Genomic DNA, 72,089 nt, shown 5'->3' on the forward strand with positions numbered 1-72,089 from the left:
CAGAAAAATGATTATAAACATACTATCTGGGCTTGAAAAGAACATAGAAGACACTAGAGAATCCCTTTCTTGAGAAATACAAGAATATAAGAACTAAAATCTAATCAAGTCAAAATCAGAAAAGCTATTAATGAGATGCAATAAAAAATAGAGTCTCAAACTGCTAGGAGAAATGAGGCAGAAGAGTATCTGTGATATAGAAGACAAAATGCTGGAAAATAAAGAAGCTGAGAAAAATAGAAATAAACAACTACTGAATCACAAGGGGAGAATTAGAGAGATAACTAATACCATAAACCAAAACAATATTAGAATAACTGGGATCCCAAAAGAAGAGGAAAGAGACAGAACAAGGGTGGGAGGCAAAAAGGCATATTGGAGCATATTATATCTGAGAACTTCCAAATTCTGGGGAAGGAAACAGCCATTCAAGTCCAGGAGGCACAGAGAACACCCCTCAAAATCAATAAAAATTGGTCAACCCCTTGATATATAATAGTGAAGCCTACAAATCTCAGAGATCCAGAGAAAATTCTGAAAGCAGTTCAGGACAAGAGTTGTGTAACAAACAAGGGTAGAAACATTGGACTGGCAGAAGACCTATCCACAGAGACCTGGTTAGCCAGAAAGGACTAGCATGATATATTCAGGGTGCTACATGAGAAAAATATGCAGCAAAGAATACTTTATCCAGCAAGGCTGTCATTCAAAATAGGAAAGAGAAAAAGCTGCCAGGACAAACAGAAACTATAAGAATATGTGATCACTAAACCAGCCCTGCAAGAAATACTAAAGGGGATCCTTTAAGTGAAGAGAGAGCCCAGAAATACATAGACCTGAAAGGAACAGAGAGAGTATACAGAAACAGTCACAGCAAAGGAAACAGTCAACAAAACCAAAAGACAACTGACAGTATAGGAGAAGATATTCGCAAATGACATATCAGATAAAGGGCTAGTATCCAAAATCTATAAAGTAATTATTAAACTCAACACCCAAAGAACAACTAATCCAATCAAGACCTTGACAGAAGACATGAATAGACATTTCTCCAAAGAAGACATCTAAATGGCCAGCACAAAAAAATTGCTCAACATCACTTGGCGTCACGAAATACAAATCAAAACCACAATGAGATATCACCTCACACCAGTCAAACAGCTAAAATGAACAAATCAGGAAATGACAGATGTTGGCGAGAATACAGAAAAGGGGAACACTCTTACACTGTTGGTGGGAATACAAGCTGATGCAGCCATTCTGGAAAACAGTGTGGAGGTTCCTCAGATAGTTGAAAATAGAGCTACCCTATGGCCCAGCACTACTGGGTATTTACCCCAAAGATACAAATGGATCTGAAGGGGTACTAATACCCCAATGTTTATAGCAACAATGTCCACAGTAGCAAACTATGGAAGGAGTGACGATGTCCATTGATAGATGAATGGATAAGAAGATGTGGTACCTAGATCTAGATCTGGATCTAGATACATACAATGGAATACTACTCAGCCATCAAAAAAAAAAAAAAAAAACCTGAAATCTTGCTATTTGCAACAATGTGGATGGAATAGAGGATATTCGGCTAAGTGAAATAAGTCAATCAGAGAAAGACAATTATCATATGATCTCACTCATATGTGGAATTTAAGAAACAAAACAGAGGATCATAGAGGAAGTAATGGAAAAATACAAGATAAAGGAGGAAGATGAGGAAGATATATAGTGGGTCAAAATTAGGAATAGGTAAATACCTTAACATTTGTACTATTGCCTTCGTTTAAATAAGTATGTTAGTTTTAACTATGAAGTATTTCAAATATACAGAAAAGTACAGATAATAATACAGTTGAACCTTGAAATTTGGTTAAGAGTACCAACCCCTGCACAAAAATCCATGTAAACTTTTGACTCCTGCAAAACTTAACTACTTTAACCTACTCTTGACCAGAAGCCTTACTGATAACATAAATAGTTGATTTTTACATATTTTACATGTTATATATTTTATATACTATATTCTTACAATAAAGTAAGCTAGAGAAAAGAAAATGTTACTAAGAAAATCATAAGGAAGAGAAAATACACACAGTGCTATATTTATTGGAAAAAAAAAAAAAACGGGATGCCTGGGTGGTTCAGTTCGTTAAGTGATTGCCTTCAGCTCAGGTAGTGATCCCAGGGTCCTGGGATGAAGATCCCTATGGGGCTCCCAGCTCAATGACTAGTCTGCTCTCCCTCTCCTTCCTGCTCCAGCCCTTCCTCATTATCTCTGTCTCTGTCTCTCCAATAAATAAAATCTTAAAAAGAAAAAAATCTTCATAAAGGTGGACCCACACAGTTTAAAACTGTGCTGTTCAAAGGTATAACAAAACATCAAGTACCCTTCTCCTCAATTTAATAAATGTTGATATTTGGCAATATTTGAACTTTTATATCTTTTTTTTATTTATTTGACAGAGAGAGAGAGCACAAGTATAAGCAGGGGGAGTAACAGAAGGAAAGGAATAAGCAGGCTCCCCACCAAGGAGAGACCCTGATGCAGGGTCAATCCTAGGACCCTAGGATCATGACCTGAGCCAAGGCAGACCCTTAACCAACTGAGCTACACAGGCACCCCAATATTTAGCAATATTTGCCTCAGACATGTATAAAATAATGTAGTAGATACAAATAAATAAAGATACAAATAAGGTGTTAGAGATACCATTCCTCACCTCACTAGGAGAATCACAGATGCTGACATGTACCCTCCCAGTCCATTTTCTTTAATTTTCAGTGTTCTATTAAATTGTTTTATTCATTTCTTTATTCTTGAACAATTATGTTGTTTCCAATTTCTGCTAATACAAGGCTGCACGGACAGTTTTGAGTACGCCTTTTCATTTGAGAGTTCAACCACAATATGTAACCTAAAAGTAGAATCACTATCTTGTAGGCATACACACTTTTTTAAAACTATGTTAGTCACGTGTATACACACTTTCAAGTCCATAGACCTTATTAAAGTACTCTTCAAAGTAGATACACCAGACATGGTCGCTGCAATGCTTTGAACTCCATAGAGACAGCATCGGGGCAAGCGAGACTCAGACAGGCATGGGGCAACTCTGTGCTTCACGGAGGAAAATAATTAAACATGGGCAGAGAAAATCTGAAGAAGCCAAGAGGTAAAATGTCCTCATGTGCATCCTTTGTGCAAACTTGCTGAGAACACAAAGAAGCACCCAGAGGCTTCAGTCAACTTCTCAGAATTTTCTAAGAAGTGCTCAGAAAGGTGGAAGACCATGTCTGCTAAGAAAAATGAAAATTGGAAGACATGGCAAGGTGGACAAGAAAAGAAAGAGGAAAAGAAAACTTATATCCCCGCTAAGGGGGAAACAAAACAGATGTTCAGGGATCCCAGTGCACTGGAGGCCTCCTCTGGCCTCTTCCTTGTTTTGTGCTGAGCTTCACCCAAAAATCAGAGAACATCCTGGCCTATCCGTTGGTGACATTGCAAAGAAATTGGGAGAGTGAAGTAACACTGCTGTATATGGCAAACAGCCTTATGAAAAGAAGGCTGCCAAGCTAAAGAAAAAAATATGTATAGGATATTGCTGCATATCCAGCTAAAGGAAAGTCTGATGTGGCAAAAAAGGGAGTTGTCAAGGCTGAAAAAAGCAAGAAAAAGAAGAGGAGGAAGACAAGGAAGATGAAGATGAAGAAGATGATGATGAATTAGTTGGTTCTAGCAGTTTTCTTCTACTCTACAAAGCTTTTAAATTTGTTACACAACTCACTCCTTTTAAAGAAAAAAAATCGAAATGTAAAAACAACATAAAACAAAAACAAAGCAGCTGTACCAATGTATCCTAAGACCAGCAGTTTTTGAAAGTTCTTATGTTCTGATATTATTAGTAAAATATCATATGATCAGTTTTTAAGTTTTAGTAATCTACTTTCATAAAATGTTGTCCCATTTCCTTTTAAGTTTAATATATGTTTTGCTTCCCAATTCTTTATTGGTGGCTTGGATTGAAAATATTTTCACTGAGTAAGGGGCTTATCTATTTTATTTTATGGCTTTTTTTGTACAGATATTCTTTATTTTAAATAGCTAAAGTTATCAACATTTTTAAGCTTTGTGCTTCTTGAGTCTTGTGGAAGAGCTCTTTTCCGAACTTCCAACATCATAGTTATTCTTGTTACTTTTTTTTTACACGTTTCAATTTGCCCTTGTTTTTAATATATTTAGGATTTATTTTGTGTATGGTGGGAGGTAAGCTTACAAATTTATTTTTCCCATGTGCTTCATCAATTGTCCCATATGCTTCATCAGTTGTCTCACCATATCTATTATTTTATCTTTCACCATTGACTTGAAAGCCACTTCTTCCATGTGTTAATTTTTCATATACATACATGGCTATTTCTAGGCTCCCTATTCTGTTTACACTGATATATTTGTATATCCTTCTGCCAGTACAACATGTTTTAATTACTGTATCATTTATAACAACTCTTAATAAATGATAGAGTTAGTTCATTCTCTTTAATCTTCTTCCAATGTTTTCTTTCAGGTTTTTTTTTTTTTGTCCCTTTAATTCATCCATAGAAATGTTTGAAACAGCTTTGCAAGTTCTGAGAAAATTTAAGATTTAGGTTGAACTAGGTTTTGTTTTGCTAGACTATTTTGGGGAGAAGCAAAATTTTAAAATATTGAGACTTCCTGACCAAAAAAATGGTATTATTCTCCATTTATTTAGATCTTCATATATATTCTTCAAGTATGTTTTTTAAATTTTTCTACAAAGTCATTTTATGTTAAATCTAATTTCACATATTTTATAGTTTTGTGGCTAAAAGAATACAGTGTTTTATTATTTATTTATTTATTTATTTATTTGACTTTCGGTAGGCTCCATGCCCAGCATAGAGTCCAGTGCAGAACTTGAACTTCAGTCCTCTGATCAACACCTGAGTTGAAATCAAGAGTCGGATGCTTAACTGACTAAAACACCCAGGAACCCCATAGGATGTTTTAAAATTACATTTCTAAACCAGTTTTCTCTGATGTATTCAAATGCTATTAATTCTTATATACAGATTTGTAGACAATATCCTTGATGGACTCTCTGATTACTTCTAATTTGTAAGTAGACTCTCTTAAATTTCATATGTATATAATCATACCATCTGTGACAATGGCACTTTGGTTTCTTATTTTTCCTTTCCCCATATCTCTTATTTATCTTCCATGTCATATTAAGCTTGTGAGGACCTCCTCAGCTGGTCTCTATTCAAATATTGTCTCTTCTCTTCTCCCATTCTTTCTATTTTCTTTCTGGAAATATATAAAATCTCTATATTTATAGATGACATACTTCTAGATCTATAGAAATATATGTAGATGACAGAGAAAAAAAAGAAAAAGAATTCCTATTAGATGTATGTTGGATCATATAATTCAGTTGCAGCTATTCTATTGTACTTTCTTTTTAATATTTCATTTCCTATCTCTATGTTAACCTAGACAATGCCACAGGGCTACCTTTAAAGTCTTTGATTATCTCTTAATAAGAACCAAACCAGATATTTGATCCAACCATTCAAGTCTTAATTAATTATTACATTTTTATAATTTTGAAACATATTTTTTAATCTGCATGTCATATTCTTTTTTCATAGAGCCCTACTATTTCTTTATGGTTTTTATTACTTCTTTTAATACTTTGTTCATTTAAATCACTTTCAGATTATTTATTTATCTCATATTCTTGGGATGCTTATTTTATCCTTATTTTTCTCTGTTAATTTATCATTCAGGGTCTACTCTGGAAACAGAAACCATATCAGTAATTTGAATGGAGACAATTTTATATAAATAATTATTAATTAGTAAAGGCAGCTAACAACAAAACAGGATAAAAGAAGATTGTAAAGAATACACAAATAGCAAAAATAGAGAAGAGCTATTACCTCTAGAGTTGAGGGAGGTACTTAAGGTAGAAGCAAGTTTGGGAAAGGACCTCAACTATTCTTACCTCACCCCATCAAAGCTGAGATTTATACCTCGGCCTTGGAGAGGGTGTAATTAGAGCCTGCTGGGTAGTAGGGATTTCTGGGATAACATTGGTCAGAGCTCTTTCCCAGGAAGCTGCCACTGAGATGCCAGGAACATTTGCTGAGATACCATAGGCCAGAGCTGTTCCAATGAAAACTGCCTGCTAGGGTATGGGCAAATCTAAGATGGTATGTAGAAAACTGTACTTCAAGGTGCCAGAGAAACTCGGTGGAGGGTAAACTTTATTGGGTCTTCCACATAACATTGATAGCTGGGCCTTAGGAGATGAAAAAAAAAAAAAAAAAGAGTTCAAAACTGGGAAGAAAAGCCTCATCCCCTCCACTATGCCTTGCAGGACCCCTCCAGCACCCTCTATTAACAAAACATACCATTGAATCACCTGGCAAAGGGTCCAGTTCCATTATTAAAAAATCAAGACAGGAGGTAGACTTGGATCTGAGAACCACTAAGTTCACAACTAGTTATCTTGGTCAAGTTCATTAACTCTCAGTTTAATATAAACCCCAAAATAGTTCCATGAAATCAGTAGTATCCCCATTGTATATGAAAGAAAACTGAGGTTTACAGAAGTGATGTACTTGTCTACAGTCATCTATCTAGTAAGGTAGTCAAAATAAGACTTCACTCTGATAACGTGATTCCAGAACCCTCTCTTAACCCACTGCACTCTGCCTTCAGATTCACCTGAGTCATGCCAATTAGGAAACTGTTAACAGGTGTCCTGGCCTGGGCTGAAAAGGCAGCCATAAGAATGAGTAGGAGACCTTTCAGAATAAGATCTGACATTTCATAGACCAACTAAATATAATAGTTACTCCAGGATTCCAGCGTAACCTCAACTTCCAATGTTCTACCCTGTGATCTATAAGGGCATTTGCGTTTTACAAACATAAGTTCAGAAAACAAGGGCTTTGTAAATCTAAGGTATACATAAAAGTCAAAAAATAAATCCTAAGAGTAGCATAAAACAAACTCTAGTATTCATCTAATATGATTTTATATAAGATTTATAGCTAATAGTTAGGTTTATATGTAACAATTACACAAATACACACACACACACACACACACACACACACGTATATACCCTCCAGCACAATATTCTTAGGTCTCAGTTTGTTTTTACATATGCTATAAATATTCTTAAATTGACTGAAAAGAGAACATGTGCACAATTTTATATAAATGTGAACTCCTGTTCAAGTTGTTGTTTGCTTAGCTTTTCTCAGCCTTCTTTGGCTTTTAGTGTCAAAAGATCAATATACAATAATAAAAGCATTTGAGAGGATGTCTAATTGGAGTTTATTTATCCTCTAGATATCCTCTCAATCACTTTTAATATTGTATATTGATCTTTTGATAGTAAAAGAAAAAACAAACTCAAGACCATCCCCTTTTCCAAAGTATCCACATACTAATCCCTAGAATTTGTGAATAAATCATGTTACATGGCAAGGGGGAAATAAGGTTCCAGATAGAATTAAGATTAGTAATCATCTATCTTGAGATGGGGAGATTATTCTGGATTATTCAAGTGAGCTCATTGTATTACCTCTAAAAAGGAACACAGCCTTGCATACAGCTTGATTTTAGCCTGAGACTCATTTTAAATTTCTGACCTCCATATTTGTAAATAATAAATTTGTGTTATTATAACTACTAACTTTGTTGTCATCTGTTTCAGCACCTATAGAAAACTAATACATCCTGTCCCATCATCTGAATCACTGAAATTTTAGATTTAAAATCCTGAAATCCCTTTTCAAATAATAATCACAGGGATGAATTAATTGATCTTATTTATTGGGTCACACATCCAGAGTCTGTTCACATTGTAAGGTCTCCTCTTTGAATTTTCTCTTGTTTGTATGCAAATTAGTCCCCATGTCTAAGCCCTGCAGGTTCACATTCAGAATTGCTATTTTAAGATAATAATGTCATATTCACTCATTCAATTATTCAGTCAATAAGCATTTATACCTCTAGCTGGATCTCAGACACTAATACATTACTCATGCCCAATAGATGTTTCAACTTAGTATGTCCAAAATCAAATTCCTGATTTTCCTACCCAATCTATAATTTCCACCATCTTCTTCACTTCAGTAAATGCAAAATCCATTCTTCTACTTGCTCAAGCCAAAATGCTTGGAGTCATCCTTGACTCCTCTCTTTCCCTCACACTTCCCAACCAATCTATCAGCATATCCTGCCGGCCGTACATTCAGAATGTGCTCACTACTCACCACCTTATGATCACCATCCATTCAAGCTACTATTCTCTCTTGCCTTAGAGCTTCTAACCATCCCTTCAGTCTATTCTCCAATAGCAGCCAGACCCATCACACTGAAAACATAAGTCTGACCCCTTCACTCCTCTACTCAACAATTCCCATCTCTCCTATCTCACTTGGAGTAACAGAAGCCCTGCTACCTCCTCTGCTGTCCACTATCATGTCTATGATGCTTTACAGTACTCACTCAGCTCTAGGAATACAAGTCTTCCTGGAACAAGTCACACTGCTGCTTCAGGGACACTGTTTGCTGCTCCCTCCCCATGCCTCATTCCCCCAGTGAGGCCTTTCTTGCCCACTTTTTTAAAAAAGCATCCCATTCTCCTCTCAACCCTTGTCCTACTTGATACGTAACTTAACCTGTTTCATTTTTCTCCATAGTACCCATCACTATCTGACAAATTATATATTTACTTGATTTGTTGATTGTCCAATTCCCCTCAACACCACTAAAATATAAGCTCCATGAAATCAGAAAATATTTTTTCACTGCTTTACCCTCAGCACCTAGAATTGTACCTAGCACATAATAGGCACATACACAAATATTTTTGAATAAATAAATGAATCAATCAACCAATATTGAGCTTCTGCTATATAAATAACTGTTTCATGCCCTAAGGATATGAAGATGACTGAAACACAATATTTGAAATTGAGGAATTCAGTCTAGAGCAGCACTGTTCAACAGAACTTTCTGTGGTGATACAATGTTCAATATGGCAGCCACTAGCAAATGTGTCTACTGAGCACTCGAAATGTGGTTACTGTGACTGAGGAAATGAATTTTTATTGTATTTTATTTTAATTACTTTAAATTTAAACTGTCACATGTGGCTAGTGGCTACCATATTTGACAATACAGATGTAGAAGAGATAGAGAATTTACTTATAATACTGGTAAGAACGCAGTGGAACTAGTGTCACAGTAGAGACATGTAATAAAATGCTGTCTGAACCCAGAGAAGAGAGCCACTAATTCTGCCTGAGTTTAATTTCCTCCAATAGACACTCTAAGAGCACTTGCTGTTTTTCTCTCACACCATTTTGCATTGTTGTAATTACTATTTATTTACAGTGATTTACTTGATTTCAATCTTCCTTATTAAGGTATAAGAGCTAGGGCTGTGACTCTCTTTAGCTACTGACAGAATTCTTTGCACACAGTAGGTAAACAATAAACATTGGTTTGACTGACAAGTGAGATAGTTATGGGAGCCTCCTTGAGGAGGTGACATTTGAGTTGGATCCTAAAGGATGAGTAGGGGTTTGCTAGGCTAGTACCAAGATAAGGTAGAAGGGTTGGTAGACAGAGAAAACAACAGGTACAAAGGCCAATAAGCATGGGAATTTCAGCACTTTCATTAGTGCCATAGGGAGTTCAGTGTGGTTGTAATACATATTTAGATAGATGTACTCACTTCTTACTGCTTGACAGTTCAAGTTAACAATTTTGTGAGTAAGAAAATCCTAAATCCAGTATGAAATTAAGAGTTGGACAATTGTTTAGAGAACTGTTATAAAGTAGACTTAGAGGGGCGCCTGGGTGGCTCGGTTGATTGGGCAACTGCTTTTGGCTCAGGTCATGATCCCGGAGTCCCTAAATAGAGTCCCACATTGGGCTCCCTGCTTGGTGGGGAGTCTGCTTCTCCCTCTGACCCTTCACACTCTCGTGCTCACTCGCTCTCTCATTCTCTCACTCTCTCTGATACATAAAATCTTTAAAAAAAAAATAATAACAAAGTAGACTTAGACTTTTTCAAATCTTTAGCCCATAATAGTCCTATAAGAAGTATAGACTAAAATTTTTCTTTTTCATGGTTTAGAATATTATGATATTTCAGTTTATAGGGGCCTTAGAGATTATTTAACAGAAGACTTCTTTGGTCAGATGAAGAAATTAAGACTCAGAACACAGTAAATTAATACAGAGGTGGGACCATAATCCAGATGTTTTAGCTTCCATTCTGGAGTCATTACCAACACATGGCAAATACACAACCACTTTTCATCCCCTCACTCTGACACAAAGCAAGATACTGGTCCCACAATATGTCCATTAATAACATCTGATCAACTTTTAAAACATACAAGGAAAAGACTCCGTCATAAGTTCTCTATGAGAACTATCAAGGCTGCCCAATAGAAACAACCATTTTAAGTCTCAATAAATAGTAACAAACTTCAAAAGAGTTATTTTACTAGTGAAGTATGAAATGAGTTACTATTTTTGCAAGCACAACAGGGTGAAAGTTCTGTGTAATATGTTAAAATGAAAATTGTACTACAAGTCTGGTATCCCATCCTGATTTAACCATTCTCTAACTGGGTTACCTACAGCAAATGGTTTAACTTCTCTGAGCCCCCATTTCTTAATTTCTCAAATGTGGGTGTTTGATTTCCAAGGTCCTGTCCAACTTTATGGTTTTCATGTGATTTTGCTGAGTTGGAAGAAAGAAAAAAGCAGCAGAACAAATTCTCACTTGGACGAGGTTTACTATGCTATTTCTCTGCAGTCAAACCAACAATCTTAACAAAATATGACATCGTTGATATCTTTGTCGATCTCTATATCTATCAGACTATGTATAAGTCACATGCCCCAAAACAAGCACCAGTATTACATCCTTTTCAGTATTCTGCACTTGATGTGTGATCCAGAAATTTTGTTGACTTTGATGTCTCAGCATCTTACCCATTTGGTACCAGTATTCCAAGGTTCAAGATTCATTCTGAGCATTTCCCAGGGGTCTTACTTTGCAAGCTATAGTGTCTTCATTACCAAGCTACTACCAATTTTTTACATTAAAAATATATTGACTTCCCCACATACAGGTTGAATAGAGGATATGTTTATCTGTCTTTGTGTTATCTTCCTTTACAATCTCTGAAGGTCCTGGAAAACAACAAGGCCTAATTCATAACAAACAAGAAAAAAATAGAAATAGTTTATTGCTATGGAGGCAGTTTTGCCTTATTACATGATATGCATATATGTGGGTCCCCAAACAGAATCAAGATAGTTCACCTTCGTTTCCACCACTGAAATATAAAACTTATGTATTTTTCACTAAGTTCCACCTTTCATGAACAAATGCAGGAAAAAATTCTCCTTTGACTATTTCTTTTAACACATATGATGTTGATCCCTACTTTCTTGAGCTCTCTTAGATACATACCTAAGAATTCACAATTTGTCTCTTAGAATATGAGAATAATCTGCAAGCACAATTAAGAACAGATGGTTAAAAACTTTAAGGTAGTATTTGCATAAAAAGATCATCTTACTCTGACACTGTAGAGTTTTATATTACTTTTAAGTGTTTTCCCTGAAAAGAGTACCTCCTTCCTTAACCAAAAGATAACAAAAAATTTGGCATATTTTTTTACTGAAAAGGAAACCATTCCTAGCAAAGGCACTATGGGAAAGAAAATAACACATAAAGGAATATGATACACTGTAAATAAAGATGTCATTTCTGCTCAAATGTACAAGAAACTTACACTAAATCTAATAGACTTTAGCCACTTCATTTTGTCAGTACCCAGAACAAACGTGAAGTAATTCAAAAGCCTCTGTACCAATATCATGTGCTTATTTAAATAAATAAATAAATAGATAGATAGATAGATAGATACAAACACTCCTTATTTAAATAAATAAATAAATAGATAGATAGATAGATAGATAGATAGATACAAACACTCCAAAGCAAGTTCATTGACTTACTCTCTTCTATAAATCATGGTAAATCAAGTTTGCTAGCTTAGTTGTCTTATGTTCCACTGCACTTCTGTCCTGTTCTGATTTACAGATAGAATGTTGGCATTAGCAAGTTTGTGAACAAGGTGATGGAAACAGTTAGGGAGAAAACTAATTAAAGCAGACATAAACTCTAAAGGAGGAGTCAAAGTTCAACCAGAAAAATCTAAAAATCTGGTCATTACAGAACTGACTGATAAAAAACAAATTCAAAAAATACAAATGGCCCATTCAGTAGAGCAGCCTGGATGATCCTGTTTTGTTTCACATAGAAATGGACCAACCAGACCACAGTTGATTGGACTATTGCGGATCATGTGAGATAAATGCAACCAAAAGTCAGCTAGCAGGGAGCTTCAAGATGACCTGGTATGAAAAGATTTGCCAGAAACAAAGAAAGGTCCAATAAGATTCTTAACATAAACAAAGTTCTAAGCAGATTTAGATTCCAATAATTTGATTTGAATAAATGAAGAAAATTGGGCTATTAGCTATAAGAAATAAAGCTTTAAAGTGTTCTAAGATCAATGAGCAGCTAAAAGCAAACTAGGGTCATAAAGAAATCAAAGATATTAGGAAGCACAAACCAAGAGTGAGCAAAAGCTGGACGTTGATAAAATGGGTGAAACAGTGAAGCAGTCATTTATTAGATGAGACAAAATGAGACATAAATTAAATAAGAGAAGATAAATGGAGAATCTAGAATCCCTAGAACTACGTTGGATCTTCCACTGATCTTGTGCTATTTTCATATTCTTGCATTTCTGTGACACTCTTTCTCTTATTTATTCTTCATAAAGTCCCTAATCACTTAAAATAGCCTGGAAATCAGAAATGCCTAATATGACCTTTGCCCATAAACTCTAGGGGTTTTATTTTCTCACTGATCTGTTAAAAAAATTCTTTACATATCAAATCTATAAATCTAAAATATGTGTTTATCATTTGGCTTTTAACAAAATAGTAGGCAGCAGCCAGTTTTTGAGCAGCTACCATGCTCCATGCACTGTAAAAATCACTTTACAGGAATTATCTCGAGTCCTCAAAATAACCATATGATGAAAAAAGCTTAACACTAGGAGTTTGACAAACTTGTTTAAAGTCATTGAGCTAATAGAAGGAAAGAAGAGTTGGAATAAAATTAGGTAAACATCACCATTCTTTATAATAATAATTATTGTTATTATTATTAATTTTTATAAAATACACATAACATAAAATTTACCATCTTAACCATTTTTAAGGGTACAATTTGGTGACATTAAGTATAGTCATACTGTTGTGCAACCATCAGCACCATCTACCTCCAGAACTCTTTCATCTTACAAAACTGAAACTTTGTCTTTTAAACAGTAATTCCCCCATTTCCCACATTCCCACACACACCCTGGCAACCATTCTATTTTCTGTCCCTATGAATTTGACTACTCTGGCTATCTCATATTATATACAGAATTGTGCTTTCAGAACTGGTTTATTTCACCTACATACATAGTGTCCTCAGTGTTCATCCATATTATAGCATGTGTCAGAATTTCCTTCAATTTTAAGGATAAATTATATTCCAAAATATATACCATACTTTATCCATTCATCTGTCAATGGATACTTGGGTTGCTTCTTAACCCTTGGATATTGTGAGTAATGCTACTATGTATACATATATCTCTATAAATCCTTGCTTTCGATTCTTTTGGATATATGCCAGAACAATTGCAGGATCATATGGTAATTCTATTTTTAACTTGGGGCGGGGGGCGGGGGGGGGGGGGGCGATTGCCATACTGTTTTGCATAGCAGCTGCAACATCCACAAAGGCTCTAATTTCTTTCTTCATACATTCACCAACGTTTGTTATATTCTGTTCTATTATTTTTATAGTAACCATCTATTCTTCTTTTAATTTCTGTGTTTGGAGTATGTTTAAAATTCAGAAGTTTTAAAATTTTTATGTAGATAAATTATCAATCTTAAGGTTTAAATATCTTGCTTCAAAACTTTTCCCCATTTCAAGATTATATAAATACTAATTTCTACTACATTTTCTGTGACTTCCTTAATCCATCTGGGATTAATCATGTGAAGTAGAAACTAAACAATTATTCTTTGGTCTTAATGATTAGATAATTGTCCCAACGTCATTTTTAATAATCTATTTTCTCAACTGGTTTGAAATTCTATATTTATTATGCATTAATTAATTATATGTAAAAATAAATTTCTAAACTACTTATTTGTTTCAATACCATAAAAACATTGTTGACTATTATAGCTTTATGATGCATTAAAGTACCTGGTAGCACCAGTCTCATTTCATTACTCTTGTTTATCTAAAATATTCTAGGCTATGCTCACATGAGAGGTTTATACAGGTGTAAAACAGTACCACCTAACTTAATTTCATATCAAAGATATCACCACATTAGAGAATAATACAATATAATTAATGTGCACAATGATGACTCCAAAAATTATCACAAAAACAAAGTGTGCTTAACAGCATTGCCAGAAATAAAGCTAAAAAGAATATGATGAATTTTAGTGAGGTTTATGTAAAATAATAGCATTATAAAATAAAATTTCAGATCTTCCATATCTAAGAAACAGAGAGAATACTAATATTATACATGTGCAATTAAAAAAATAATCCTGCAGCACAGGGATGCATAGGTGGATATTAAGCCAAACTGCAGTTAGCACTTAGGGGTCATTAGTGCATCTTTTCCCAAGACATGAGATCTTTGAATCCTCCAAGGACTGTTGTACTTCCTTTCTCATCAAATCATGTAGAGTCATTATTTTCGTCCAGCTATGGCTTCTCTCCACTCTCATTCATATGATCGCTAAATAGTTCTTCCAGGTTGATAGCTATGATGCCCTTCCTGATCTCAAAGAACATGCCCCTCACCCATTTATAGCCTCTCTTTCCTGAATCACTTCCTTAAGATGACTAACCTCTCACAGACTTTGCATTATAATATCCAACAGGACATTCTTCCCTTGACCCTTTGCCACAGGTCTAGCATTATCATTTATACATCATTTGTCAACCATACTGAGTCAAAAAATGTTTTCCAAAATACAGATGGCATTAATAGAGGCCACAGAGGAAACTACACAAATTGTAGACACATTTATCTCAAGAAAGCATGGTAGAAGGCTCATTAACCAAGAAGATTTGCAGTATAAGGCACTAACATCTATTTGCGATGTATTCAGCAAAGAATCCAACACAGCAGGTTTCATTGACACAGAAGCTAAAGAAGCACCTTGAGCACAGAAATATATATTTTAACAGCATGTTGTGGCCCGGAAAGGGCAAGACTGAAAGCAGGGTGATGGCAACACTTCAAAAAGTAATGGAAACCTGAATCAAGTCAATGGCAGCAGGAATGTAGAGAAAGGCATGATGACTGGCTGAATATGAAGAGTAAGGCAGCAGTTTTCATCAATAACTCCCAAGATTATCCTTCAGTTTCTTCCACATATTAGTTTAGTAAATCTTTATTAAATGAATGAGTGAGTGGTTTGTTTAGAATCATATTCAGTGCTATTCAAAGGGGGTGTGTCTACAGATAAGATGTCAAATTATAGTTTGTTGCTGGTCCATAACAAGATAGGGAGTTCATGCCAGAAGGTAAGATAATTAGGTCATAAATTATAGTCTTTAATTCAGCAGATATTTTTATTGTTTCTATGAAGGATACAGTACATTGATTCACATTCTGTCATAACCTCTTAATTTCATTAGGAACTAGCACTTTAAAAAGTATTATGATTCTAGATCCTAAATAACAGGCAACTAAATGTGAATCATCTGGGAATCCAGAGGTGGTAATACCTTCTGATGATGTCTGTGGGATCAGTGCTAAACAAAGAAGCTCTTAATGCCACGGAGGGGTCTAGAACAGACCTGGAGATTACTGTGATTTTTCTGAGGAATGATTATTTGACTGATATATGGGCATACTTGCAAAAGAGTTCTTGCCTTGAGCTCAGGGAAATGGCTATGCCAATATGTCTGTGACCTATGACTGGATTAATAACTATATTAATTGCCAAAAAAAAGGTAAATTGAACCACATAATCTAATGATTATTTAAAATATCTCACTTCCTGAGCTGCAAGTATCAAAAAATTATATATAAAAAATTGGTTTGGTCATCTGCAGAACTTTTCTTGGTGGTTTGTGAATAGGAAATGGACTTCAGAAATTCATCATTCAATGAGTATGCTTCCAGCGGCATGTATAAAAAGTCCTAAACCAAACTGGCTCCCCCAAAGAGGGAACTTTCTTGCTCACATAAACGAAAGTCTGGAGGTGGGCTAGCCTTGGGCCTTGACTTAATACAATGACTCTAGCCACATACCCCTGCATTGCTCTAGGTTCTTCTCTCCTCCATGGGGACTTTACCCTAATATTGGCAGAAAAGTAATTACAACCATTCTGACCTTACACCCTTACTCTTTCCATGGTTCCCTCTGAAATGAGGGCAAGTCTTTTCCAGAAGTGTCCCTCCCTCAAATCTCCTTTCACGTCCCATTTGCCCAAATTGGAGTATGCACAAATTCTTGGACCAATCCCTCTAGCTGAGGAAATGACACGCATATTTAAGTCTGGCATCTAAAACAGACACTAGCTTGGGAGTAAGGCTTTACTGTGATTTTCTTAGACTAATTAGGGCTCATCCTTCTAGTTGAGGTCAGTGCCCCAAACCTCCTGCTTGCTGTGAAATGGATGACTCAACCCCTACATCCAATACAAGGTCCAACACAAACCTCATTAAAGAATAGAAAAACTACAGTGTAAACTAATAAAGACAAACAGTAATTTAGAATGTTATAACATGAAGAATGTCACAAGGGATGTTTTTGATAATAGATATTTCCAAAAGAAAAATAGTGCCTAAAAAGAACTGGGAGACTGTCAGTGTGTCTGAGTCTAAGTGACCAAAGAAAATTATGTTGTGATTCTAGAAGATGGATTCCAGTAATTTAGGCAGAAATAACCATAGGGCAAAGAAGGATTAACTCCAAGTTATATTAGCCTGAGGAGACTTCCCTTGGGCAAAACCTAATCTCTTTGCTGTAAATTCTATGCTCACCAAGCAACCTTCTGAATTATTATTTGTCCTTCTGAGTGGTTGACCCCCACAGAAACGGAGTACCTGCTGAAGAAATGCTCCTGATTTTAAAAATGTTTTATTTCCCATGGTAAGTGGGCACTGTGGCTTATAAATCATTCTCTTTTGTATTTTGTTAGAGAGTTCTATCCTGCAAAGCTTGATCATACCATCAAAATAATAAAAGTGAGATCTCAGAAAGGAAAAGCTGAGGCTTAGACCCAGGACTACAATGTCTCCATCAAGGTATAATTCTGACAAGGCCTGGCCTGAATCTGCCACTAACATCTCCCTTACGTGGGAACTATAAAATATCTGAGCAGCGCAACAGAAAATCCACCAAGCAGTCCACTGTTCTTTAATTGAACAGAGGGCTCTGAGAGAAGGACTTAAGTGTAGGGGTTATGAGTCAAGTCTTTAGAATAAATGAGATTTGGGGATACATTTTGGCTCCTCCTACCAACTGTGTGAACTTGAGCAAGTCATTTAACCTCCAAGACCCAGTAGCCCCAGTTATGAAGTGGTGAATATTTCAAAGTTGTTATAATGATTAAAGGAGATAAAGTTCACAGAGGGCCTAATGCAAAATTAATAGGTTTTTCTGTTGCTGCTTTCTTAGTATTGTGGCCCTTGTGTCAATATTATGTCCTCTGGGTTTGACTAAAAGGTATATGCTAACCTTGCTCAATACAGTGCTCTACAGTAAGAGTTCAGAGAATGTGGTGGAGTGAGTCAACTGGAGAAAATGGGAGACAAGTGTAATCTGAGACACCAATGTAATTTGTAACATCACAACTTGATCCAGATTAAATCAGTGTGAAGCCCCAGCATGGGTAAAGTCTGATTGTTGTCTGCTTCCTAATCAACTGGTATTAAAGTATCTATCTTATTTAGTTCTGAATTGTTTTTAAAAAGAAATTAGAAAACACCACAAAACATTAATTTACAAAAAGAAAAGGTCTGGAGCCTGTGTTATATGAGGAATAAAGAAATTGAGTATATTTAATCTTGAAATAAGAAACCAGGAGAGAAAAAGTGAGAAATGTCAGCCTTCCTCAAATATTTAAAGGATTGTCATGTAGAACAGGGAATAGAGAAAGTCTGTGTACTTTTTACTTGTCTGTCTTCCCCGTTAGACTAACAAATTTGAGAGAAGAGAATGCATTTCATCCATCACTGTATTCCCAGAAATTGGCTTGGTTCTGGCAACACAAGTACTCAAGAAGTACTTGTTGATTGAATAAAAAGATGGATGGAGGGATGATGAGATGAATGGGTGATGGGATGGAGAGAGGGGCAGATGGAAAGATATTATTTAAAACATTGTGTTGATGTCAGAATGAACATCAGAGATGAGAAAGCCAAAGTTCTAAAATAGTAAAAGGTTTTCTTAAGGTCACTCAGCGAATTTCTGTGAATGGTGACTACACCACAGCACCCTTGATATCTAGTTCTGTATTCTTCCTACTACTACTTTTTCTGTCAACTTCCTTTCATTCAAATCTGGTAGAACTGAAAGTATCATGATGAAAATATAATCCTAATGTAGGACTCTCTTATAGGCTGAGTTACATACCCCCAAATTCATATGTGTATACCCTAACCCCCACTACCTCAGAATGCAACTGCATTTTGAGATAGGACTTTAAAGAGGTAATTAATGTAAAAGGAGGTCACGGGGCTGGTTTCAATCCAATATGACTTATGTCCTCATATGAGAAAATTACGAGACAGATACATACAGAGGTAAAGCCATGTGGAGACAAGAGGGAGTGGGTAAAAGGTGTGAAGGTGTTCAAAGATACAAACTTCCACTTATAAGATAAAATAAGTTCTGGAGATATAATGTATGTCCAGCATGGTGACCACAGTTAATAAATTGTATATTTGTAAACTGCTAAGAGAATAATTTTTAAAGTCCTCATTATAAGAAAAAAACTGTAACCTTGTGAAGTGATGGAGGTTGACTAAACTTATTGTGGTGATCATTTATCAATATACACAGGTATCTAATCACTATGTTATATAGAGATTAAACTATATGTGATATATATAGTGATAAAACTAATACAATGAGTCATGTCAACCATATCTCAATAAAACCAGAAGAAAAAGAAATAATTTTGTCACATACATATCTGTAATTATCTCTTCCTGCATGTCACCATCTTTCTAAATGCATACACATAAGAAGCAATCACCAAGCAGTCATGATAAATCTCTTAAAAATAAATAAATAGGGGCGCCTGGGTGGCTCAGTGGGTTAAGCCTCTGCCTTTAGCTCAGGTCATGATCTCAGGGTCCTAGGATCGAGCCCCACATCGGGCTCTCTGCTCAGCGGGGGGCCTGCTTCCTCTTCTCTCTCTGCCTGCCTCTCTGCCTACTTGTAATTTCTGTCTGTTGGGTAAATAAATAAAATCTTTTAATAAATAAATAAATAGATGGTTGATGATTCTACTCCATTCTAGAGCCATCCGACTCTAAGGATGATATATTTTTTTAAATATGTACAAGCTTTTTTAGGCCTTCAGTAAAGTTACTGCAATTTTTGGCCTCCTAATAAAAATTGAAATTCGAATTACAAGACAAAAATGAGACCTCTATAAATTCATCTTCAGCATCTATACCAATTTGATTCATAGATTTTTTTTAAAAATGAGAGAGGTCCACAGAAGAAACAACCATGCTGACACATTTATCTTGGATTTCTAGACTCCAGAACTGTGAAGAAATAAGTTATGGCAACCATAGAAAACTCAGAGCCCTTTCCTCATATAATGCATGTTCAATCTATTTAATTCAGCAGTTTTGTATTATAGCACTAAAGAAGTTTCTTTGATTTGCATATAGAGGCCTCTAGCGACTGCTGCCATGGACATTATAGACACTTTGGTATGTCCTCATTACAACACTGCATCTCCGTCACTTCAGTCTCAAAATAATCCCTATAACATTAAGATACTTAGGACATCAAGGCTTAGACTGATTCAGTGACCTATTCATAGACACTAAACTAGTATGTAGTATAATAGCCAAACTATGGAAAGAGCCCAGATGTCCATCGACAGATAAATGGATAAAGAAGATGTGGTATATATATATATACAATGGAATATTAGCCATCAAAAAGAATGAAATGTTGCAATTTGCAACAACATGGATGGAACTAGAGGATATTATGCTAAGCAAAATAAGTCAGAGAAAGACAAATATCATGTGATTTCACTCATATGCAGAATTTAAGAAACAAAACAGAGGATCTTAGAGGAAGAGAAGGAAAAATAAAACAAGATAAAAACAGAGGGGAAGGCAAACATAAGAAACTCTTAACTATAGGCAACAAACTGAGGATTGCTGGAGGGAAGGGGGGATGGGGTAATAGGGTGATGGACATTAAGGAGGGCACTTGATGTAATGAGCACTGGGTGTTATATGCAACTGATGAATCACTAAATTCTACCCCTGAAACTAATAATATATTATATATTACCTAAATTGCATTAAAATAAAAAATAAGAAACTATTATGTGTAAAGGCACAGAATTCAAAGGCACGTCTTCTGAACCCCTCATTCTAAGAATAGTGGCAAATGTTTATCAAACGCATGCTATGTTCCAACTTTATGTTATGTACTTTACATCCATTATCTTATTTATTCCCTATAAGAAACACATGGGCTAAGTGCTACCATCAGTCTGTGTTTTGTAGATATGGGAACAGAGAATTCTACAGGCTAAGTAAGTTTCCTATGATCATATATATATAACTGGTAAGATCATGCTTTGACCCCAAGCCACCTCTCTTCAGAGCTTGCATATTTAACCACTGTACCTTACCACCTCTAATTCATAACAGTCTTCTCTTCCTGGACCTCCTTCACATGTCAGCCTGGCATAATGCTTGCTTTCTCCAGCAAATGCTCCAGCTGTTGCTAAAATATCCATCCTCCATGCCCCCCACTTTGCAGAGCAGGTGCACGGAGCCCACCTCTGGAGTAAGGAACTCTCTGCCTTCTAACTGCAGTGGGTGACCTGGGGCTTGACATTTGATGTCATGACTGACAGTCTCCAATTAAACCATTTTAGAGCAGGAGGGGTTTGATGCTACTTTATTTTTTCAGTCTGAGCATTTGGTGGCTTTCCTCCTTGATTTGGGATCACAGCCAACGTAAAAACTGAAATCCTTTCTGACAACGTTTGCTGAATTGCCACAGTGTATTAGTCCAGATCCCCGTGAACTGCCTTTCTCTTTGTGCCAGCCTGTCACTGTAGAAGCAGCAAGGAGAGTGACCTAGTGCTTTTAGTCTAGACATACAGTCATCGGAGGCCCTCGGGTCTCTGGGCAAATTTACAAGCTTTTGAGACAAGGGCTTGTCTGATAACAAAACCAACACCTGATAAATGACACCCTAAAGATAGAGATCTCTGCAAAGCAATGTAGAACTGACAGTCTTCTTAGCATGTCATACTATTTCACCCCATTTGCTTTTGTTTGGTTTGATGATGTCAACCTTGTATCCAGAGCCCTCTTTCCAAATGATGTAGATTGTCCTCTTTGGTTCCAGAAGTGCCCTCACAGGCCCTCCCTCCAAACAGATAAAAGGTGTGCTCCCTCCATTCTTCCACTGCCTTTTGGAGTTACAGCTGATCTATCAGCAATCCCTGGAAGGTTGGTAGGAAAATCCTGCAGCTCTCACCACCAAGACCCACCATACTCAGAGCAAACATGCCTAGGAAGAGGCCTGCAAAAGGAAATGACAGACAAATATGGATCTTTGTTTATGAGATCTCTATGTCCAGATTTCCATTCAGGGCTGAAGAGGGCTGCTACAAACAGGAAAGGGACAGAGTAGGGCATGAACACTAAGCTTAGTAAATGGCTTTAATAAATACCTCCCAAAATAAGCAAGCTGAAGCTAAGTTAAGGTCAAGAATACTTTTCTCTGTTTCTCTGTCTCTGTCTTGGCATCTCTCACATGTGCATGCACGTGTGCGCGCGCACACACACACACACGCCCCTGAAACTACCCATTTTATTTAAGGAGTTCCTAGAATGCCAGATGATGTGGCAAGGTGTGAATTCCTTATAAAATGCAAACAGCCTGGGCAAGAAACCGTTGCAGACCATTCCAACCAGTCACTCTGGCTGCACTGCAAGCCCGGGCTCGAGAACTAAAAATCTATCTCAGATAATTGACATTTATTTGATTGAAACAGCAGGGTGCCCTCCATCACCATGGGAGGAGACCATATGGAAGAACAGTGCGAATGGAGATAATGTTTGTCTACTGAGTGTGCCAATGTGTTTAGAGATTATTCACAGGGCTCTGGGGATTCCAGTATGATAATGTTTCAGCCAAATTAGAATCAGATTAATTGCTCTAATCTAATGGAAAGACAATGTTTATCAAATTATTGCTCTTTTCACCACATGATATTGCAGTGTCATTATTCTTTGGATTTAAGAAAGGAAATGAAAAGACTCTTGTAACACATCTGTTCAAGAGTTATATGATAGTGCTTCTCCCACTACACACAGGACTGAAATGCAGTTGGCAATTCTGTGAAGTAACCAATAAATTAAAGTAAAAGATCTGTAGTGGATAAATCTGCTGGAGTCCTATGATATCAGTTCATATTTTCATAAGATAATCTAAAGTCAATTAGCTTTTTCCAGATTTGAGAGATTTTGTTCTTCATATTATGTAGGGAGTGTTTTCCTCTATAAATGGGGAAGTACTTTTTTGAAAAACCCTAAGTGGTACTTACAACAAAATTCTAATACTCCTTTCCAAAATACCAAAATCAGTTCAATTTCTCAACACCCATAGAGGAAATGGGGCTCTATGGATGTAGAGGAGGGGGTGCAATCATCTGTGGCCTTAAGTCACAAAGGACCATCAGCTCCTCAGCACTAAAGGGCTTGTCCATTTTATAGCTCCACTCTGGCCCATCATTTGCATCCCTGGGAATTCTCAGAGGCTACAAACATCAACTAAGAGTCACTTTAGAGAGGTACAGAGAGTCACACATGAACCAAGGGCTTCAAAGAAAGGTACTGGTGATCAGCCGGTGCTTCCCAACACCTACTAGGCTGCACGCCCAGCTCCAACAGAGAATTTGGGAGGAGTTACAGAAGGATTTTTCTGCCATCCACATCTCCGTAGGGGACTCTGTTGGTCCCTGCAGAGCAGAGAGGAAGGATCAAGTGGCACGATTTGTATGTTCACTCTTCTGTGTACACTGATTATTTCAAAATAATAGCAGCACAAAGCCCTCAAGTGTTCAGGAAGGCTGTGGGGAGATAACTGTCAGGATTCTGCTGGGCCACATGCCAGGTCAAACCCATTGCCTTTTCTTTTAGAGCTAGTGTCTTTTGCAGAAGGATCTTAGCAAGTGGGACCAGATAAAACAAAAGATGGAAATTATGTTCTTTATCATTAATTCTACATTATATGATACTTCTAATAAGATACTTCTAATATGATACTTCTAATAAGATATTTCTAACAAGTTAAGAGATCTTAACTTCACCTCCCTTTTGTGGTTGGCTCATCATACTTAATGATTACAAATCATTGTATCATTAAGTTTGAGGTCCTTTTAGTTATCTATCTCCCTCCCCAAAATAGTTTGTTATATTCTCCAATTCAAAATGACATAGTCACAAAATGATATAATCACAAGGGCTGAACAAAGATTCAGGTCCAGATTTTAATTTACACCATGGTTAACTTCTCAGTTGTACCTTAAAGACATTCCTAGAACTTGAAAAAAATTTTTTAAAAAGCATGATTAGACTATCGTTACTGAGTTGGTCTCAACAATATCTCAAATGTCATTGTAGACCACATTTGCGGGGTGTCGAGACAAGGTTAGGCATATGTGAATAGAGTCAATTGCTCTCTGATCTGTCCAAGCTCAAATTTGCTGTGATTTTCATGTTCCTGCCTCAACAATGGGCTCCCCTGGGTTAAAAAAGAGTTATTCTTGAGAAATAAATGAAGAATATCGTAGTTGTATTGATGCCTATGAAAACAGTGTATGTTTTCCAAGACAAAGCACAGAGCTGTAGATCTTCATTAATTACAATGCACTGGAACAAAAGCAAATGCAACCACTATAATTAACAATGCAATGCCTATAACCCCTGTCTAAATGCTTTCATTTCACTATAATTTAACAGTAAGAGCCTGAGAAATTATTTTAATCCTTATTTTTGCAATTCATTTTGAAAAGGTTGTGAGACTCAGTCTGAGGCATATTCATACATTCATTTACATTTTTATTTTAAATGGCTTCATTATCAAACTTCTTTAAACCCTACCCTATCATTTAGAACTGAATTCCAAAACTTTATTATAAACCAAGTATTTGAACTAACATCTGTGGGATTCATACAAATATTGTAATATGATGGGTATATATTTTACCTCTTTCTGTGGGAAAAAGAAATTCATTCTTAACTGAATCAAAGGAATTACTTCAGCAATATATTCAAGTAGTTATCAACTTGGGTAACTTATAACAAACATGGAAGAACAAGCTGCCAATACATAAATATTTACCTAATGCTTATACTGTATACATATTCAATACAAATAAGATGTCACCCTGGCCCACCAGTTAGAAAGGTAAAATAAATAGTAATGAAAAATTTTAGAAAACACTTACATGCTGATTTAAGTAGTTCTGTCACCATAATAGCAACTCAAGAGAGAGAAGTCAGTGTTAGAAAAAGTGAAAAGCTACCTTTAGAGAGAAAGTAGCACTGACATTACCTTAATAGCTAAATATGATTTCAATAGGTGGAGAGAAGAGTAAAAATAATAACAAAAGCAAAACACAATGAAGAGCAAGAGTAAAAGGACCACTTGCTGATGGAGGAAATACTTAAGAATAATCAAGAATAACATTGAAAAAATAGTGAGAGAGAATAGCCCATAGGAAATGTCAAAAACATGGAAATGGACCTAACTTGGTACAGTAGTCAATGTTGAAAGCAATGAGGGAAAGTAATAAGTATGGGAACTTGGTAGCTAGATTATTTGGAAAAACGAAACCCTGGAATTAAAGAGGTAAAATAAGGAGCTGACAAGATTAGGACTTCAGCAATGGACTTCTAGGGAAGATGGTGAAATAGGAGGATCCTAAATGCAACTTATCCTATGGAAATACCTAGATAACACATGCATCAGCATACATAACCCAGAAAACAACCTGAAGACAGAACAGACTCTCCACAGCTAAATGTAGAGAAGAGGCCATGTCAAAGAGGGTAGGAAGGGCAAAGACACAGTTGGGAAACAGGTCAAACTGCAGGAAAGTCCACAGGAGGCAGGGGTACTACGGGCACAGAGAGGGGAGAGGAACAGATGCCACACCAGGCACCCCGGGCACAGAGGACCCAGACTGAGATAAACTGGCTTTGAAAACCAGAGGGGTTTAACTTCACAAGTCCCTCACAACTAGTGGGGCTTAACAACTGGAACTTTAAGAATCAGTGGGATCCAATCTGATACTCAGCAGGGCAGAGCCCCTACCCTTAAAGAGAAAACATAACAAACAGCCTCACTCAGATACTTCATAGGAGTAGTTTGAAAACACCTCGTATATATATGGCAGGGAGATTTATTTACTAATCTCTGAGCATGGGTTGAAAGGAAGGGATCTTTGGAAGACTTCTCTAAGAACAAAGAGCTGGTGGCACCATTTCCCTCCCTAGCCTCCCAGTCTAGATATATGGATATGTGTGGGAACCAGTACAGTACAAACATTCTTCACCTAGTTTGCTAACAGCACCCTCCCACCCCCAAATTTTCCTGCACAGCTGCTCTCTCCAAACTGCACTCTGCAAGAGTTCTCCAGAGTTGCTCCAGGTCTCCTCCCACAGCAGACCAGCACAAACCTTGCTAACACTCCACCACATGTTCTCCTTCCAACCCAGCCTAGGCAGGAGTCCATCCAAAGCAGCACCACAAGTATGGCAGTATGCAAACAGCCCCTACAGGGGCCAGCACCACTCTGAAGTGACTCCTGTCCCAGGGAGAGGGGAACATAACACACACACCAGTTCAACTCTGGCCCCAGCAGTGGGCTGGGGGCAGATATCTGGTGTGACTACAGATTTTGTTCACCAATGAAAGTTTCTCAGGGGACAACACAGGGAGTGCACCCTGTAGTTCTGAACAATTGCAGTTCTAGCAAATGCCGGGTCTAACCCAACTCAAGGAGGCCCCAAACTGACCCATAAACAACACAGGAATCAAAACCTGCACATGACAGGCAAAGAGAGCCAATGCAGACAACTGGACTAAAGGCAAATGCTGCTCAGCCACAGCAGTAGGGCACACACAAGAGATACCCCTAAAGCACCTGCCAAACACCCCTGAAGCACCAGGTTCTGGTGAACAAGGGACTCTGAAATGCAGGGCATTACAGGACCTCTTCTTCATAAGACTACACTTTCAAGGGCATGAGACATAGATGACTTTCCTAACACATGGATACAGACACAGAGAATTAGAAAAAAGGGAGGAAACAGAGGAATATATTCCAAATGAATACACAGGACAGAGAGACAAATCAAGAAACAAACTCTTAATTATAGAGAAAAAACTGATGTTTAACAGAGGGGAGGGGTGAGGGGATGGGTTAAATAGATGATGGAAATTAGGAGTACTCTTGTCATAATGAGCACAGAGTTATGTATGGAAGTATTGAATCACTATATTGTACACAGGAACTTAATATAACACTCTATGTTAACTAACTGGAATGAAGGAATGAATGAATGGAAGGGAGGGAGGGAGGAAGAAGGAAAGAGAGAGAGATGGAAGGGGAGAGAGAGAAAGAAAAGAAAAGAAAAGAAGGAAAAGGAAGGAGGAAGGAGGGAGAAAAGAAAGAAAGAAAGAAAGAAAGATGGATGAACAAAATCACAGTAAGATAGCTAAATGAAATAGAGATAAGTATTATCTTTAATAGAGACTTTAAGTAATGGTCATAAAGATACTCATTGGATTTGAGAAAACTCAAGTAGAGGATTTCAGTGAAACCCTCAATAAAGAGATAGAAAATACAAAAAAGAACCAATCAGGGATGAAGAACTCAATAACTGAATTAAAAATACACTGGAGGGAATAAATAGACTAGAAGAAGCAGAAGGACAGATCAGTGACTAGAGGACAGAGTAATAAAAAGCAATCAAGCTGAACAGGAGAAAAAAAATGATAAAAAATAAGACTAGATTAAGAGAACTCAGCAACACCATCAAGCATACCAACATGCACATTATAGGGATCCCAGAAGAGAGAGAAAAGGGGGCAGATCCTTTACTTGAAGAAATAATAGCTGAAAAATATCTGAACCTGGGGAATGAAACAGAAATCTAAATTCAGGAGCACAGATCCCCCAACAAAATCAACCCAAGTAGGTCCACACCAGGATACATAGTAATTAAAGTGGCAAAAGAGGGGTGCCTGGGTGGCTCAGTGGATTATAGCCTCTGCCTTCGGCTCAGGTCATGATCCAGGGCCCTGGGATTGAGGCCCGCATCGGGCTCCCTGCTCAGCAGTAAGCCTTCTCTCTCTGCCTGTCTCTCTGCCTACTTGTGATCTCTCTCTCTGTCAAATAAATAAATGAAATCTTAAAAAAAAAATTTTAAATGGCAAAAAGTAGAGATAAAGAGAGAATTTTAAAAGCAGCAAGAGGAAAGAAAACAGTTACATACATGGGAAACATTCTAAGGTTATCAGCTGATTTTGCCAACCAGAAGTGAGTATTATAATATATTCAAAGTGCTGAAAGAAAAAAAAAAAAAAAACCTCCAGCCAAGAATACTTTATCCAGTAAGGCTATCATCCAGAATAGAAGGAGAGATAGAGTTTCCCAGACAAAAGTTAAAGGAATTCATGACCACTAACTCAGCCTTATAAGAAATGTCAAAGAGAATTCTTTTAGTGGAAAGTAAAGACCATAAGCAGAAGTAAGAAAAGTAGAAACAACAAAAACAATAACATTAAGCCTGCCTATAAAAAAGCAGTCAAGGATTCACAAAATGAAAGAAAATCAGAAAACAGTGAGAGTAGAAAGAAAGAAACAGAGAACTAAAAAACAACCATAAAACAAGTAACAAAATGGCAGTAAGAATATACCTTTCAATAATTATTTTAATGTAAGTGAACTAAATGCTACAATCAAAAGATGTGGTGACAGAAAGGTTTGGGAAAAAAAAAAAAAAAAGACACATCTATAACCTGCCAACAGCAGATTCATTTTAGATCTAAAGACATAGGTAAATTGAAAGTGAAGGGATGGAAAAGCATTACCATGCAAATGGAAGTGAAAAGAAAGAGTAGATATATTGAACAAAAGAGACTTTAAAACAAAGATTGTAACAAGAGACAGTGGACACTACATAATCTTAAAGGGAACAATCCAACAAGAAGATATAACAATTATAAAAATTATAAATATTCATGCACGCAACATAGGAGCACCCAAATACATAAAACAGTCAATAACAAACATAAAGGAGGTAACCAGTAGTAATACAATATGAGTAAGACTTTAACACCATTTGCATCAATGGACAGATCACCTAAAATCCACAAGGAAAGAGTGGCTTTCTTTGAATGACACATTGGACCAGATGGATCAAACAGATTCATTCAGAACTTTCCATCTTAAAACAGCAGAATATACATTCTTTTCAAGTGCACATGCAACATTGTCCAGAATAGATGACATGTTAGGCCAACAAAAAGAGTCTCAGCAAATTCAAAAAGATTGACGTTGTAAGATGCATCTTTTCTAACCACAACACTATGAAACAAGAAATAAGCCATAGGAAAAAATCTGAAAAGAACATGAATACATTGAGGTTAAACAACATGCTACTGAACAATGAATGGGTCAACCAAGAAACCAAAGAAGAAATCATGGAGACAAAAGAAGAAAACATGGAGACAAATAACAATGGAAACACAACTGTCCAAAATATTTGGGGTGCAGCAAAAGTAGTTCTAAAAGAGAATTTTATAGCAATACTAGCCTACCTCAAGAAACAAAAAAGTTTCAAACAACTTAATCTTACACCTATAGGGGTTAGAAAAGAACAAGTAAAGCCTAAATCCAGTAGAAGGAAGGAAATAATAAAGATTAGGTCAGGATTTAAAAAAAAAAATAGAAACTAACAGAATAATAGACCAGTTCCTTGAAAAAAATCAACAAAATTGATAAACTTTTAACCAGACTCATCAAAAGAAACAGAGAGGACTCAGATTTAAAATATCAGAAATGAAAGAGGAGAATAATTAACCAACACCACAGAAATACAAATAAATATAAAAGACTGTTATGAAAAATCATATGCCAACAACTGAACAACCTAGAAGAAATGGAAAAATTCTTAGAAACATATAACCTCCCGAATCAAGAAGAAATAAAATATTTGAATAGATTACGAACAATGAAATGGGATCAGTAATCAAAAAACTTCTAACAAAAAGTCCAGGACAAAATGGCTTCACAGGTATATTTTACCTAACATTTAAGAAGAGTTAATATCTATTCTTCTCAAACTATTTCAAAACATAGAAAGGGAAGTATATCTTCCAAATTCATTCTGTGAGGCCAGCACTACTCTGATACCAACACCAAATAAAGCAACAACAAAAAAATAAAAGAGAGAGAGAGAGAGGGAATTAACTATAGGCCAATATCTCTGATGAACATAGATACGAAAAACCTCAACAAACTATTAACAAACCAAATCCAACAACACATTTTTAAAGAAATCATTCACCATGATTTAGTGGGATTTTTCCCCAAGATGCAAGGGTGACATTATACACAAATCAATCAACATGATACACCACATCAATAAGAGAAAGAATAAAAACCATATGATCATTTTGATAGATACCAAAAAAAAATTTTTTAACAAAGTACAATACCCATTTATGATAAAAACTCTCAATTACATTGGTTTAGAAGGAACCTACCTCAACATAGTAAAGGCCATTTATGAAAAATCCATAGCTAACATCATGTTCAATGGGGAAAAACTGAAAACTTTTCCCATAAGATCAGAAGGATGCCCACTTTCATCACTTTTAATAGGCATAAGCCTGGAAGTCCTAGCTATAGCAATCAGACAACAAAAAAGAATAAATGAGCATAAAAATCCATAAGGAGGAAGTAAAACATTAACTATTTGCAGATGGCATGATACTTTATATAGAAAACCTGAAAGACTCCACCACAAAACTGCTAGAAGTGGTAAATAAATTAAGTAAAGTCACAGGATATGAAATCATCCACAGAAATCTGTTGCATTTCTATACACTAAGAATGAAGCAGCAGAAAGAGAAATTAAGAAATCAATCCCAGGGGCACCTGGGTGGCTCAGTGGGTTAAAGCCTCTGCCTTCAGCTCAGGCCATGGTCCCAGGGTCCTGGGATCGAGCCCTGCATCAGGCTTTCTGCTCAGCAGGGAGCCTGCTTTCCCTTCTCTCTCTCTAACTGCCTCTCTGCCTACTTGTGATCTCTGTCTGTCAAATAAATAAACAAAATATTAAAAAAAAAAAAAAAAGAAATCAATCCCATTTATAACTGCACCAGAAATAAACCTAACCAAAAAAAGTACAGACCTGTACTCCGACAACTATAAAACACTGATGAAAGAAATTGAAGATGACACAAAGAAATGGAAGAACATTCCATGCTCATGAATTGAAAGAACAAATATTGTTAAAATGTCTATACTACCCCAAACAATCTAAAGATGCAATGCAACTCCTCTCAAAATACCAATAGCATCTTTCACAGAACTAGAACAAACAATCCTGAAATGTGTATGGAACCACAAAAGACCCTGAATAGGCAAAGCAATCTTGGAAAAGAAAAATAAAACTGGGGTTATCACAATTCCAGACTTCAAGTTATATTTTAAAGCTGTAGTAATCAAAACAGTATGGTACTAGCACAAAAACAAACACGCAGATAAATAGGAAAAAATAGAGAGCCTGAAATAAACCCACACTTACATGGTGAGTTAATCTTGAACAAAGGAGGAAAATATATATAATGGATATTCATTATATATATTTTGGGGTTTGAGTCCAATATAATGGAAAATAGTTTCTTCAAAAATGGTGCTAGAGAAACAGAACACTACATGCAAGAGAATGAGACTGGACCACTTTCTTACACCATACACAAACAAAAAAAACTTAAAATGAATTAAGAACCTAAATGTAGTGATCCAAAGGGGCACGTACACCACAATGTTTATAGCACAATGTCCACAATAGCCAAACTATGGAAAGAGCCTAGATGTCCATCAACAGATGAATGGATAAAGAAGATGTGATACACACATACACACACACACACACACACACACACACTCAGTGTAATACTTTATAGCCATTAAAAATTAAATCTTGCCATTTGCAATGACATAGTTGGAACTAGAGGGTATTATTCTAAGCAAAATAAGTCAACCAGAGAAAGATAATTATCTTATGATCTCACTTTTATGAGGAATTTGAGAAACAAGACAGAGGATCATAGGGGAAGGGAGAGAAAAATGAAACAAGATGAAACCAGAGAGGGAGACAAACTATAAGAGACTCAATATCAGGAAACAAACTAAGGGTTGCTGGAGGGGTGGGGGTGGAAGGGATGGGGTGGCTGGGTGATGGACATTCGGGAGGGTATGTGCTATGGTGAGAAAAATATATATATTATTTTTTTTAAAGAGGAATCTAAATGTGAGACCTGAAACCATAAAAATCCTAGAAGGGAGCATAAGCACGAATTTCTCTGACATTGGCCATAGCAACATTTTTCTAGATATAACTCCTGAGGCATGGGAAACAAAAGCAAAAATAGATTACTGTACTGCATCAAAATTAAAAGCTTCTGAACAGCAAGGGACACCTGGCTGGCTCAGTCAGTAGAGTATGAGACTCTTGGTCTTGGGTCTTGAGTTAGAGCCCCACATTGGGGATAGAGATTACATTAAAAAATAAATAAACAAAATGTTAAAAAAAAAAAAAAAAGGTTCTGCACAACAAAGGAAACAATCAATAAAAGTAAAAGACAGCCTACTGAATGAGAGAAGATATTTGCAAATGATATGTCTGATAAGGGGTTAATATCCAAAATACATAAAGAACATGTACAACTCAAAACCCAAAAAAAGCAAATAATACAATAAAGATGGGCAGACATTTTTCCAAAGACATCCAAATGACTGACAGATACATGAAAAGATGCTCAACATCACTCATCTATAGGAAAGTGCAAGTAAACCCAAAGTAAGATATCATCTGACACCTGTCAGAATGGTTAAAATAAAAAACCACAAGAAATAAGTGTTGGTAAAGATGCAGAGAAACAGAAACCCTTGTGTACTGTTGGTGGAGAGGCGGGAAATAGGTGAAGGGGATTAAGACTATACTTGGCATGAGGAGCACTGAGTAATGTACACAATTGTTGAATCACTATATTATATATATGAAACTAATATATTAGAATTTTTAAATTTAGGACTTCAGGGAGGATAGCAGTATTGGACTTCCATACAAGTGAAGTAGAAAATCACAAAAGCTACTGATTTTCAAAGATCCCTATTCATTATGGATGATGTCTAAGATTTAGAGCCTTCATTGTTTTAATGCAAAGCTTATTTCCACTTTAAAGAAACTTGAGTTGCAATAATCAGACTGGGTAATGTGATAAACTATTATCAGATATTCTTACCTCAGGGAGAATAAGTTTAAAGGTTTTTGTATTTTTGTTTTTTGAGAGGACAAAAAATAGACTGGTAGCACTTTCAATCTGAGGTAATAGGAAAGAGACACCAGTGGGAATTTTCAGAGTCCAGAACTCTATGATCAAGGGTCCCAAAAACAAACTTCACAAGCATCAGTTTTAACCAGGTACTGGGTGGGGAAAATGGACATACAGAAAACATAAAAAACATTTTGAAATAAAAGGACAAAATTAATGTAGATTTCAAGAAGGAGATTGGGAATGTGGAACATTCCTTTGAACATAACTTCAAAGTTATTTGAAGACCAATATTAGTGGGACCCCGTATAGAAATAAAGTAGTTAGGAAGAGCTAAGATGGTGGAAATATAGGACCCTAGGCCTAGTCCCTCAAAGACAGCTAGATCAATACCAAATCATTCTGAATACTCAAGAAATCAATCTGAGGACTGACAGAACAAACTGCACAATGAGGGAGAGAAAGGGCCACATCATGGAAGGTAAGAGGTACAGAGACATGACTGGGAGACACAGAGCACAGGTGCCATTGAAGAGAGAGAAATCTGATCCCAGAGATGTGAGAGAGAGAGGGAGGGAGAGAGATGCACACAAGAGATCACACAAAGAAAACACTTCCCCAGAGCCATTGCCTGAGAAGGGCTTATTTTTCTGAGATTCTACAACCAGAGGGCTCAAAGACTGGAGTTTCATAGGTCTGCAACATGACATGGCGGGTGTGGAGGCTGGTGGGCACTGTAGTGCTCCTGTGGAGAAGGAAAGCAGATAGCCCGGGGGACAGAAGGTGTGATTTGAGGATCCCCTGGGGTACACTGGGAAAGAGAGTTCACCCTTCTTGGAGTGCATCTGAGTGATGGCACTGCTTCTCCAGAGACAAAGCAGCAAGAAGGCATCATTTCTCTCCACTGCCACTCAGCTTAAACTCACTTCAGTAAGCAGCAGAGTGCCAAAAGTGACAGCATAAACCACTTAAACCAAGCACCACTCACCCTGTGCTCTGCAGGTGCTCCAAGTATGCCTGAGTAGCAGTGCAGTGGGCCCCTCCCCCAAAAGACCAGCACAAATCCTCCATATGCACCAAGTCTACTGATCATAGAGTGCTGCAAAGTTATAGCACTAGTGGAGGTTGCATCAGGTCCTTTAACAAGTAAATCAGAGAACATCAACTTAAAATTTGCCGCACTCTGGACAAGGTTGAAACATTCCCAACTGCAAGCAAGGAGAAACTCTGCAGAGGACTACCTCAAAAAAAGAGCAGAGCAGTCAAAACACTGCAGCAGAGTGTACACAGCATACACCAGAGACACTTCCTAAAGCACCAGGCCCTATAAAGTCATTACTCTCAGGAGCAGAAAACATAACAGGCTTTCCTAACACACAGAAGACAGAGACCTAGAAAAATGCCAAGACAGAGGAATTCATCCCAAAAGGAAGAACAAGAAAAGATCACAGCCAGGGTTCTAATTGAAATAGACGTTAGTAATATGATTGATCCAGAATTTAAAGCAACAATGATAATGATACTAGCTGGGCTTGAGAAAAGCATGGAAGAGAACCAGGGAGTCCCTTACTGCTGAGATAAAAGGCCTTAAAACTAGTTAGGCAGAAATAAAAAATGCTATAACTGAGATGTGAAAACAACTGAGTGTAATGACCACAAGGATTACATCTGAGCATAATTCCACAAAGAAGAAGCAGAGAAATGAATAAGTGATATAGAAGATAAAATTATGTAAAATAATAAAGCTGAAAAGATGTAAAGAAAAATATTGGATCATGTCTACAAGTCTACAAATGTAGGCTTAGGGAATTCAGCAATTCCATAAAGTATAATAACATTCATATCATAGGAGTCCCAGAAGAAGAAGAGAGGGAAAAGAGGGTAGAAAGCTTATTTGAGCAAATTACAGCTGAAAACTTCCTTAATCTGGGAAAAGAAACAGATACTGAAATCCACAAGGCACAAAGAATTCCCATCAAAATCAACAAAAACAGGCCAACACCAGGACATATTGTAGTTAAATTTGCAAAATATGTAGATAAAGAAAAATCCTAGGAGGAGTTAAAATGGCAGAGGAGTAGAGGGACTCTGAGCTTGCCTCATCCCTTGAACACAACTAGACGGTTATCAAATTATTCTGAACCCCCAAGAAGTCCATCAGAGGTCTGAAAGTACAAAAACTACAAATCTATAAGTAGAAAAGTGACCACACTTTGGAAGGTAGGAAGTGCAGTTCACTTGGGGAGACATAGATGTGGATGCAGCAATGAGGGAGGCTGCTTATGGAGGCTATTGCAAAGTATTAGAAGTGGCAGAGCACAAAATCTGAACTTTTAAATTCACTACTGTGGGGGATATGCCTGGATTAAAGGTGCTCAGATGGTGAAGAGGGGAAGAATCCCAGGTGTGACAGGGTGGTCTCAGGATCCCCTGGGTCACAGAAAGAACAGGTGGTACCGAAGTGCTGGGCTGTTCCCAAGCATATAATCCAGGAAGCCAGCAGAAAGCAACAGGTCTTGGTACCAGCTTTTTGCTATAAACAGTGAACTGCCCCACGTCATGTACCACTTTCCTGGGACAGACTGGAAAGCACAGCAAGACCACCTATGAAATTTGGAGCTTTGAAACAAGGTCAGGTGCCTGAGATAAAGACTCAGACAAGGGCAGAGTGAACACAGGGTTCAGACAGAAAGCAGGGAAACAAATAGAGTAACTAGCTAACTGCTTTTCTGTGAGTGCTCTCTGAAGAGTAGGAGCACAAAATTTCAGCTCCAAGGCTGGAAAGCAGGGCACAGCCATTTTCATCCCACCCATCAGAGCTGAAAGACTTAAGGGAGTAAAACAGCACCATCTAGCGAAAGCCAGAGCAGGGGACACCAAGCCCCACTCCACTGTGTCATGAATAAGCATTTCCACTGAAAACAACTCATCCTGAGAATCAGTGCAGCAGGCCAAAGACAAGGGCAAACAACCAGCTCACACAAACTTTATTGATCATATAGTACTGCAAAGCTTCAGCACAAAGGAAAATATGATCAAGCTTCCTTTTTTACTTTTATTCTTTATTTATTTTATTATTTTTTCATTTATTTTCTTATATTTTCCAATTCTTTCTAATATTGCATTATTTTTTATTTTTATCTTTTCATATTTTTTAAATTTTTTCTATTTTCATTTTTTATACTTAATTTAATTTAATTTAATTTTTAAAATTTTGAATCTACATTCCTTTAACAAGCAAACCAAAACACACCCAGAATGTAGTCAGTGTTTTTGATTTTTTTTTTTTTTTTTTTTTTTTTTTTTAGTTTTTGGATTTTGGTTTTTGGTTTTTGGTTTTGTTTTGTGTTTTTGTTTTGCTTGAGTTTTTTTGTTGTTGTTGTTGCTGTTTCTTACTTTGTTCTTTAGGTTTTTTTGTTTGCTTTTTGTTTTGTTTTGTTTTGTTTTGTTTTCTGTTTTGTTTTTGTTGTTCTTTTTTCTCTTTCTTCTTTTCTTTTCTGGACAAAATGACAAGACAGAGGAATTTACCCCAAAAGAAAGAACATGAGGTAGAACTCACAGCCACGAATTTAATCAATATTGATATAAATAAGATGTCTGAGCTAGAATTTAAAACATTGGTTATTAGTATACTAGCTGGGCTTGAAAAAAGCATAGAAGACTCTGGAGAGTTCCTTACTACAACATAAAAGAACAAGAATCTACTGAGGTTGAAAATAAAAATGCCACAGCCAAGATGCAAACACAAATGGAGCCCATATAAATAATAATGGACAAAGCAGAGGAGCAAATCAGTGACAAAGAAAATAAAATTATGGAAAATAATGAAGCAAAAAAGAAGGGGAAAAGAAAAGTAATGGACCACAAGGGTAGACTTAGATAGTTCAGTGACTATAAATGATAGATGGTTTTCCATCTATCATCTATATAAGTAAAACGTAATAACGTTCATATCATAGGAGTCCCAGAAGATGAAGAGAGAAACAAAAGGGAGAAGGTTTATTCAAATAAATTACAGCTGAAAACTTCCCTAATCTGGGAAAGGACAGAGACATCAAAATCCAAGAAGTGCAGAGAAATCCCATTAAATTAAAAAAAAAAAAAAAAAAAAAAAAAGCTGGCCATTGTCAAGGCATGTCACAATCAAATTCACAAAACACAAAGACAGGGAAAGAATACTAAAAGTGGCAAGAGGAAAAGGCCCTTAACCTACAAAGGAAGACAGATCAGGCTGGCACCAAATCTGTCACAGAGACCTGGCAGGCCAGAAAGGAGTGGAAGGAAATATTCAATGTGTTGAATGGGAAAAATATGCAGCCAAGAATTCTTTATCCAGCAAGGCTGTCATTCAAAATAGAAGGAAAGATAAAGAGTTTCCCAGACAAAAACTAAAGGAGGCCATGGCCACAAAACTAGCCCTGAAAGAAATTTTAAGGGGAACTTTTTGAGTGGAGAAGAAAAAAGACCAAAAGCAACAAAGACTATAAAAAAACAGAAAACATCACCAGAAACACCAACTCTACAGGTTACAGAATGGCACTAAATTCATATTTCTAAATAATCACTCTGAATGTAATGGGACTAAATACTCTAATCAAAAGACATAGCATATCAGAATGGATTTAAAAAAAAAAAAAAAACAAGATCCATCTATAAGCTGCCTATAAGAGACTCATTTGAGACCTAAAGACACCTCCAGATTGAAAGTGAGAGCATGGAAAACCATCTATCATGCTAATAGATATCAAAAGAAAACCAAAGCAGCCATACTTACATCCGACAAACTAGATTTTAAAACAAAGATTATAACAAGAGATGAAAAGGGGCATTATATTGTAATTAAGGGTCTATCCATCAAGAAAATCTAATGATTATAAATATTTGTGTAATATATAAATCAATTAATAGCAAACAAAAAGAAACTCATTCATGATAATCCAATAATAGTACAAGACTTTAACACCCCATTTACAGCAACAGACAAATCATCAAGTAGAAAATCAACAAGGAAACAATGGCTTTGAATGATATGCTGGACCAGACAGACTTAACAGATATATTCAGAACATTTCACCATAAAGCAGCACATTACACATTCTTCTCCAGAATCGATCACATATTGGGTTGCAAATAAGGCCTCAACAAGTACAAAAAGATTGAGATCATATCATGCAAATTTTCAGACTATGACACCCTGAAACTTGATGTCAACAAGAAAAAAATTTGGAAAGACCACAAATACATGGAGGATGTTAAAGAATATTCTATTAAAGAATGAATAAGTCAACCAGGAAATTAAAGATGAATTTTTAAAATATACAGAAGCAATGCAAATGAAAAGCATGACATGAAAATGAAAATGAAAACATGACAGCCCTAAACCTTTGAAATGCAGCAAAAGCGGTCATCAGAGGGGAATATATAGCAATGTAAGCCCACCTCAAAAAGCAAGACAAATCTCAAATACACAACCTAAACTTACAGCTAAAGTAGCTAGAAAAAGAACAACAAATGAAGCCTAAAGCCAGCAAAAGAAGGGAATTAATAAAGAGTAGAGCTGAAATAAATTATATAGAAACAAAACAAATAAACAAACAAAAAAAGTAGAGCAGATCAATGAAACCAGGAGCTGTTTCTTTGAAAGAATTAATAAAATTGATTTATCAAAAAGAATGAACACAAATAAATAAAATCTTAGAGATGAAAGATCATAGTATAAGTGCAAACAATTATAAGAAATACAAGCAACTATAAGAGAATATCATAAAAAATTATATGCCAACAAATTGGAAGAAGTGGATAAATTCCTAGAAACATATTAACTACCAAAACAAAAATAGGAAAGAAACTGAAAACATGAACAGACTGATAACAAACAAAGAAATTCAATCAGTAATCAAAAGTCTCCCAGCAAACAAAAGTCCTGTACTAGCTGGCTTCCCAGAGGAATTCTACCAGACACTTAAAGAAGAGTTAATACATTTTCTTCTTAAATTCTCCCAAAAAACAGAAATGGAAGGAAACCTTCTAAACTCATTCTACAAAGAGAGCATCACCTTGATTCCAAAACCAGACAAAAACCCCACTAAAAACAAGAATTACAGGCCAACCTTCCTGATGAACATGGATGCAAAAATTTTCAAGAAAGTACTAGCAATAAGTCCAACAGTCATTTAAAAAAATTATTCACACACACACAAAAAAATTATTCACCGCTATCAAGTGTGATTTATTCCTGCATTGCAAGGGTGATCCAATATTCACAAATCAATCAACATGATACATAAGAACCATATAATCTTCTCAAAAGATGCAGAAAAAGCATTTGACAAAATACAGCATCCTTTCCTGATTTAAAAAAAAAATTAACACAGTAAGAATGGATGGATATCTCAACACCATAAGGTCATATATGAAAGATTCACAGATAATATAATCCTTAATGGGGAACAACTAAGAGCTTTTCCTCTACAGTCAGAAACAAGATAGGGATGACCACTCTCACCATTGTTATTTAAAGTCACACTGGAAGTGCTAGTCTCAGCAAGCAGACAACAAAATGAAATAAAAAACATCCAAATTGGCAAGGAAGAAGCCAAACTTTCACAATTTGCAGACAACATGATACTCTGAAGAAAACCTGAAAGACATGACTAAAAATTGCTAGAACTCATTCATTAATTCAGCAAAGTGGCAGGATACAAAATCAACTTTCAGAAATCTGCAGCATTTCAATATACCAATATTGAAGCATTAGAAAGAGAAATCAAGGAATCGATCCCATTTGCAATTGTACCAAAAACAATAAGCTACCCAGGAATAAACCTAATCAAAGAGGTAAAATATCTGTACTATGAAAACTATAGAAAGCTGATGAAAGGAGTTGAAGAGGACACAAAGAAATGGAAAAACATTCCATGCTCATAGATTAGAAGAATAAATAATGTTAAAATGTCTATACTACCTGAAGCAAGCTACACATTTAATGCAATCCCCATCAAAACACCACCGGCATTTTCCACAGAGCTAGAACAAACAATCCTAAAATTTGTATGGAATCACAAAAGACCCTAAATAAAGGGAAAAGAACAAACTTGGGAAAGAAAATCAAAGCAGGAGGCATCACAATTCCAGACTTAAAGTTATATTACGAAGCTGTAGTGATCAAGACAGCATGGTACTGGCATAAAAACAGACACATAGGTCAAAGGAACAGAATAGAAGCCACAGAAATGGCTCCACAACTGTATAGTCAATTAATCTTCATTGATGCAGGAGATAATATCCAATGGAAAAAAAAGACAATCTCTTCAAAAATGGTGTGGGGAAAACTGGACAGCAACATGCAAAAAGAAATGAAATTAGAGCTCTTTCTTACACCATACACAAAAATAGACTCAAAATGGGTGAAAGACCTTAATGTGAGGCAGGAAATCATCAAAATCCCAGGGGAGAACACAGGCGGCAACCTCTTTGACCTCAGCTATAGTACCTTCTTCTTGGGTCTCTGGAGGCAAAGGAAAGAAAAGCAAAAATAAACTACTAGAACTTTATCAAAATTGAATGCTTCTGCATAGTGAATGAGACAATAAACAAAACTAAAAGGCAACCTTTGGAATGGGAAGATATTGCAAATGACATGTGGGATAAAGAGTTAGTATCCAAAATCTATAAAGAACCCATCAAACTCAACACTCAGAAAACAAATAATCCAGTTAAGAAATTTGCAGAAGACATGAAAAGACAGTCTTCCAAAGAAGATACCTAGAGGATTAACAGACACATGAAAAGATACTCAACATGACTCATCATCAGAGAAATACAAATCAAAACTACAATGAGATACCATCTCACACCTGTCAGAATGGTTAAAATTAACAGCATAGGAAACAAGTGTTGGGGAGGATGAAGAGAAAGGGGAACACTCTTACACTGTTGGTGGAAATGCAAACTTGAGCAGTCACTGGAAAAACAGTACAGAGATTCCTTGAAAAGTTAAAAAATAGAACTACCCTATGATCCATCAATTGCACTACTAGATATTTACTAAAGGACTCAAAAATGCTGATTTGAAGGAAACATGTGCCTCCATATTTATAGCAGCATTATCAACAATAACCAAATTATGGAAAGAGTCCAATTGTGCATCAACTCATTAATGGATAAATAAGATATGTGTATATAAATATACAATGAAATATTACTCAGTCATCAAAAAGGATTAAATCTAGCCATTTGTATCAATGTGGATGGAGCTAGAGTATATTATGCTAAGCAAAAAAGTCAGTCAAGAAGGACAAATACATGATTTCATTCATATGTGGAATTTAAGAAATGAAACAGATGAACATGGTGGGGGGAAGACAGGCAAGCCATAACAGACTCCTAACTATAGAGTACAAACTGATAGTTGCTGGAAGGGAGGTAGGCAAGTGGGTGGGTTAAAGACAAATGGGTATTAAAAAGGGCACTTGCTGTGATGACCACTGGGTATTGTATGTAAGTGATCACAAAATTCTACTACTGAAATTAATATTATACTGTATGTTAATTAACTAGAATTTAAACAAATACTTAAAATATCTTTAAAAAAAAAAAAGAAAGAAAGAAAGCAGTTATAAGAATCCATTTTAGAGGTAAGTGAAAGCCTTCAGTTTTCCTTTCAGGTACTCTAATACTGCAGGTAGTTGACAATATATAATTATAGCAAGGGCAAAAACAAAATGACTAATACAGACTTGGAAGTCATTCAACATAGATGTGCTAGCTGAAGTCAACAGACATGTAGGGAACAGAGAGCAGAGAACGTGACTTTGGCTTTGGCTTTGGCTTGGCTTGGCTTGGCTTTGGCAAAGAGGAATGGGAATGATATTAAAGAGTAGTATAGAAACTAGCAAAGGATACAGGAAAAGGGCAGGAAAAGAAAACAGGAAAGCACATTGCTATAGACGTCAATGATAAGAGGGTTTTTTAAAAATTAGTAGTCAGCATAATCAAATGTCAAAAGGACTCAAATGGGTAAGAACGAAGGAAAGTTCATAGATCTGGGAAGAAAGAAATTCTTAGTAATTTTTAAGAAACTTAATGTAGGCCGCATGTGCCTGCAACGCGATGCCCAAATCCAAGCGCAACAAGGAAGTTTCCTTAACCAAAACTGCCAAGAAAGGCTTAGAACTGAAACAGAACCTGATAGAAGAGCTTCGGAAATGTGTGGACACGTACAAGTACCTTTTCCTCTTCTCCGTGGCCAACATGAGGAACAGCAAGCTGAAGGACATCCGGAGCGCCTGGAAGCACAGCCGGATGTTCTTTGGCAAAAACAGGTGATGATGGTGGCCTTGGGTCGAAGCCCGGCTGACGAGTACAAAGACAACCTACATCAGGTCAGCAAGAAGTTAAGGGGTGAGGTCGGTCTCCTTTTCACCAACCGCACCAAGGAGGAAGTGAATGAGTGGTTTACGAAATGGACTTCGCTCGAGCCGGAAACAAAGCAACTTTCACTGTGACCCTGGACCCAGGGCCCCTGGAGCAGTTCCCCCACTCCATGGAGCCACAGCTGAGGCAGCTGGGCCTGCCCACCGCCCTCAAGAGAGGTGTGGTGACCCTGCTGTCCGACCACGAGGTGTGCAAGGAGGGCGATGTGCTGACCCCAGAGCAGGCCCGCGTGCTGAAGCTTTTCGGGTATGAGATGGCTGAATTCAAGGTCACCATCAAATACATGTGGGATGCACAGTCCGGAAGTTTCCAGCAGATGGGAGATGACTTGCCCGAGAGTGCGTCCGAATCAGCAGAAGAATCAGAGGGGGAGGACGACAGCTGACGGACACTTGGCCGGACTGTGGGACCGCCATCCCGCTGGCCGAACGGCAGGGAGGGCACGAGGGATGGACTGCTTTTTTGTAAGCAATAAAACTGTCTGTGGGGAGCTCCTGTGGACAGCAGAGAGGACTCTTTCTAGGAAAAAAAAAAAAAAAAAGAAAGAAAGAAACTTAATGTAATGGTATAATACAAATGTAAAACAGACATCAAGTGATTAAGTGTTACAATGTCATGGGCAGAGGAGAAGCAGAGAGAATTGGTAAGCAGTGATGTCCCAGTATACAAAGGAGGCTATAATCAGAGCTAAGAACCTGCTGACTTTGAGTTTCAAAGGCAGAATGAGAGGGTGAACAATGACGTACCTACTGTCAAAAAAATGAAAATCCAGAGTTAGATCTCAGTGGTTTCATTTTGGTAAAATTGATCAGGGATCATTTTCTATGAGGACTGATCATGGATCAGTCCTCAAAGAAAATATGAGGACTGCAGAAATAAGTGAGCACTTGCCCAAACCTCATGTTTCCTGAGCTATTTGGCTGTGTTTAATCCTGGTACTATATCTCTGCTAGGTACTATATAGTCTATAGTGAAGAAGTAAAAGTGATGGCCACAAGGAGGCTGCCCAGTATACTCCCTGTGTCCTTTCCTCCAGTCTTTAGAATCTGTTCTCAGTGACACAGACAGAAGCCACCGAGCACTCCAGTGTTTGGTGCCAAACTACTTAAAGGATGACTTCATGGGAGGAAATATGCTGGTTTGGGAGAACTGTCAGGGCAGTTTTCTCCAAAACCTTGCTGGGACAGGGTCAGGTGGGGAGAAAGATCAAAATAAAAATAAATTGCCATATCACTATCCATGGAGGGATATTTAACTGTTAACTATCCTAGGCCAACATTTCCAGAAGAAGCTTCCATTAAAAGCTAGTTCAATGTGACATTAATCAAAAACCCATGAAAAGGGTTCCAAAGTCAGATGACTTTAAGAACTACTGAATTAAATAAAATTGAACTGGCTTCTTTACTGCAGGATTTCTCAGAGCCTTTAATATGTTAATGTTATGCTGTAAATCTCCAAGAAAGATTCCTCATTTCCCAGATCTCTGTGACCATAAAGTATTTTTCTTCATGGAGCATCTGGAGGGGAGAGTGAGGAATTCTGCAGTAGAGCCCATTGATAAAAACTGGTGCCTGCAGTCTCACAGCTGGTGCCCTCATCTACCCCTGAAGGATCAAAGTCAGTAGGCATAGATCCAATATAGTCAGTGGGGAGTTTTTAATCTCTTCCTGATACAGATATACAGGGTAATATCTGAGGACTGCCAAAATATATCAGACTTACTGATCACCATACACTCCTACTAATCCATGAAGGGGGTGAAGATCATCCAAGAGAAGACCCAGGGAGCATCCATAGAGCAGATATCAACTACACTAACACTCATTTAACTGTGAACATTTTGGCACCCTTCATTCTTTCAAATCCTTACATAATCAGGAGTATCCAGGATGAGAACTATTTTTTTTTAAGATTTTATTTATTTATTTGAAATGGAGAGAGACAGCAAGAGAAGGAGAGAGTAAGAACAAGCAAGGGGAGCAGCAGCCAGGAGAAATCAGGCTCCCTAGTGAGTGAGGAACCCAATGGGAGCTCAATCCCAGAACCCCGGGATCATGACGTGAGCCAAAGACAGCTTAGCTGCTTAAACAATTGAGCCACCCAGGCAGCCCTGGGATTGGAACTATTAACCCTATTTACTCGTATTTATTTATTTATTTACGTACTTATTTACGTGTTTATTTATTTATTATTGTATTATGTTAAACACCACATAGGACATCATTAGTTTTTGTTGTAGTGTTCCATGATTCATTGTTTGCGTATAACACCCAGTACTCCCAAGCAACCCCTGCCCTCCTTTACCCATCACCAGGCTCACCCATCCCCCCACAATCCTCTCTTCTAAAACCCTCAGTTTGTTTCCCTGAGTCCATAGTCTTTCATGGTTTATCTCCCACTCTGATTTCTCCTCCTTCATTTTTCCATTCCTTCTTCTAATGTCCTCCATGCTATTCCTTATGTTCCAGAAATAAGTGAAACCATATAATTGACTTTCTCTGCTTGACTTATTTCACTTAGCATAATTTCCAGTCCCATGCATGTTGATGCAAAATTTGGGTATTCATCCTTTCTGATAGCTGAGTAATATTCCATTGTGTATATGGACCACATCTTCTTTAACCATTCATCTGTTGAAGGGCATCTTGGCTCTTTCCACATTTTGGCTATTGTGAACATTATTAACTGCTATGAACAATGGGGTGCATATGGCCCTTCTTTTAATTTTTTGAGGAACCTTCACACTGTTTTCAAAGGAGCTGCACCAAACTGCATTCCCACCAACAGTCTAACATTTGCTGTTTCCAGCATGTGTTGTTTCTTCCCTTGCTGATTTTTGGCATTCTAACTGGTGTAAGGTGGTATCTCAATGTGGTTTTGATTTGAATTTCCCTGATGGCTAATGATGATGAACTTTTCTCATGTGTTTGTTAGCCATTTGTATGTCTCCTTTGGAGAAATGTCTGCTCATGTCTTCTGCCCATTTTTTGACTTATCTGTTCTTTGTATGTTGAATTTGAGAAGTTCTTTATAGATCTTGGGAATCAGCCCTTTGTCTATAGTGTCATTTACAAGGATATTCTCCCATTCTGTGAGTTGCCTCTTTGTTTTGTTGAATGTTTCCTTTGCTGTGCAGAGCTTTATATCTTGATGAAGTTCTAAAAGTTCATTTTCGCTTTTGCTTCCCTTGCCTTTGGAGATGTGTCTTAAAATAAGTTTCTGTGGCCAATGTCGAAGAGGTGAGTGCCTATGTTCTCCTCCAGGATTTTTATGATTCCTGTCTCACTGAGGTCTTTTATTCATTTAGAGTTTATCTTTCTGTATGGTGTAAGAGAATGGCCCAGTTTCATTGCTCTGTACATAGCTGTCCAACTTTCCCAGCACCATTTATAGAAGAGACGATCTTTTATCCATCAGATATTTTTTCCTACTTTGTAGAAGATTAGCTGACCATAGAGTTGAAAGTCCATATCTGGGCTCTCTGTTCTATTCCATTGGCCCATTTGTCTGTTTTTGTGCCAGTACCATGCTGTCTTAGTGACCACAGCTTTGTAATATAGCTTGATATCAGGCAACATGATGCCCCCAGCTTTTTTTTGTTTTTTGCTTTTTGTTTTTCAACGTTTCCTCAGCAATTCGGGCTTTTTTCTGGTTCCATACAAATGTTGGGATTTTTTTTTTAGCATTTTGAAAAATGCCATTGGTAATTTGATTGGGATGGTGTTGAAAGTATAGATTTCTCTGGGCAGCATAGACATTTTAACAATGTTTATTTCCGATCCATGAGCATGAAATGTTTTTCCATATTTTTGTGTCTTCTTAAATTTCTTTCATTCATGTTTTGTAATTCCTAGAGTATAGATGCTTTACCTCTTTGGTTAGGTTTATTCCAAGATAACAAGATACACCCAGGAAGACCTGAAATACCATTCCTCACACACATAGAGGGATTATAATTATTTAAAAAGCAAAAACAACAGAAGTTCATAAAAGTTAAGGTATTTTTTCAAGGTCATTAAGCTTCTAATTAGAAATACTAGGACTCAAACCAAAGTCTTCTAATTTTGAGGACAATGTTTTTCCACTGCACAAGGAAAACAAACAGCCTGAGAACACAATACTGTTTTTAAAGTTTTTTACAAGTAAGAATCAGAATTTTGAAAGAATAAAGGATAATAATAAGAGAATATTTTGCTTTGAAAAATATTGGCAAAGAGTAGGCCTGGGCCCTGGCATCAAATGCCAGAATAACATAACCTTGGCTATTGATTGGTGTTTTCTCAAGGATAGGAAATAATCTGTTTTCTAGAAACCAATAGACTAAGACTCACAGTAATGGGAAATTTTTAAAATGCAGATAAGCTGTTACATAACATAACTGTGGTAACTTACTACAGTAGAAATGAGTGGTTACATTGAAGAACAGAAAGCAAAAAGAGGGAGAAAAACAAAAAGGAACAATGCCAAAACTGACTAATAATTCTCAAAATTAGTATCTCATTCTCTGACTAGCAAGGCCCAAGGTATTAGATAATAAAGTATTTATCCATGAACAGTTTAAAAGCTTACACATTTATGGAAGACACAAAATTCAAAAGGATGGCTGCTTAAAAGAATCATGATCGAAGAAGTTCTGGAGAAGTTGAAAAGGGATTACTACACTTAAAAAATAAAACCCAACAGGGAAAAATGTGATATTTGCCTTGACTTCAAAAAATCAGCAAGTTCATGATAGGAGTTATGTTACTGTTATGTTTCTGCAGTAATTCACAGACATAAGCAGAGAAGCAAAAATTTGAGTTGCTCAACATGTACATTCCCAGCGGAGGTCAAACACACACTGCCTTCTTGTTTTAGCTCTTGTAATATTTTTCTTCTAAGATTTTATTTATTTATTTGACAGAGAGATAGCAGAAACAGAGCGAGAGGAGGAAGCAGACTCCCCTCTGAGCCGCCTCAATCCCAGGACCCCACGTCATGACCTGAGCCAAAGGCAGCCACTTAACTAACTGAGCCACCCAGGTGCCCCTCAGCTCTCATATTATAAGCTAGACTCCTTTTGCAGCCTAGTTAATGACATGTTTTTCACCTTTGTAAGCGTTTTGTTGGTGACTTCACTGTTTAAAGTATCCCCCAAATATAGTGCTGAAGTACTGTCTGCTGTTCCTAAGCACAAGAATATTCCTTATAGAAAAAACAGGTGTATTAGATAATTTTCACTCAGGCCTGATTTATCCACGAGTTCAGTGTTAATGAATCAAGTCAAAGTCATATATTGATCAGTTGATGAAATTACTGTGAAAAGAGGCTCACAGGAACCTAACCTTTTATTTCACTTAGGAGCAATGGTTTAATATTTGTTCAATGTTTATGATGACTGCATAGAACATAACTACCTCAAACAGTGAGAATTAACTTTACAGATTAAAAATAATAATAATAAAAATAATACTCCTCTTAACTGACAATTACTATATACTTAACAAGTAACATGAATTATACAGCAGGTACTCTATAAGGATTATCTTCTTTAATTTCTATAATAATACCATGAGACCGGTAGCTTATCCCTTTTAAAAATGAGAAAATAGAGATACTTACCTAAGGTCCCAGAATTCAAACTCTGATAGCCTGACTCAAAAATTTGTAATTTTAATCCCTGCACAGTATGGAGTCTCACTACTCTTCCCACCCTCAACTGGTAAGATGCTGTGCCTTTTGCCTGAATCACAAACAACTCATGCCTAAGTCCTTCCATGTTTATTATCTCATTTCCTCATCTCCTTTTTGTGAAAAAAAAATCACATAATAATCCTATGAGTGGTTATTTTTGTATTAGACATATGTAAAACCTGGGAGCCCATATACATTGCATTGCTTTCTAAGTCCCAGATGTGCAACACCCATCAGCCCTTTAATAGCTCATTGGTGAGACATCCAAATGATGTTGCCAAACATCCCTCCTTGCAAACCAAAAGAAATAGTGCTTACTGCTAACTCCACAACATTATCTCCTTCTACCCCTAGTTCTGCCCGCAGCCAGAAGGAAAGAGAAAAGGAATGAAACATACCATATCAGCCTGACTTCCAGGTCCCTAGACCACTCAGGTCCCTAGATCACTATGTGCTGTTGTTTCGTTGTTCTGGGAGCCCTGAGTAAGGGATGTTGAATAGACAGGATTCATGAAATATAATTAGCAAGTATCTTTTTTTTTTCTGCTTCCTATTACATATTTAAATTTTATTCAGTGGAAGAAAGTTCTTCTGCCCCCAGATGCAACCTTGGGCAGCAACATACATTTTCAGTTCACTGTCAAATAACAAAATGTCCCCAGAGATATTAGGTCACAAGAAGAGGCTCAATTTGGCAATCAGAACATCTGGTCCTATCTTTCCCTTCTTGTGCCTGCCTTACACTTCCAAAGCCTCATCTTACTCTACTGCCATGACTACAGTAGGAGAAGGTAAGAGAAGGAAGGGAGAAACGAAGGTTTTATTTAGTAACATTGCAAGACAGCTTCATATTCTCTGCATTTATCAAGTGTTTAAAGCACTTATTTTTGAGGCACATCTGAGAGTTCCCTAGGGATTCTCAAGCACTGTGATCCTCTGTTGCCACTTCTCAGAATCAGGCTGTACATCTGCTCTCTGGCTGGTGACTCAATTCCTTCTGCAGCTGCAAAGTTTCCATCATGACCAAAAGCTTTCTCTGTCTGCTGAAGTGCAATCACTCCTCTAATTAGCACTATTGAACAGGACTGAAGATGGTCACCACATCAACTCTCTCTCATGCATAACTCATGTCATGAGAAATTCCTGCGAATTGTTTATCTGGACAAATTCAGGGTATAGAGGCTAATCCCAATGTATCAAAAACAACTTGCTCCTCCAGTGTGAAGGCAACTGGGTAGTCCATCCATCATATTCTAGATTTACCATTCAGAAGACAGGCATTTGTCCATGGTACCTGACTAACTGCAGAGGACACATTTTAAGATCTCTAAGTAGTTCAGTTGAAGGTCAGAAGCAAGAGGCAGGCTACCTTCTAACTCTCTCCATTGGTGATAGAGGGGTAAAAACTCTCAAGTAATCCAGCACCTTTCTCTAAAGAAATCCTTTACAAAAAATCCTCTGTCGACAAACATCAACCTTCTCAACTGTTTTCTATATTCAAAGTGAGTAAAGGATTGAAAAGTCATAAAGCCAGGTTTTAAGCACCTACTTTGAAATTCCAAACAGATACTCTGTCTCACAACTCATTCTGGTGTCTGATATCGATCATATCTTGGTACCTTAGTTAAGATTCCAATTTAACATTTTGTATACATATATATTTCTTTTTCCCAAGACATAAAATGTATTTTCCAACCACTCAAGAATTTGGAAGGCATAGTTCTATGTGGATGCCATGCTGTAAGTCATTTGCAGTTACACAGAGTGGTCTTTAAATTTTTAAATTTGTTTTGTCTTCTAAACTCACACAATTACAGTAACTGGAAAAATTATGAAATAAGGCAATAAACTTTTTACATAATTGTTCCTAAAGAGATAATGAAAATTCTTCCCTCAAAAGTAAACCTGCAGGCTTAACAAGGGATGAAGTCCCTTGTGTATTGGGTACATGGTCTGCAAAATAAACTAGCACAGCAGTTTTATCCAAAATGGCTATTAAATTTCGCCTAGGTAGGTATTGTTTTGACAACTTCTATTTCTCAGGGTCCGACTTCATTTTTTTTCCTCTCCTTGTTTCAAGGTCAGTGGTTAGTTCTTTATCTTCATAGGCTTACATTAAAAAAATTTTTTTTCATTAAGGTTTAAAAAGGGCATAACTCCTCAAGCAACTCTTAGCCTGGAGTCATTTCTCATTTTTTTTTAATTCTTCTTCCTCTTTTTTTTAATATGGAGTCAGAGCTAATAATTCTTCCTCTTAACTCTTCAGTTTTAATAAGGTCACAAAAAGCATTTGCCCTGACTCTTGCAGAACACAACTATTCTTCTTTCCACATTGAGGTGTTTAAGTCACCTCAGTCCTCTCCTTGTACATAAAGCACATTATTCTCCAGCCTAAAGGGTGAAGCCCCTGGAATTATCAAAGAACTTCAGAGGGCATCTAGACACTAATAAGGCTGGACACAACTTCATGAGGCTTTAGAGTGGCTGCCTATTATGAAGATGTTTGGATAGTATTATTTAAATCCAGCTAAGTTATTTATTTGAATATACATACAGTAAAAACCTTAGGAGAATACATAAAGTGTCTAGACACAAAGCCACAAAATATAATCCCAAAGACAAATTGAACTTGATCATGTCACCTGCCTCCCATTTCATAGCCTGTGGTTTGCTTTTCAGCCCACAGAACAATGGTCTCTACAATAAGGTATATGAGTGCAGGGGATAAACAAGTTGAGTCATCAGGGTGTGGGAGTAAAATGTTACTACTTCAATTTTTAGGTACCTGAAATGTAAGAAAGTGGTTAAGGATTTCTAATATTTAAAATGTGCACTAATTTCAAGGATTTGACAGTGGAGTCTTCAATCATCCATTTACTTAAGCACATTATGACACACTTCAGTTTACATATTCCACACAAAATGGATTTACAGTTTATATGGAATACTTTTACTAAAGTATCACCATCACAAGATGAACCATCTTGTGGTTCATCACAAGATGAACAACTAAGCTATAGATTAAAGAAAATACTAATAAATCTAATGAATCACTACAAAATGACAAGACAAACATTTTTCCTATTCCTAGTTTGAACTCTCAGTCACCCACAGCAAGAGGCGAAAGCAATAATAAAATAATCAGAATATTATTGACATGCCTTGAATTACAAAAAAATAAGCACAAAATCTGCTCCTTCTGGGTAAATATGACAGTGTAAGAGAGAGAGAAAAAAAACTTTCCAAAGGAAACCTGACTTTGGAGAGAATATTTTGGAAACAAATGTTTAAAAAATTTTCTTTTGTTATACAATTTTTGCTGGAAATGGTTTGTATCATCTTCAAAAACTGCCAACTCTAGATATTTAAACTTACAACTTCCTTAACTATGTAAAAAATTTCAGGTGAACAGTTTCAGTGGCATGAACACATTGTGAATGCATTGTATAAAATATGAAAACAAAGCATTCAAATTCATTTGCATACTGACAAGCAACTGACAACAGGGAAGGCATAAACATACCAGATGAATTAAAACAAAAACTTCCGGGGCGCCTGGGTGGCTCAGTAGGTTAAGCCGCAGCCTTCGGCTCAGGTCATGATCTCAGGTCCTGGGATCGAGTCCCACATCAGGCTCTCTGCTCGGCAGGGAGCCTGCTTCCTCCTCTCTCTCTGCCTGCCTCTCTACCTACTTGTGATCTCTGTCTGTCAAATAAATAAATAAAATCTTTAAAAAAAAAAAAAAAACTTCTGCATAACTGGTAGATAGTTTTGAAAAATAATTATCATAATGTGTAAGTGAAACCAACAATGTACTTCTTTCATTTGAATCCATGTATCTTTGTGAGTTACCATTTTCAACTGTGATATCATTAAAACTGCATATTAACGAAAACTAATCTTGAAATGATAACTTCAAACAGCGGTATCGGTGTTAAGCCAAGTTTTCAAATATCATTAAGCATATTCATTAACATCATTCTCATTAAACATAATCATTATTATAAGACAGCCAAAAGGTATTATGAATCATTAATAATGAAAATAAAAATTAGTCTAAATATTCATTTTATTTTCAGTTACCTTCTTGAAATTTCCATATTTGTACAATTTACCATGTAAATAATACAGTACTAAGAGTGTTCCAGGCAGATAATTTATGGAAAACAAATATATTTAGAACTAATGCTCAAATTATTTTACTGAGAGAAGTTGTACAAGCAAAGCAGAAACCACAGGCTTGGGAGCTAAAGTTCAGGCTTCCTGGTCTGACACAGGACCATTCTGGCTGCCTCCTTTCCTGTCAATTTCCCCCCACTGTCCTCATGATCACCAGAACCACGTTTTGGTCAGTCTGACTACCTATCTCCTAAATACATCAAGCTCTCTGTTTTGTCCTCTTTTGTCCATTACAGAATTCTAACTTTTCCTGGAGGATTTAGACCAGATGTCACCTCTCCTGCAGAAATCTCCACTCCCCTAAGCATATGTCAGCAAAGAGATCTGGTATGTGAGGAGACATATTAAAGGGGGCATGGTGACCTTGACTCTCAGTTCTGTCACTTGAAATGTAGATATGAGGATTTTGTTACTGAACCTTATTGATCTTCAGTTTCTTCTTCCGTGAAATAGAGATTCTACATAGCCTTGTACCAAGGGTTGCCAGACATTTTCTATAGTAGGCCAAATAGAAGATACCTTTGGCTTTGCAGACAAAAGAGTCTGACTTGTAACTACTCAGTTCTGCCCTCATACCACAAAAGTTGGTATAGACAATACATAAACAAATTGGCATGGCTGCTTTCTAATAAAACATTACTGACAAAAATGATTGATAGACCAGATTTGGTTCATGGACTATGGTTTGCTAATCTCTGCTTATAGAACTGTGGCAAAGATAAAAAGTAACAAAGAATGTAAGTAAAGCACCTGGCATATGGTGGGTACTTAGTTGATTTTGTTCTAGGCCTGGGGAAACATCAGTATACAAAAACAAACGTAATCCCTGCAGTCATGTAGTGAGGGGGAGATGGATATTAAATAATCACACAAATTATATAAATAAACCCACCTCACTCCCAACTCCCACCAAACCTCACTTGCTCAGACTTAATCACTGCCATCAAAAGTCTCCTCTGTTGCCTCCTTTTATTTGTCATCATTCTATGAAGAAAATATAGATGGTGGTACAAGAGTGTACAGCACGCCCTATGGAAATGACACTACAACTTCAGCAATGAGCTAACCACGTGAAGGAAGAGAGAGAGAAATGTATTCCAGGCAGAAACCAAGATGTGCAAAGGCCCTGAGGAGGAAAAGAGTTTGGTCCACTTTTCAAAATAAGAGGAAAGCAGAGTTGTGGGGAGAGAGTTTGCAGATCAAGTTGGACAGATAGGTAGACAGAGAGGGATCAAGGGAACTTACAGGACATGTAAAGATTTGGGGATTTAATTCTAGGTCCCAAAAGGAAGCCTTAACTATTCAATGATCATATTTGTATATCCAGCATATAGAAGTCAGTGATTATTGTTATTATATGATTATTAATAATGTAGAAAAAATATTATTAGGAACAATTAATGACTAAAAACACCTTTGAAAATAATCCTTCCTTCAAAGTCTCCCCCAAAACCCCTTTTGCTTGTGCCCTCTCTTTCCTTCTGAACTACATGATTCAGGCCACTAAGAAAGTTGTTTCAGTCCCAAGTGAAATGTGTGGCTCAAGGTGGAGCACAGGCCATTCTCTCTACTCCTGAGGATGCAGTATGGAAGCAGTCAGGAACAGTAGGCATCACTCAGCGACTCATAGATGCTAGAGCACCAGGAGCCTGACTGTGGCCCCAATGCCATGGGCAGCACTGGTGGTGGCATTTTGCACCAGATATCTTCACGAGTAAGCAGAAAAACTCAAGAGAGGCCCAGCACAAGGAACATAGGATGCTTCATGTGAGCTCAAAGGAGGCACCTTCCCTCCCTTCTTTCCAAATCAGGTATTTACAGAAAAAATTGTCTGGGTCTTTGAGGCAGGGAACAAGGAGTCTCATGGAAGCAGGTGAAATGCAAGCCACGAAACTGTGGTTCATAGGACCAGTTATACTTCGATTCTGTTAGTGGAAAAAAACAAACATTGGGGTTAAGGCATAGAAGAAGAGGATGAAGAAAGAAAAGGAAATGGAAAAGATGAGAAAGAAAGGAAAAGGGACCAACAGACACAAAGAGGAGGAGTACTCTTGGTCTTCTCTGCATGAGTGTTACAAAGAGGGAAGAATAATAATGGGGATCAGGCAGTGGCATGGGATACCAAAAACCAAAACTGAAAATGGGGATAGAAACAGAAACTGAAAGGGGCAGATAAAGATGGACAGACAGAGACCAAGAGAGACAAAATAAGTTCAATATATTTCTGAAGTGCTTTTTGCAAAATAAATTTCTTTTGTCACATCTTGTTATTTGTGAACATGAGCAAACTGTTGCCTGTTATCACTGATCTTTACAATTCTGATTATAAATTTAACTAGTATTCCCCAGACTGTCTTAACTCTGCACTAGTGGAAATAGCCACAACAGGTCCCTGCGTGGAAGGAGAGGGGAGAGAATCTGCCAAAGGGGAAATTACCATCCTGCTGCAGAACAGTGATGTCTCACAGGCTTCTTGCCTGTGGTTCTAAAAAATAACAATCATACCATACATAATTAAATTTTAAAAACTCTCTCTCATTTGCAACAGAGCAATGGCTTTCCTCCACTTGCCTCCTGCAAACTTAAGGCAGAGTTGCATTAAGTTACATTAAGTTACACACCAAACATCACTCAGACTACTAAGGCACAGAGGTGGGAGGTAGATGCTCTTGGCCTGGCCAAGCCACAGACTCATTCTCACTCACCTTATCTCCTCAGTAACAAGGTAGAAGGTCTGGTGCCTTGCAGGACATAAGCCTGGAAACCTTTATTCTTCTGAACCCTCATTTCAGAACAACTTATTTGATTCTGGTTTCAGGCAATGAGATCAGCAGATGGTTTCTCCAACACAAAGCTAAGATGCTGGCAACACTTTCAAGCACTATTTTTAGGTTCTTCTCTGCCAACCACCCTTACCCACCTACACACACACATAAGAGCAAGAGGAATTTGAGGCAGAGAATACAGCCTAAACAAAAAACTTCAACGGAGAAGCTAACACAGAGATCCTAAATCACTAAGCACACTTCCTTCTCGGGCTCAGTAATACTTAAAATATCCAATACTGAGCCTCCAGGCCATTGTTCTCCTCAACCCTCAGAGAATGAAACAGTTCCACTATGCAGTGAGAAAGATGCAGTTACAGCATTAAATGTCCTAAATATGGAGTCATCCCATAATTATCCAAATTATGAGTTGAGACAGATTATCCATTCCCAGCAAGCGTTGGGTACCAGAGATATCACAAGGCATTTTCCTGGTCCTCTTAACCTAGTTTCCCAGGCAGGAAAACATAACACTGGTGTCTAAAGGTGGAGGTGAAAACTACAGGACAGAACATATAGAAGATTCTTAAGATACAAAACAAGGGAGGGGTGTGTATATGGAGGGAGTGGGGGTAAACATAGTGCTTTATATGTTTATTAACTTAAATACAGCATCGGGAGACTTCCCCCAACTTCCTGAAGGAAAAAAAAAATGTCTAGATGGATCATTGTTTCCTTGACCCTGTCATAAGTAGAAAGCAGATTAAAAGAATAAGTGAGTCACAGATGTCCTCCCTCTCCTTACTGGGAGGGCCGCAAGATTTACATATTAGCTCATTTACTCCTCACTAACAACTGCTTGAGGTAAGCACTCTCAATAGCCCAGTGGTACAGAATGGGAAACAAGGACTTCGAGAAACTAAGCAACTTACCCAACTCATTTATCTAGTAAGTGGCAAGTAGCAGACCAAAATGCAGATGTTTCCAACTTCAGAATCAAGTTTCTTAACTTCTGTCTAAACTGCAACACAGAAGTGATTCTGCAATGAGGGAACAGCAATTAAGGTGTACTAGTATCACTGAGCTTTGATGAGTATGAGACCTGGTGTGTTTCTTGATTACAATGACACCGTTAAACTCTGCCATAACAGAGAATTGCTTTTTATTTCTAACTCTCCAAAATACTTTTTATTTCTAACTCTTTTTATTTCTAATAGGACAAAACTCTCCTGTTTTCCTCTACTCACCTCATCACTTCTAACACCAAATGTGGGGTTTTCCACACCAAGCAATTCTGACACTAACTTCCTAGAATTAGTACAGACCCTACAAGTTAAGAGTTCGGTCTCAGGAAATTGCCTCCTCTTGCCACTTCAAATACCAACTGCAAGTCCAGGTTTCAGATGTGCTTCGAACTGATCAGCTACAAACAGGAGTTTCCCACACCCCCTCCTCAGATTTGATAATTTGCTAGAACAACTCACAGAACTCAGGAAAGCACTTTACTTACTATTACCTATTTTTTATAAGATACAACTCAGGAACAGCCAAATGGAAGGGATGCATAGATCAGGGTCTTAGGGGGCTGGGGGGTGCACAAAGATTCTATGCTCTTTCTGAATGCACCACCCTACCAGCACTCCCACATGTTCCCCAACCTGGAAGCTCTCCAAAGCCCTTCAGTTAGAATATTTATGGAAGCTTTATTACATAGGCCTATTTAATTAAATCATTGGCCATTAGTGTTTATTCAAACTCCTGCCCCAGACACCAAGGAGTGGGGCTGAAACTTCCAACCTTTTAAAAGATTAGGTTGGTTCCCCTTGGCAACCAGCCTCCATCCTTAGGTTATCCAGGAGCCCCTCCGCAAATAGTCATCTCATTAGCATACAAAAAGACACTTGTCACTTCAGAGATTCCAAAGGTTTTGGGAACTATAGGCCAGGAAATAGGGGCACAAGCCAAATACATACTTCTTATTACGTCACAGTTCATTTCTTTGTTTTACAGAAAATCCATGGTGCTAAGATAAGTTAATAAATATTAATTTTTTTTTTTTTTAAATCAAGTCCTTGGGCACCTTGGTGGTCAGTTGGTTAAGTGGTTAAGTGTCTTCCTTCAGCTCAGGTCATGATCCTAGGGTCTTGGAATCAAGTCCACCATCGCTGGGAGCTTGTTTTTCCTGTTCTTTGCTTATGCTCTCTGTCACTATCTCTGTCTCTTTCAATTAAATAAATAAAATCTTTTAAAAAACAAAATAAAAATCAAGGCCTTAACTTAAAAGAGCCTCATGTTAATACACCATGGGTTTAAGCTCGGAGCTGTGCTCATGATTAAGATTCTCTTAAAAGAAATCAAACTTGAACACAGAAGTTGCTCTTGCTAAAAGTCACATTGCTAACAGTTTTATGAGTCTTCTGAAAATGATCAAGTTGACTTAGAAGATAAAGATTTGCCAGAGAGATGTTCTTGGCAATGCACAGTTCCTTATTGAAATGAGATACAACAGGAAACACGAAAATGCAAAGTTCATGGGAATATAATTTATTTAACGGATAAAACCATCTTATTTGGTTAAAAGAATGTGTTCCCAGCTAGTAGCTCCCTGTTATATGCTATTACAGAGCAAACTGTTAGAGTTACCAGACAAACCTCCTAGAAAAGAATAAGTACACTCTTCCAGAATCACTGGCATAACCTTAGCTTTAACAGTCCAGGTATATGGCTTCTATTCACAATTACAGACTCTCAGAGACACCCATGTACTCCACATCTATGTCTCTGGGAGAAAAAACCTCTTATTAAATTGATTTGCCCTTTGTCACTGTCACAGATATGTTTTCCCTGTTTTGACAGGTAGTTGTAATTCTATTAGCAGCCCATTGACTTCCCTGTGAAATCGATCTGTGTTGGGCTGGCTGGATCTTCTTAAACTGGCTGATTTATTGCTTCTGCATGTTTTTAGAAAAAGAAAGCACGTGCGTGCTCACAAGTAAGCTAAAGAGTCAAAGAGCAAGAGAGGAAGGAGAGAAAAACAGTCTTCGGTCACCACAGAGTATAAACTATCTAAACAATATTTGAAAACAAATCATTTTTAGCCTCACTGTTGGCTGCCTCTGTGACAGGTGAGCTGTGACCTTTTGTCAGCAGCCTAGCTGAGATGTCTGTGATGCCAGCCATATAAATGACTGTCAACGTCCCTTACTAATTTATTTTGCTGTCTCATGTATAAACCAGAAGAAATTGCTCACTTTGCGTGTCCTCAATGTCGATCTATCATGTTTACCTAATTTTGATCTTGTACATCACATCTCACAGTAAGCAGAAAACAAGTAGCTGCCTCCAGGTACCCCTGTCTCTGCCTGAAATCTTGCCATTGAAAGGAAAGCACTCAAGCCAATTTGCAGGAGATCACAGTTTGCCAGAGGTCAGAGACAGAAATCACCACAGCATTTTGTTTAAAGAACCATATCAGAAAAGAAAGAAAGGAAGAAAGAGAAGGGAAAGGAAGGAAGAGGAGGGTGCAGGAAAGGAAGGGAAGAGAAGGGAAGGGAAAAGAAACTTAACACACACCCTTGTCTTAAAGGTCCATCCCAAGATTTATAAAGAAATCAAGCAATGCTAAATTAAAATGGAATTTGTAAAGACTAAGCAACCTGAAAATAAGTTGATTTTCCTGGTATTAAAGAAAAAAATTATTGCACAGTTACATTTCATTTCAAACTGAAAATTATTCTAAATATTCTAGTGTTAACTTCATGAACCTAAGTATGAATAACATCTCATGAGTACCATTTGTAATTTCATCCTTGAGCAATATAGTGAACAGGCTAATTCTAAGCAGAATTAGTACTAGAAAATAAAGTAGGAAAATTGCACTTCTGCACCCTTTCTTCTCCATTATATATCCCATATACATTTAGGGGCTTTCAACCAAGACACTCCGTTCATTCTCACCTTCCAGGATAACAATGGATCTTTCTCCATCTTCTTTACCCAAACCTTTTCAGATGGTAAGCCAGCAAAGTGATAAAGTAATGTTTATATATATGATAAACTAACAAGATTTAGTATATTAACTCTGCCGGATTTTGCATTTTTCCTGGAAATTTTTACAATCACAATAATCAAAAATAGAGACTGATGATGAGAACCCTCAGCACCATTGAAGACAGATCAGTGGATGGGGATACTTGTCAGCAGGGGTACCTTTCAAAAACCTTCAAATGACACACTTAAAATGTGCTGTTTCTAAAATGCAAAATATAACTCTTCTGTTCTACAGAGCCCTGTAGACACTGACAGTCCTGTGCTGTGCTATGTTATCATCTTAGTTAAGCTGAGACACCCTGAAACTTCCAGATTAAGTTGGCCCAAACAGGAATTTGTATAGGACTGGAAGACAGAAATGAAGCAGCAAACTTTACTCTTGAAAGATGGTTACAGTTAGACATTGTAGCAAAGAGATGCAGAGCAGCCTGATGGGCCCCAGCTTATCCACACTTTTCTCTGCTCTGTACCCAGCTCTTCTTGGCAAGATGGCCCTGCTGGCCAACAATGGCCCCAGGCTTAGCTATAGACCCTCAGAGGTGGTAACTACACAAAGCAACAGATTCCCAAAGACCTTTCCATGGTCTGACCTCGGCAGCTTGATGAGCTATGCTTCTCAGATAATTCAACACAGATTTCCTTGCAAGCTCTAACTGATCCATCTTGGCCAGTGCTTCAGGCATAATGGTTAATAATTCCTTCTCAGATTCTCAACTCCCCTTCAGGGCTGTACCTACCCAGTTCCTCCCACATTTGTGACAGGTCAAAGCCCTATAAAAAATCTCCTATTCACCTCATACTACAGTGCCCCTGCTTCCTAACTAAACCTGACTGATACAGTCCCCCACAGAGGATCTTTATAAAGGCATATCCTATACATGTGAGGCTGTACACATATGCATGATTCACAGCCATAAGGTACTATCTGTTACCAAGTACCATAACCAAACTTAAACCTATATTATATCTGAATCTCTGACTTGTGTTGTGTGAAATGAAATTCATAATTTGTCTTTAAAATTGTTTATTTTATCATTTTTAAAGCTGAGCTTTATTTCCAATATGTGATCTCTATGCATCAGCTAAATTAAGGAGGTCACAGACTCAAGGTTCAAAAACAAATTACCAATGTAGTGATCATCAACAACCGTCTTGAAACTCCAAGCTAAATAGATGGTATTATACCATTTATCCTCTTAAGTGGGGTTCCAGGTCATGAATATTTGCAGTTTCTGATCAATATTAGTCCTAAATCAGAGGTTGAAATACTTAGATCGAGACACAGAGTACGCAGGATAAATACAAATCCCAGAATGTGTCCTATCTAAAATTTTGTATAAGCTGGGAGGAGGGGAAGGCCAGTTTATTTTGTTTCATTGTGGCAAGAACATTTAACATGACATTTATCCTCTCCCCAGATTTTTAAGTGTGCAATTCAGTATTGTTATCTATAGGTACAATGTTGTACAGAAGATCTCTAGAACTTATTGATCTTAAATAACTAAGAAGCACAGGCCACTAAGGTCTTATGACATCCCCAAGAAATCAGTGTTTAGCTTATGGCCTCCAAGTGTCTTTTTCTTTAAGATTTTATTCATTTATTTGGCAGAGAGAAAGAGAACAAGCACAAGGCTGAAGAGCAATAAGCAGAGGGAGAAGCAGGCCCCCCCACTGAGCAAAGGACTTGATCCCAGGCCCCCCGGGATCAGGACCTGAGTTGAAGGCACATGTTTAACTGACTGAGCCACTCAGGCATTCCTCCAAGTGTCTTGATAACAGAGTTGACTTAGGTTGGAGTCATATATAACATAGCAGAGTTGTTACCCATTCACAATTGCTATTAAAATTTAAAATGACATGCATAGATACTGGTTTCTATTTATTTATTTTAAACTTGGATATGCTTGTAATGAAGAAGGGGCTTGAGTAAAGGGTAGGAAGGAGACCAGTGCAGTATGAACAATGGGAGATTCACAAAGATAAGTAGAAAAGTATTCATGCACTGAATAGTAAAAGATGGAATGGAGGTACATAGAGATAATAAGGAGGGCCTAGAGTTTAGGAAAAGTAAGAGAGGAATTTACAAGCAAACGTGTGCACATGCGGATTATAAAGTATGAGGGCCAAGGGAATTGGGAGGAAAACTTTGGAAGGGATAGACTTGTCAGCCTATAAATGTTGCCTTTGGATCTGATGCTCACAACTGGAAAAATCAAATTTGGTGAGGGCCAGGCTCACATACTCAATGGAAAGTTGATCTATGAAACTGACAGGTGCGCTAAGATCACTCTTAAAGGGACCTGCTTCTGTCACTTAACATGCATGATAGCAAAGTAGGACTTCAGAAGGGAGAAACAAACTTCTTCCATGAATTTTACTCCCATTTACTGTATGGATTGGAGGGGGGGTGAAAGAACTGCATCAGTAAATACCATAATCAGGGAATTCTAGCTACAACTTTTTTCCTCATAGTGAACTGACTTTTAAAATCCTATCTCTAAAACCATTGAGGCTGGAAACATAACTATAATATGCAAAGATTTTCTTCTTTGCCATTAATATCAAGTGCTGAAAGAGTGCTCAAAATTGCACAAGTCACACAGACAAGCACAATACCTGTCTCTGAAAGAAGTTTTCAGAACATCACAAAATAGCACAAATAAAAGAAGAAAAACTTCTCTGAAGTTACTTAGGTGTCAGATTACAGCTGTAGAATCAAAATTATATCACAATATTCTTGTCTGATTTTTAATTTGCTTCAAGCCAAATAAACATGAATAATGAGAAAGAAATCTCAACCTAGGAGCTGATAACATCATAAACTATATAAAGGACACTTGGTTTGTTTCTGTCATAAAATTCCATCATAAAATCACACCTGCATGAAAAAAGTTTTTGCCAGTTTCTGTCTTTTCCCCTCAAAATAGCCATCTCTGCCAAAGGACATTCAGTTCAATGCCTGGAACTATCAGTTATTAGGGCTTGTCAGCAGTCAGAAATCATTCAGATATACTTCCTGCACCCATCTGAAGCTATAAATAAAAATTGTACACTAGCACATACTGAACAAAAGGATTTGGGCTTAAATGACAGCAGTCAGGATTTAGGTTAGATAGAAATAAATATTTTGTGATAAAGGAAGTTAAGATATTGGAAAGGGACATATTGAGAGAGACTAGAGCCCCCTCACCTCTCTAAAATGATTTGAAAACAAGATGTATTTTTCACCAGGACCCCACAAACCAAGAACTCAGGTATATAACAACAACAAAAAAAGATTGTATCTATTCATTGCTCTATAGATTATCAAATCCTACAATTCTATGATTAAATCAAAGAAGCAACATGGAGAAACTTAGTCCTCATTCTCATTCTTTTATAAAACATGAATCCTTCCATGTCTTTATCACCATTTTCCCATTAATCAAAAATCACCCATGAATGGGGTTATTAACAAGCTTGATAACAGAAATCCAAGAATAATTGGAAGATATCTGGACTTTGGTTCAAGAGACCTGAGTTCAAGTTTCAACACCACTCTACTAGCTGTGTGATCTTGTTTAAAAAAAAAAAAAAATATATATATATATATATATGTATGTATTTTTATATATAAAATATATAATATATATTCACATATAATTAATATATATTAATTATATATTATTTATATTATTTATTATATCATATTATAAGATATAATATATAACTATATATGATATAAAATTATATTATAATATAATCTATAATATAGACTATATATTCATATATAATTAATATACAATTAATAATATCAATATAATCATATATAATTTATATAATTATGATTTTATAATTTTATGATTTTTATAATTATATATTATTTATATAATTAATTTTTATAATTATATTATTTATATTTATATATTATTATATATAGTATATTATATATTATAAATAATTATATTATTTATATTATTTATATTTATATTATTAATTATATAATTATATATGAATATATAGTCTATATTATCTATTATATTATAATATAATTCTATATTGTATATTATATATTATTATGTATATCATTATATATTAATATGTTATATAATATATATTTTTATATAAATATACTATAATTAATATATATTAATTTATATATATATATATATTAACTGCTCTGATTCTCAGATTATTCATAAATAAAGTACAGGTCATGATCCCAGGTTTACCTTACCTACATCACAGGTTTGCCATAAGGATCTTAAGCAATAGTGTCTATGAACTGCTTTGTAAACTATAAAACATAAATCATGTAATGGTGTCACTATCACTATATGACAAGTAGCTGTACAATCACATCCAAATCACAGAAAAACACATTGTGCTCAGTTAATAAGAACTGATAATGCAATTCATAATAATGCAAATTCAGTGAATAGTAAGCAAACACCAGCAGGATAGGGGCAGGGAACAAAAACCAACTGAAATGTTTACCCAAGTTGTTATTGAACAGATGGAAACCACAAGATCTCTGCCATACTTCATATTCTTTGAGCCTCCTGTGTTTAGGGGACAGATTTGTCCCTTTTAGCTTTTCAATCCTTGATACAGTTTTCCACCATCTTTGTTACACTGAGAGACACTGTGTTAAAGCTACTGACATCTAGCTCTCAGGAGTCTATACATTTGTTCAACTTTAGGGAGTATAGAATACGAAACGATTCTTTGTCTTAGGCCCATGAGGATTTACATCTAATTTATGAATGTAGGTTGGTCTACCTTTGCTCTGTGGTGTATTCTTAACCTAGAAGGCTTTAAACTTTTCAAGGCAGTGGAAAGGGCAAAATAAACTTTCTGAAAATGAGGAGATAACAAAAAACCAAGATATACCAGAGAAACTTATATAGAAATTCATATAGAATGACATACTATTTCTGTAATGTGTTTGTCATAATAATTAAAATTATTTCAAGGTACCTTGAAAAATATAAAAGTACTAAATAACAATTATAAAACCTTACAGGTAAGTGTTTGATGACAGATATGGAAAAAAGGTGAGGTGTGACAGATAAATTCTCTTTTCTTTTGAAATATAATGTAATAGAAATAAATTGTGAAGTTCAAAGAGGCATTCAAATTTCAAGACTCTGCTAAATATTATCTATAGGTATACCCAGGTACTTTATGGCCATTTTGTACTTTATGGTTTTCTTCACAAAATTTATAGAACCTGTTTTAAATTTTGTTAAGACAATATATAACTTGAAATTACACTAAATGTCACCAGTAGCCAAAAGTGGCATCCTTAAAAACCAAGATGCTTTTGTGATGCATAGATGATTCACTACTCAAATGCACAATTTCTATTGATAATACCTGAATCTATTTAGCCCAAATTAGCAACCTCATATAAATATACTAGAAATAATTCAAGAGTTAATTTTCTATTTAAGAGACTATTTAGGCTCTTCAATTACCCATGTCCATTCTGGTGTAAGATTTTTAATCATTTTAGAGATTATCCCTCCAACAGAGTTCTAACTTTGTTATTTTGTCTTGCTATTTCAAACGTTGAGGTTATAGTCTTTTCCTTGTTTTGAAAAATGTGTGTGCTCCTGAAAGCTAATAAACCAATGTGTATTTACAGTGTGTTAGGTTTCATACTCTGTTAGGCAGTAACAGACACAGAAGACGGTATCTACACAAGAATCAGCCAAAAATCAACCCAATGAATAATTGAGTGCTAAGTTGGGCCATAGAATACAAAAATGTTCTTCCAAATCAGAGGAAAAAAGAACTTTAGGAATGGAACTATTCAGTATAATCTTCCTGGAGGAGAGGATTTAAGCTAATCTTTGGAATATAATTTAGGATTCAGGGAAAAGTTACTGGATTTTCAAGTTGGGAAAAGTCTCTGAAGAAATCAGTCCCAAGTCCAGAATGACTGGAAATAAAGGATGATGTTAAAATGAAGGATAAATCTGGCTAGGCAGAAAAGTCATTTTACAGAATCTTGATAACCTGACAAAGAAGCGAGGCTTGATGCAATAAGCCAAAGACAGCCATTAGGCTACTTCATGAATAAGGATGTAACATGAAAGATTAGTGTTTAATGGAAGCTTCAGGTAACAGTTATATGCAAAGAACTGAATGGAGACACCAAAAGCTGGGACACAAGTTTGGAGGCACTTATATATACCTAGATGGTAGTTTCAGAATCAGGAAAAAAAGGTATAGGACATAATACCTGCAAGAGAAATCACTGAGTATTTTTTCAGATGTGGAAACTAGGGGTTAGGCAGATTGTATGACTTGTACAAGTCAATCATCCCCCTCCCCCCCAGTTAGCAACAGTCAGGACTAAAACCTAGATTTCTGAACACCTAGAACATGGGAGAGATTTTGAAGAAAAAAATTGCAGTTCTTGATCATAGGCAAGTTTGGCAATAACAATAAAGATGGAAAGCATAACACTAACCACTGTGGTTTAGATTCTAAAGGTAAATGGTATGGTTTAGCAGTGCTATACAATTAACCATGAGGGAAATAAGAAAATTAAATGGGGCAAAGCTAAGGAATTAGAATTTTATTACGTTGAATTTTAGATGATGGTAGAACATCTAGGTGAACTCGTCTTACAGCAATTGAAAATAAGGAACTGTTCAGGGATGACAGCACATTTCTACAGCTTCTGCCCAGACCTCTCTCCAGACTTCCAGTATCATCATATATCCAACCACTCATCTGACACTGGCACCTGCAGTTTATATTAGCCCAAACTGAATTCATTGTCTTAATTCTCTCTCTTGGTTAGTGCCATTATCCATGCTGTTCATTCACTGGAAAAATATTTATTGTCACTCATGTCAGTAACCTGAGATTCATCTTCATCTCCTTCTCTTACCTCACTAACTTCAGCCAATCAGTAATCAACTCCTCAGTGATGTTTCCTCCTTCCTATTTATTCATCTTTACTACTGCCATCTTGGTTTATGGTAATAGTCTCCTAACTGGTTCCATTGTCTGCTTTGGATCCCATTTTAGCCTTACTCCATATAATTACTAGAATGGTCTTCTAAAAAGCAAGTCAGACCATTAGGTTACTTCTTTACTTATAATTCCTTGATTACTATTCTCATAATCTATATGGAGTTTAAGGCCTCAAAATCTTATCCTTGTTTCCTTCTTAGGAGTTTCAAACATGGAAATATATGGAATTGTCTGATTAATCTATATGGTTTACATCTCAGTAGCTTTGACTGGGTAACTCTCGCTTCTTGGATTTCCCTTCTCTCCTTATTTTGTGTTTGTGATGGCCTTCGCTCTAAAACATGAATACCTGAGGTTTGACTTTACCAGTTCTGTTTTATAAATTAAAGCTTCCAAAAGTTCTTTATAAGTCAATTACATGCTAAGTCAAACAATAATATATATAAAAGACCTAATTATTAGGAGTAAAAGTGTTCAGGACACCAAGTCCCTTTATTCCTAACCACCTACATAGGGCCATCATTACCTCCTTGGGATATCATAAGAAAAGGTTGGGTGTAGATAACAGGTTGAAATAGGAGAGCCAAATTAAAATGCCCCAGGAAGGCTAGGTAAATTAATGAATCAAATCAAACATAAGAGCACATACCCATCCATAAGAGAATAGTAGCTACTCAATTCTATGACAGGTTGCTCTAAAGAAATGCCAGTTCAGTGTTGCCACAGCTTCACATTAAGCAAGAGAAGGAGGAAATCCAGATTTATCTGTAAAATCCCCAATATAAATGTCTCTTGTGTGAATGATTATATTAGAGAATAATTGGGCCCATAGTCCTAGCTAGGCCCAATTATTGCAGGTCATATTGAAGGTCATAGCTTGAAAGTTTTATTTCACTTTTTCAGTGTTTTTTAAAATGTTGAGTTTCTGCTCCATTTCAGGCACTCAGGTAGGCAAATGATTAGGAGTTATTAAGGATACAGGCCTATGGTCACTATGCTGAAGAAAAGTTTACAGAGGAAAGCAGGGAGGCCCGGTCAGAAAACCAAAAGGAGATCTAGTGTGCTTTGGAATAGAAGCTAAGAAATCGCAGAATTCCAGTGAAATAAGGACTGAACAACGTTAGAATTGAAAAATCAGAAGTTATGGGTGATGTTAGAGAGAAACATTTTGATATGTGCTAGGAACACAGATGGAAGAACATAGAATGGAGAAATAAATGGAACAAGAGGAATTAAAGGCAGCAAATATGAAACAGACTTTTGAGAAGTTAAAAAAAAAAAAAAGGAGAAAAGATCTATTGTATAATAGCTATAGCATACCATGTAGGAAGAGTTTAAGAATCCTTACGGATGGTAACACTTAAGCAGATTTGTAATCTAAGGGGTAATCCCCATTACAGGGCAAGAGGTTTAAATACTGTGGATATTTGGGTGCCTGGGTGGCTCAGTGGGTTAAGCCGCTGCCTTCAGCTCAGGTCATGATCTCAGGGTCCTGGGATTGAGGCCCGCATCTGGCTCTCTGCTCAGCAAGGAGCCTGCTTCCCTCTCTCTCTCTCTCTGCCTGCCTCTCTGTCTACTTGTGATCTCTCTCTGTCAAATAAATAAAATCTTTAAAAAAAAAATACTGTGGATATTTAAGATTCAGGAGAGAGAATGGAAGACAGAGAGAGAGGAAGTTTCTAGGGGATGCAAAAGGGACTGTACTGGGGTGCAGCTGAAAAGAATTGGCCTTAAGCAGTATGACAGAATTCTTATCTTAAGAGAACAGGAGAAAGAAATAGGAATTGGGTAAAGATGAAAACAAGTATTGGGGATACATTGTAGGGGTGGTGGGAACAATAAAATGGGTGAATTTTTCTCAAAATAAATATCTTCCCTAGAGAGTTGTGTCAGACCACATATAAACCTCACAGACTTCTCTTTATCTGAAGGCCCATGCATCCTAGTCCATAATCCCTTTCCCCAAGCCCAAACATTGAAGTTGGCATCATAGAGCTTATCATTTGAACAGAAGGAAAGGAAAGAAAAAAAGAATAAACTTTTGTTTCTTCTGAACCTGAGATATAATTAACATAAAATTGTAAAATCCTTAAAATGTACATCCTGGTGGATTGATACATGTATGCACTGAGAGACAAGTCTCCCATCAGGTTAATAAATGCATTTATTCATTAAATTGGGGAGTTGCAAACATTTAAGTTCTACTCTCTTAGTCAATTTCAATCATATATGACAGCATTATTGACTATAATTACAATGTTTTACATTAGATCCTCAGAACTTACTCATCTTATAGCTAAAAGTTTGTAGTACCCTTTTGCCAGCCCCTCACTATTTAATTGATCCTTCAGCCCCTGGCAAACATTTTTCTATTTCCTGTGTCTATGAGTATGATTTTCATTTTTTATATGTGAAATCTAAAAAAAAAAAAAATGAAAATCATACTCATTGATCTGAGATACACTTTACTGAGGAGACTTTCTTTTTGTCATTGTATGTACTTAGAGCTCTTATCAAAAATTAGTTGACCATGTATGTGTAGGTTTAAGTCTGGGCTCCCTATTCTGTTCTATTGATCTATGTGTCTGTTTTTTATGCTAAAACCATCCTGTTTTCATTACTATAGCTTTGAAATATAGTTTGAATCCCCTATTAAATTATTCAATATAGTTATATTCTTGAGCTCTGTGATTTCTGTTTGGTACTTTCTTATATTTTCAATCTCTGTTGAAATTCTCACTTTGTTTATGCATTGTTTTCTTGACCTCAGTGAACAGCTCTACGCCTATTATTTTCAACTCATTATCAGGGACATCACTTGTCCCTATTTCATTAAGGTCTGGAGTTTTATCTCATTCTTTTGCTTGGAACATATTCCTCCATTTCTTCATTTTTCTCCACTCTTTGTGTTGGATTTAATGCACTATATAAAACTTCCACCTTTCTGTCTTGATGGAGTGCTCTGTAAAATCAGGAAACTTATCTTTCAGCCCAACCCTAGCTCTTGGTTTTCTCAAACCTCTGTGATTGTCCAGATTGCCTTCTTTGTTCTTAATGGCTCCCAGTAGTTGAGGCTATGCCTAAACCTGTCCATGTACCAAAGGGGAGGATGTCAGTCAGCACCTAGATGCAGGTGGATGGAAAGCCAGACACTTGGGCAGCAGCTTTTAAAGTACGCAAGTAGAATGAAAAGAAAGATGGAGGTGGGTATTTCTGTCTCTTCCCTGTGTACTGAGTCCAAGGTGGATAGCCAGCTAAGAACTGTTTCTTTCATTGCTACAGATCTGTGGGGCCTGAGAACATAAGCCCCATTGGCTATCACAGCCAGATGATCAAGGGATACATCCTCTGGGTGGCAGCAACAAAAGCCAGGGCATCAGACATGTGTATAAGCTCCTTCCAGGGAGAGACCAGCAACCTGGAGTACACCGGAGGGAAAACACAGAGACGACACCTACCAGCCTCCCAGGTCTCAGGTAAAGATCACAATCAGCCCCTAAAAGTGTGTCAAATTAAAATCCTGACCCTCATACAGAGCTTTTAAAGTAAATAAATAGGCTTCTTTCAGAGGAAGATTGCCAGATGATATCTTTGTCTGCTCCCTCTGTGCTGAGCCCTGAGGGGAATAGCCACACTAAGTCCTTGTGAGCCCATTAAGAACTGTTTTTTAGCTCATGATAGTCTTATAGGTCTCATGGAAGAAAGGCTTTGGCTTTCAGAACTAGATGTTTAAGGGCCCCATCTCCCAGGTGCAAGACTTAAAAATTGGGATGCTAAGTATTCAGTCCAAACCCTCTGCACCTCAGGGAGAAGCTGGGAGTGGAGTACCTTCCAGATTATATGTCACTTTGCTGGATGTGGGGTTTATGGTATGATTTCATCTCAGCCTTTCCTATCGATTTTAATGTGTATATTTTTTCATTTGCCAATATGTAGTATTCACTCTGCTAATTTCTGAATTTCTTTCAGAGGGAATTTCTCTATTTGTACCTATAGATTCAGTGTGTCTGTGGGAAGAGGTGATTTCAGGAGCCTCCTAAATTGCCACCTTGAACCAGAGCTCACAGAGGACATTTTAATACATCTAGAAACTCCTAGAGAATCAATGATAAAACTATCTCAATAAATTAAAAATTAATCAATATAAGAATATACAGAACTAATGTGTAAAAACCAGCAATCTTCGACAATTGAAAATGTGAAATGACATCAGGTCATAGGAGTTCAGCTAGATAGTTATCAAACCATTCCAAACATGTACAAACTCAACAGGAGATCAAAGAGAAGAAGAGCAGCAATTCTAGGAACAGAAAATTGACCACGTTGTGAAAGGTAAGATGTGTGGAGAAGTGAATCTGAAGCAATGGGAAGATAGACCACAGGGGGAGGTGCCAGCTCCCAGCAAGCGGTGGAGCAGTTAAGCACAAAATCAGAACTTTTAGAAGTCTGTTCCATGGAGGGACATGGCTCCAGAGGCTAAGTGGGGGTGGAGTCCTCGAGGTGACAGTGTGGTCTCAAGTACCATGGGGTCACAGAAAAATCCGGGGTATCTGAGTGTAGCAGAGCTACCACGTATTGGAGCAAGGAAGCTGGCTACAGAGACAAAGCCAAAGAGTGAGCTCTCAGATCAGGGTAACCTTAAACCCATGATCTGCAACACAGTAGGGCCACTACTCTTTGAGGAGGGACCCAACAAGTGGTAGATCCAGGGAGACTCACCTTCTTCCTCCGGAGGAATAGCATGGCAGGAATCTGCTGGGTTTGGAGATTCCAAATGGGGTTGTGCACCAGAGACAGAAATGCTTAGACACAGGCTGAGTAAGCTCGGAGAGACCAAGGAGACAAGAGTGATTGACCGCTTTTCCCTGAGGGCACACTGAAAAGTGGGACATGAGCTCTCAGCTGGAGACTGGGAGGCCACCATTTTCATTCCTGTCCTCTAGAGCTCTATGGAAAACATTCAGGGAACAAAAACTCCCAAGAGCGAACCTGAGCAGATTTCTTAGCCTGGCCCCTGTCAAGGGTGATGCAATTCTGCCATGGACAAAGGCATTTGAGAATCACTACAACAGGCCCCTCCCCCAGAAAATCAGCAAGAACATCCAGCCAAGACCAAGCTCACAAATCAAGGAGAACAGTGGAACTCCAGAGCTAAGGGAAAGCAGTGCATGAAGTTCATGACTTTCTCCCCATGATCTTTTAGTCTTGCAAAGTTAAATTAAATATTTTTAATTTTTTCTTATTCCAATATTTTAACTTTTCCTCTATCCTCTTTTAATGTTTTTAACTAGTTTACCTTAATAATACTTTTCTTTAAAAAAAAAAAGGTTTTTTAAAATCTTCATTATTGGAGGAGGAGTCAAGATGGCGGAGAAGTAGCAAGCTGAGACTGCTTCAGCTAGCCGGAGATCAGCTAGATAGCTTATCTAAAGATTGCAAACACCTGAAAATCCATCGGCAGATCGAAGAGAAGAAGAACAGCAATTCTGGAAACAGAAAAACAACCACTTTCTGAAAGGTAGGACCGGCGGAGAAGTGAATCCAAAGCGACGGGAAGATAGAACCCGGGGGGAGGGGCCGGCTCCCGGCAAGCGGCGGAGCAACCGCGCACAAAATCAGGACTTTTAAAAGTCTGTTCCGCTGAGGGACATCGCTCCAGAGGCTAAACCGGGCGAAGCCCACGCGGGGTCAGCGTGGCCTCAGGTCCCGCAGGGTCACAGAAGGATCGGGGGTGTCTGAGTGTCGCAGAGCTTGCGGGTATTGGAACAGGAAAGCCGGCTACAGAGACAGAGCCGACAGTAAGCTCACAGCTCCGTGTTACCTTGAACCGGTCGCAGGCTCGGTGAGCTCGGAGCGCGGCCGGAGGTCAGGCAGACGGGAGTAACTGGGCGCGGTTCTCTGAGCGCGCACTGAGGAGTGCGGCCCTGGGCTCTCGGCTCCTCCGGGCCGGAGACCAGGAGGCCGCCATT

General features: G+C 37.1%; 2 pseudogenes; both read left to right on the plus strand.

Annotated features, from left to right (window-relative positions):
• Window positions 1-3,139: 3,139 nt before the first annotated feature.
• Window positions 3,140-15,398, plus strand: LOC131834571 (high mobility group protein B1-like; annotated as a pseudogene).
• Window positions 15,399-42,142: 26,744 nt separating this feature from the next.
• LOC131833120 (mRNA turnover protein 4 homolog) lies at window positions 42,143-42,971 on the plus strand (annotated as a pseudogene).
• Window positions 42,972-72,089: the final 29,118 nt, after the last annotated feature.

The sequence above is a fragment of the Mustela lutreola genome, chromosome 6, assembly GCF_030435805.1.
Source record: "Mustela lutreola isolate mMusLut2 chromosome 6, mMusLut2.pri, whole genome shotgun sequence".
Taxonomy (NCBI): domain Eukaryota; kingdom Metazoa; phylum Chordata; class Mammalia; order Carnivora; family Mustelidae; genus Mustela; species Mustela lutreola.